Raw genomic sequence first — 72,089 nt, 5'->3', positions numbered from 1 at the left:
AATTGTAACTTCTACAGAGCAAATATGTAAAAACTTTCTATGTTGGGAAATCTGGTGTTGGATGTAAGTTGTGATAAATATTAAATAGTCAAAATATTTCAATTTAACTTTAACTTTTCTATCTGTTTCCCTTTCAAAACAGGTTCCGGAAATGCTTCCCAATGTATTTTTTTTTTAATTTTTCAAGTACTGGGCAAATAAAAGTAAAGACATAACTTTAAGAAGAAAAAGCATCGAAACTTAATTAATTTATGTTTTATTATTTTCAGAAAACATCGACTCAAATTTTGAGAAAAATCGAAAAAGCGGATGATTTTTCAAGTCAAAACATTGATTTGAACCCATCAATAAATTATAAAAATTAATAACTTTTTTTTCGAATTCGTAGATAAATGAATCATCGTTTTGATAAAACAAAGTTGATTGATCATTAACATTCCCGAAATTTCATCTTAAAATCACTGTTACTGAAAGATTTACACGACTTGAGCGTACATTTCTTATTTACTACAAGTACACTTGGAATTCACTTCGTCACTCACTTGAATTCACTTGACTAGTTTTTTAAGTGAATTTCGACACTGAAAAGTCATTTTCTCACTCACGATCACATACCTTTTCTTCTAACTTCGACACCGCAAGTCAGAAAAGGACAAAAAATAAGTTAGTTGGATAAAAAAAATGATTATCTTTCTTTAAGAGTACCTGCACAGGAAGTTTTGGCCTCGATTTCCAGCAACAAGAAAATAGCTGGAAACGTCCAGCGATCCTAATTTTGCTGGAAACCAGCAAACATTCTCTATTTTGCTGATTTTTTCCAGCACTTGATCTGCATTGCTGAAAAACCAGCAACCGATCTGTCAAAATTGGAACTTGTGTTATTTTTGAAGGTGAAATTCTTTTCAATCAATGGAAGTTTTCGGTGAGCTGATCGTTTGAATACTTTAAATTTGATTAAAAAAAAATTCTTTTTTCTAGTTCAGTAAATTTGCCTGAAATTTTTTTAATGATAACGACTGAAAAACAACCTATAAAACTAAACATTTGTAGGTTTCCAGAAAATCATTTTTTTAGGATGCTGGTTTTCCAGCAATTAAGTTTTCTAATCATTTCCAGCAATTGCATATTGCTGGGAATTTTACTGGAAAAGCAGTGGGACAAAAACCTGTAAAATTTAGCTGTGTATGTATAGTAATTGAGTATAGTAATTGGTTATTATGACTCGAATGCCAAATTGGAACCTACCTTCTTCCAGATGATTGCTGGCTTGACATCTTTATTTTTTAAATTAAAGTTACAATTTGTATGCAACTCGCGGGCACATGAACACGTAATGCTCGTCGAGCTAGACTATTACACAGATAAACAGACAGGACACTCTGAAGAAAATCGGACTATTTTTCGCAAAGCGATAAGACTGCCATCTGTTGCCGACCATTGCCTACCAACATCGCGATTGTAAAGTAAACCATAGTAGGAAGCCATGATATCTTGGCATTTATAACTCAAGTGTAAACAAGCAATTCATCGTTTGTGATGGTGTAATAATTTTCTAGGGAAATTTTTGTTTTCAATGAACCGTGATTGCAATAAAGATTATCATTATAAAAACAGCTTATCCATCCGGACAACACAGGTAACGGTAGTGAAATACGTAGTATTGATTGTCCATTTTTTTTAGCGTCAGGAAACAAGTTATGTTTGTATATCAAATTGATTCGACTACAGGAAAAGATGCCCAATTAGAGACAGCTGCAACAAACCAAAGGACAACCCAGCATCAAGTAACGGAAGTCAATGTTTGGAACCGATTATAACTTCTTGAATCGATCTGTTGTGAATTTTTTTGTGCATTAAATGAATGTTGTGTTGAAAATATGAAATGGTGTTTCTGGATTTTCGTGATTTCCCTTTGGTTTAAAAAGCCCGATAAAAATTGCCAACGGTTATTCAAGATCTGTTTTGCCATTTCATGCAGAAACAACAAACGCGTTTTTTCACGAAGACGGTTTTTGAGTCATTACACAGGCCAACAATTTGGCATAGGTACTTATAAAGTCAAAAGACATTTAGATTTAATGGTTAAAAAGGATAAAATAAGCTGGAGTTTCAGGTTTGAGTCATAGTTTTTAAAGTTCTTCAAATTTGGGGAAACTTTATTTCAAAGATCTTCTACAATTTATATAAACGAATTCTGCTGTCTAAACGTCCTTCTCAAGAGTCAGCATATTTATACAAATAATCATTATAGAACTGTGAACATATTCTCATCATTTCCACTCATTTTTCTTAATTTTGCATTTGGGCGATTCCCCGGATCGCTCGAATGAAATAAATTCGCTCTCTGGTAGCTAGAACTGCTATAAAACACATTCTCGATAAGGCTTTTTTCACGAAAATTATATTTCCTAAATCCATTGACTATTTTTTCAGCTGAATTGCGACGGTTGACTGTTTAAAGAAAAGTGTCCTGTTATGATTCGCAAACCTTGGACACGACTGGTATCGCCTAAAATGAAAATTTTTATGTTGTTAGATTACTGGTTTGTCACGACTTTTGGGGAATTAAGGTGATTGGACACAAACCTTAACAAATTCTTTGAATTGATTCTCTGGTTCGATCGGCTTTCAATGCACGGTTCGATTCGTTTTTTATCATTTAATCTAAAAGCCAAATTCTTCAGGCTAAAATTACCACAAAATCAACGTCAATAAAACTTTGGCAGATATCAACAAACGAAAATCAACAACATACAAGCACCATGGAGATGAACATATAAGTGCACTGCTACCATGATTAAAAGATCGGATTTTCTTTTAAATGATTTTAGTGCACTCTAGTGTCGACATTGCCTAGCTTCGACAGAGTTTGCGAAAAACTTAAACCGAGTGTCCTGTCTGTTTGTCTGTGCTATTACTATATTGTCGTTAACAACTGTGTGCTCTCCAGGCTTGTTTTTTTTTCAGCCAACATAAAAACCTACCAACCCACATAACTAGAAACGACCAAATCAAGTCAATTGCGAGGGCCCTCCAGATAAAATCCACCTATAATATACAGTCACAAAGCTGATCGGAAAGTGTTTGCTCGTTATTCCCATTCCGTTTGACCTGTCCCACCTGTTTTGGCCATTCTAAAATGGCTTCATATCTTTGAAATTATTTCCCACCCTCAAGCGGTGCTGTTGGACGGGCGATTTTCACAAACTGGGCCAAAGTAGGTACTGAGGAAGCCAAACAGTTGCTAACCAACCCCCAAAATACCCCAACCCCACGCCCAATTTACCACCCAGGGCTAATCCACTGCCCTTCACCGAATGCCAACTGAAGCCGAAGATAATCCCCCGGCCTAAATTGAATTTCACCCAACCGTGCACACAAATGTGTAATTTACAAAATTCTACTTTTGCCACGTACACAAAACCGACCTGGCCCTGACCCTGGCGGCGATTCCGACGCGTTGGGTGCCGAAAAAAAAGAGCGACGCAAAAGTAAAAAAAATCTCCTGCGATAACGTCGACGTTCTATGAGCTCGAAAACTAGCCCAGGGCGCGTAACAGGCTTTTTTCCGGAGCTTTCTGTGTCCCAATGGCCCGTGGACGCTCCCAGGAGATATAATCCGAATTCTTTTTATTACACCACTGCTGAAATAAATTATTTCATTATGTCAGCCTTGCGATATTTTTAACGCATCCTTATCTTGGCCTGTGGGCCTTGGCGGGTGGATCCGTTTTTATTTCGTGGCAAAAACAACCTTTAATTTAATTTTGCATTAACGTCGATAACAACATTCTGCCATTACTTTTTTGTGTTTATTTGGAAGATTGATTATATCTTAACGATCGACTGATATTTCATGGTTTATCGGAGCTAGGACGGAAATTTCTAAGCGTGGATATTCGGTGTTTTAATTTTTTCCGTCAAACAAACGCACTCTTTAAACTTGCAGCGAAATGTTCCTACATAAACTGTCGATATGATAACAGGTTTAATTTGATTGGAAAACTGCCCCAAAACATATTATAAACCAATTCACTAAGTACATATGATTTTCCATCTAATTAGATAACGATAAAATAAATAAATTCCTGCCTTTTTTTCTACTCTTTTCGGCGCTCAAAAAAAAAACTGAACGAACCAAATTCAAGATAAACGAATCGGATTAATTATATTTTCTCTGTTGCGCGTTTGAGCGTGAGTCGAACCGTTCGATTACTCGAACAAATGGCTGATTGCAAACCAATTCTCGGCAGATTTTTTATAGTCTATCTACCCACCTACCCAAATATATTTGAATATTTGATGCAGAGTTGCAAGTATTATTAAATAATTTAATTTGAAAAATTTCAGAGCTATAATTATAGGGGAGAATGAGGATACTTGATCCCTGGGGATACTTGATTCCTTAGCTATATCTCGAAACTGGAATGTCTTACAAAGACTAAATGTTCTAGAAAAATGTGCCAAAATGAGCAAAATAACAATGCTTGTAGTTTAAAAAATTTTAACAAAATAATTGATTGAGTAATTGAACTTTGTTTGAAAAATTTCACAAAATGTAACTTGAAGATCTTTTTTCATCACTTTAAAATGTTCCTTACATGGGAAAATTATGAAAAAAATATTTGTTCCAATGTATCAATCGTTCGAACGTAAAATGAACTTCATAATGCCATATTTTCAAAGCAATGGAAAACTCTCAACTTTTTTCAGAAAAAGTTTTCTAAAATGTTGATTATGGGTACAATTGATCCCCTAGAGTTGGGTACAATTGATCCCCCTTCCAAACGGCATATTCTTCTTCTGAATTGATCGTTATGATTGCTGATTACGAAATTACTAATATTTATCCAAAAACAAATATTTATCAAACAATTGTCTGAAGAAAAGAGCAAAAATAATTAATTTTCTCTTAATTATAAAAAATAGCGCCTTTAAGTATGCAATGTTAATAGCGTTGAGACAAAGTTATAGAATTTTCTTCTTATGTCTGCTATAAGTTGTGAAATTAGACAAACATGACCAAAATAGTCAATTAACATTCTATCTTGAGGTTTTGTTTGATTTTTATACAAGGATTAGGGCTTCCTGAATAAAAGATCAAGTCTCTTTCAATAGGGGATCAAGTCTCCCCTAACTTCAGAAAAATCGCAATTTTTTTACTCCCACGAAAATGCTTCTAGTTCATCAACGGGTTCAAGTATCGTTCTAGTTTTTGGAGCATAGAAACTTGAAGTTGCAAGCTGTCAGAAAATGTCAAAGACGGCGAGTTGCTAAATTTTTACAAAAAGATATGGTGAAAATACGAAAAGGGGATCAAGTATCCCCACTCTCCCCTATTTAATAACGAAACTTAAATCAATATAATCAAATATAATTAAAATATGTTTGATATAATGCTAGCCGATAAGAGAATGAAATTGGTTTCTGTTTACGGCTAGAGGTTGATCATTTGCAACCGACTCAGTGCTGCAAATGTTTCATTGAGAATTGGCCATACATAACACAACGTATCACGCACTGGTGGGTGAATAAAATGCAAAGCAGTAGGAATTTTTGTTCCGATCAAAGTCGTAAAGATTCATTTTTATTCGGTTAAGCTTCGGGCGGTCGAAGCTAATTATTGAGGCAAAAACTTGCGACATCAATTGCTATAAGGTGAGAGTGAGACCTCTACCTTTAAGTGTGATAACCAGATTTAATGGTTGTAAAAGCAATAGGTTCGATTCGTTTATTTCCTTGGAGAGATAATTTGAAGTTTTCCAAAAATTAATTCGTTTTTCATAAAAAAAAAACATATTTTGCTTGCATGCATGCTTTCACAAAACCAAAATCTAAATATTTTATGCATAAGAAAAGTACAAAGGAAATATCAATGCGGGTCTAGTTGAGTTCATATAAAAGTAATAGGAAAAGTAAGTTGTTTGAAGATTCAAGTGCCTACATAATGTACTGGGTGGCAATGGATGTATGGAACAAATTTCATGATTGAATCAAGTGCTCAAAGTGCCTCCCTCAAAAATTACCTTATCACGGAAATTTTTATTTTTATGCCAAATAGCTTAAAGTGCATAAAACGTCTGGTATAATTCTAAAAATGATGGTAGCCGGTTTTCCATTAAACGGCTAAGTAGATTTCAACCAATTATCTTTTCGAGATTACACCATATTTCGACGTTTGATGCATTTTTAAGCCAGCTGAGATTTTGCACAGGGCAGCTTTTTGGGCCAATCTACAAAATGTACTGTGCCTGCACTTAATCTGTGATGAATTTTTTCTGTGTCATACAAAAATAATTTTATGTGCGATTTAAAAAAACACTGTCACGTAGTAAAACTCACGTCCTTTAAGAGAAAAATTAAAAAGCGGAAAAAAATTCTTTGCAACGTCCCAAAAAACGTTAATTTGTAAAAAGTGTCGGTGTACAAATGGCCACGCAAGCATATTTTGCTTGCTAAAATCGCCGCGCACAAGTGTACTAATAACCACGCATTTCTTCATTTGGCTTCAAACAGTAAATAAGGTATCCAAACAGTTTCAAAAGTTGTTTAATCTCGCTTGAAAAGAAAAGGTGAGACGGAAGGTCTGCATGTAACCAATCGTTGGAACGGGAGAAAGCAACAGAAAAGGTGAGACGAAAAGGCTACATCTGACCAATCGTTGGAACGGGAAGTCCAACATAAAAAGTAATCTAAACTAGGATGTTCATTAAAGAGAAGATTTTGTAAGCTGCATTTATGCATTTAGACTCTCTCTCACTCTCTTTCTCTCTCTCTATCTCTCTCTCTCTCTCTCTCTCTCTCTCTCTCTCTCTCTCTCTCTCTCTCTCTCTCTCTCTCTCTCTCTCTCTCTCTTCAGTTAACAGAAAAAGGCGAACTGTTCGTTTGCACAGCATGTTTTCCTCCTCTATTGTATTTTTGGTTTCAACAGGTTGGGGAAATGCAAACTATATTGAGATGATAAACATTAAAAAACGAAGAACTAAAATATATAGAAAAAAGTTTAATCTGTATGCTTATTCTAAGCTCCTTGTTTTCAAGATGACATATTGGCGGATCCACCTTAATTTATGTATTTGTTACGTCTTAAAATTGTCAAAATTTTCAAGTGATTCTCAACTCAAATAATATGCATCGGTTGTCGTTTGTTTTTTTAATATAGATCTTGCATTGTAATCCACAGAATACTTACAAGGGGAGACACACAATCTATGAAAACTTTATTTGTTCCAATGACAATTTGTAGAATCTTATTTTGTTATCCTAGCGGATTTTTCAGTTTTCCAAAAGAAGTCTAGACGAAACCTTCTTAGAGGTTCGTACTTATTCTACACAGAAAGAAAAATGTAATCTTACATTACACTTTTTCGTCTCATCGCCGCAGAAAACATGAAAAAGAGTATAGCATCTTGACATTTGCGATGAAATTATCTTGCAATAGGTCGATTCACGCACTGCCTGGCCTCACTGTTTTTGACATTTCGCGATTCCTGTTTTGATTCCTTATTTTCCAATTCTACACGCTGAGGAAGCGAAGCGAACATTTCGGTCCATATTTAATGCTCATTCACAAGTTTTTACACCCTTAGAAAATCTTACACAAAAGTATGTAAAAAGAAGTCAAAACAACCCGTAAGTGCAGGAAGCCACCAGTATGTAAAACTGGTGGTACGGAAAATTATGTAATATAGGCTGCTACATACCAGTATGTACACGGTAAACAAAGTTACTCTGTTCTGTATAAAAATCCATACAGATTCGAGAAAAGTGTCCCCACTTAGTTTTATGTTTGGGCGCTTTACACAGAGCGTGAGCAAAAAGCTTTTACTCATTCGAAAGCTTTCAGCCAGTTAGTCAATTCTGTATATTTTGACATGGGGATGTCCATGCATTTTGGAAATTTCTCTGCAAAAGTAAAGTTAGGAATTTCTTCGATTAAAAAACTTTTTTTTTCAGGAATTAAATGTTTATTTATATCCTCAAAGGCAATAATTCAAACGATTATAACAGATCCATAGCTTCGGTGCCTTCAAGCTAACGTGTGATACTTGAAGGCTCGCTTATGTTTAACCGTCGGTTGGGATTCCTTGGTAGAGTTATCGTCGTCGATTTGTTCCACCTTTTCCATCATCCGGCACGATCGTCCGGCATTTGCTTTTGTGCGATCCAGTCATGGGTGTAATATATCTGGAAGAATGATTGAATGACGTTAGAAATTTAAATTCGAAATGAGAAAATAATACATAGCATGGAATACTAAAGTCGATTTTTTGACACGAATGCCAAAGCGTTGGTGAAGTGTCACAAATAAACAAAAAAAAAAAATAAATAAAGTCGATTTAATAATTATAATAAAAATAATAAAATGGAGTTAAAAATAAATGTATTATACTACAGTAAACCCAAAACCTAAATCAGGGTGAATCAATCAGAACTGTTCTAACCGGGGATCAGAAATTGAAAGCCTAGTTAAATATTAAGGTTGAAGTGGTTAAACTGAAAAACCAAAATTCAGATTTCCTACCAAATAGGAATAATCCTTCGAGATAATTTCCACCATTTTCCTTTAGAAAATATACTACTTACCAATTCTTTAAGAACAAAATACGGCCGCGGCGTTTCAACTGCAGTATTTCGTAGAGCACTCCCGTCGGGTAAAAGGTTTGAAGAGAAATAGGCTCTGTTTTGATCAGAGGAAATAATTTTAACCGGGCGAGAAGGCATCAAGCTCATCCTTTAATGAAAATAAAAATTTTAGTTAAGCGGTTCGTATTCATTTTAGAAAATCTCGTACCTCCAGTTGCATTCTTTCGACTTTCCGGAACAGCATAAGGAGCGTTAAATAAAGATCAGAACGATGAACCATTTTCCAAACTTCAGCCAGTTTCAAACACGACCGTTGGCTTCTTCCGCAACTGTGTGAAAAATATCCCTGAAATCATTGTAAAGGTCAAACAATGAAGTTGAATCATAAGAATACATACCTTTCGTGAGATATTTATGATGATTTCAACGCAAAAATGATGAAAAATTGAAACCATTGTGATAACCGGTAGCGAATTTGGAAAATTTGTTTGCTTTGACATCCCCGCCCAAAGCTTTCCAACAACAGCAAACTTTTTATACAGAGCTGAATAACCGAGTATTAGTTTTCATCTGTATATTGGCTACCCAATATTACACAAAACTGAATTAAGGGTATACAAATTTTGAACAACAGTCAATTAGTAATTTTGAAGGTGTAATAGCAATACATTTAATGAGTATCTCAATTTTTCAAAATCACATAAAATAGGAAAAAATCAAAATTCTAATTTGGAATTAAGAAGCAGGGATATTTTCTTTCAAAAATAAATTGAAGTTCTTTTTGAGTATGCTTATTTATTGTCCATCAACTATAATTTTAAAGCTATATGGACCTAGTGATTTTTTTCGATTAGATATCACCTCCATCATTTTCGGGCCAACTGTTTGTTTTAGCAAACTGTCTTCGTTGGTTCATTGAACAGTTTTTCGCTGGGGATCCTGTTGAATTGGCCATACTATAATGGATAAACTGGAAGACACGCCGATTGGCCACTTCGGGACAGTTGCTTGAGCTGGTGTCATTAGGCAAGAATCTGGGACTGGATTTCTATGGGATTCAGTAACCGACTGGCCGAAGAAGTTAGAAATCCTGTAGAAACAAAAAATAGTTAGCAAAATTGCTAAAAAATAAATAATTAAAAGAACATACCCTTTTTGTTTCACTTGACTGCGGCTGGGACTATTGAAATAAGATTGTGGAATCATCCGGTTTCATGTCGCTTCTGGATCCAGAGGAAACCAACCACTATCCTTAAATTATGGAGAAGAATTATAAAAAACATACAGCAGTTATAAATGTTTCTAAACTTACCGAAGAAGCGAACAATTTTCGATGTTTTCGCAAAGACTCACCGGGCAGTTTTGCAAAAGTTGTTATGTGCGCGCAAGTGGGATGCAAATCATAGACTGACTCTTGGTGGTGCGAGTGAGATGCAAAACGCCGTCAGCTACAAATTAACTGAAATTGCAGTTCTTTCTACAGAGAGGGTTTTGTAGAACACAAAGAACTGACAAAGTATGTAATTTCTGAAACTCACTTCTACGTAAAAGTTGTCGAACTTCAAAGTATGTACTTTTTACATAAACATTATGTACAATTTTCTCAGCGTGTAGCAAAAGTTCTCAGCTCAATTTTGGTATAAATAAAATTAAAAAGAAGATTAGATGTTTTAAGTATCAAATAATGAAAAATCAATCATTTTGTTTGTTAATCCAGCTGAAATCCAACTGGAATAAATGGACTTAAACTCAAAAGTTAAACCACTGACCACTGACTGCATGGACACTTGATTTCGATTTTTGGCGCTGCTCGAAAGTTAAGGAGAATGTCGATACCAGTAAAATTTTCATGCTCGAATTGCTGCCGCACAATGTCGACAATAGGATGCTTCTAGCCAAAAATTGAGAGGAATTTTGTACTATAAGTCTCATGTCAGTGTGATTAGTGGTTAAACTATCTGACGTTATTTTTATTCCTCGAAAATATCATATCTTAAAAATTTATAATAGTTCAGCCTTTTCTTTCGGAAGGTTTACCGGAGTATTTTCCTATATTAGATTCTTCTGTCCCTGAATAGTGTTGTCGTATAAGTACATGCATTTGTTTTACAGCTTCCGGTCAAAATAACACAAGAAATGTCCGGACAATCGATTCGGCACATTCGAATTCTTTAGAAGATTCCACATTTGGACATTTGATGGGATTTTTTGTTTCAAAGACGCGCTTTTCCAGAATATTCAATGCAAAGTGGGTTGGTCCAGAACAAATTTGTTGAAGAAGGGTTTTGAAAACAGGTTGAAACATTTTAATAAACAAACCTCCTTTCGAAATTCTTACGAATTTTCAACTTTCTATTAATTTCCAAAGAGATAAACATGAGAAACCAAAAAATGCGCTGAATTTAATTCACAAAATGGAACTTGATGTTTTGCAGTCCTTAAACTGAGTTTTGAGTTAAATTTCTTGACCGTGCAGCTACACGAAAAATTTCGCCACACCCAATTTCTCATTCGTAAAATTTTGTAAACAGGACGTGCGAACTGTCACCACAAAAGGGAGAATACGTCATCGTGAATCGACCCATTACAATTACTTCTGATCGAGTTGGAGATTCCTCCCGGAGGTGGAGGGCACGGAATTATTTAGTAAGGTAACTGAAAATATATTGAAATACCTTTTTGAGAAGTAGTTACAATGTTGATTAACTTGTTCCATTTGTTATTTTGCAGAAATTCGACAGTTGCTTCCGATGTCCTCCGGCACCTGTCGTCGTTTCCGTCGCTGAGGGAATCGGAAAACACCAACCGGCGTTTTGTGACTGTGAATAATTCAGTGTGTAATATTCAATTTGATCAAAATGTTAGCTTGTTATCATTAGATGCAGTTTTTGTGTTAGAAAATAAACGTATTATAAACGATAATTTAAGACTGCAATCGGAAGCTGTTTTCTTTAATCGACCGTGAATATTTCTTTAAGATAGCTATATATTTGTTTGAGGTTGAGAAATTCGCTCAAATGTGTTCGAGTTTCATCATTCTAGAACCGACATTGTAAACATTTTGTTTATCGGTGTATGTTTTATGGATTTTTCAGCTTAAGTTTTTTTCAATTTTTTGTTTACCTACAAGTATATTTATTCACAGTTTAAAACATCCAAACAAACTTTTTGGTGTTTACTGAAATTGAAAAATAGGAAGTTTTCTCAAAGTTTAAGTAAACTTAGTCCTTTTTACTATCTTCAAGCTCTTCGGTAGACTGGCTTCAAATCAATCAATAACAATAGTAAATATTTAAATAATTCAATGTGAAATTCCGTACCACATAATTTTTTTTTTTTTAGAAAAGTTGTCCCTGGTTCCATATACCTAATCAAAACCAAAATTCTATTTCTGTTTTAATATTTAGGATTCTGTATCCAGTTTCAATTACCTACTTGAATTACTTAATGTTCGATTCGGGTCATGATTGGAAATAAAAAGTTAAATGTTGTTTTGAAAACCTGACTCAAATTTAGTTTTGCATTCCGTACGCAATTTGATTCATTTGCATTTCCAAAATACACATAAAGAACCGCGATGAAATCTAGCTAAAATAACAGCAAATATTTCAGAAACCAGTGAATCAAATACTTCAAATTTTGTATCTGAGAGTTACCAAAAGTGTCGTGTTAAATTTTGTAAAAAACCAGTATTATTTTTAAACTCATAATATTTGAGTTATGCTTTTAGGTAGAGCACACTCACGATGAGCAATAAAAATGAGATACCTAACTCGTATTTGGTTCGCAATGTGTAAAGATAATAATTTTCCAAACATGAAAAAAAAATTGAAACCATCCTGAGTTTTAATTTATATTCAGATTCAAAGTACTAGAAATTCATTCCTTTGCAGAATTCAAACAAAAAATAGCTCCAAAATGGTGATCTAAAGTTGAAAAATATAAACCAGATTCATCATTCAAAATTTATATTTGAAATCAGATTGAGGAATCCGTTTTTAAAATAATTACTCGAAATAATGAAACCTTATTGAAACCCTAAACTTTAACATCAAAATTACAAAATCTTGATTGGGGGCGGTGAAACAAATTTCACATCTTAGTTTATATTTAAAATTCTGATCTGTAATTATTTAAAATTCAAAATAAAATTCTTTGAATTTGCTCAAGAATTTGGTAGATTTAGCTTATTCGTGTTGAACATTGAATACGTTTATTTTTAACTGAAGGCTTTCTTAAATAAACTTTTTCTATGTTCATATTAAATAAGTTAAACCAACCAGATTGTTGAGCAAATCCAAAGATTTTAAATATCGCTCAAAGTAATTTTTTTTTCACTCTGATGTGGTATGAGCCTACTTGGTTGAATGATTCAACTGAATCAAAGCAATCGAAAGATTCCTTTTTATTCAACCACGGTAAATGAGTAGTAAGTTGCTATCGAAATACTGGTATATGAACTTTTCATTTACCGTGGTTGAATTGAAAGAAATCTTTCGATTGCTTTGATTCAATTTTCTTTTCCCGTTGAGGAATTTCTCTTTTCAATAAGAATGGAAATGATCCGACATATTGAAACTAAAATTTAAAAAAACTGAGTTACATAACTCTTCAAGAAAAATATTTTCGATAAGTCAATTTAAAATCAAATGATTTACAAAAAAAAAATCGAAATTCAGTTATTGGTATCATGATCGGGAAACGAGGCTTTTGGAATGATGAGTTAGTTGGCGCCAGGAGCTTTGGGCGATCAATAATTTTCTCCTTCACAGGGTTATATCAGCTTATCAGTGTTATAATTGTGCAGTTCTTGGAAAATGTCCCAACATTAAGCTAAGTTTAAGTCATATGAACTCAACATAAACATGGCTGAGATATTGTCGATCAAATTGTTCATGTTTTTGAGGAAGTGATCCTAAAGTTTTGGCCGGCAGTTCAACATTAAATGCTTTTAATTCACTGTACTACAAACAAATAAATAAATCGATTTCGAAAGCTAACTTAGTTAGGTTAAACGAATGCGTTTAGCAGTTTAATCCGATTGATATGGGGAATTATAGAAACACGCAAGCGAAGGATTTCGTCCTCAGAAAGGTGTTGACGAAAGCTCTCAGCCAGAATTGTAGCAATAAAGAAAATTCTTCAATTCATGTTCAAACATAGCTAAATATGCGTGTATAACGCTATAAATAAAAATCCATCAATTCAATTCAAACATTTATGTTCAAGTTTCACATCAATAAGTAGCAGAAAAAAATAGAACGAGTTGTTACGTGAATTGAGCGAAAGAAAACCAAAATAAAACAACCGTTTTTAGCAAGATGTGAAGATTGAAGAATTTCTTTCGTGACGGCATTCAAGCATGAGTATCCGATTTTTGGCGAAGGATTTGCGTTAATGTAGGCGAGCTACACTTTTGAATACCATCATCGGCTCCATTGTTTATTATTCCATTGAATGAAAAATCTACGGAATATCGTTTTCCACGGGATAAGCAAAACAAAACGGAACAATTTGCGGGAGAATTTGCGGGAGAAAATCCCCTCGAATCTATTCGTAATAAAAACAGTGCCGCGGATATGGCTCATCGTTTGAGAATTTATCATTGTTCAACATGGACCGAGATCATTTTTTTTTGCGAAGTTTAAACTGAATAAAGAGAAAAAAAAAATCCACAACTTGTGATGCTTCCTTAAAGTTCTGTTAAATTTGACGGGTATGTGAGAACTGATATAATAATTAAAACATTTTAAGCACCTACAGTTTACAGGAACCTTTACAGTATGCCTACGTCATAGGAAACAACAGGTATAAAATCTGAAAATCTCAAACAAAGCTGAACAAAAGCATCATGATTGATATGAATCGTTCTATTTTTACAAACGCCTGTGACTGACACATATTCCAAGATGGTAAAAAGAACCCAAACTCATCTAAGCCTTACTCAAGTGAAAGCAATTATTGAAGCTTTTTGTATGGATTTCTTGTCTTCGGAGCTGAGGCTGCTGTTTTCGGGAATCAAATGTTCTTCGCTGTAAAAAAAAAGATATTTCTAGCTCTATCCACAACTCGGGATGATTCATCTCTGTCAGATTCGCTAAAGCTAGGGGCAGCAAAACAAAAAAAAAATGCGGTGGATATTGCAAATGTACAGGCAGAAGGTATTCAACAGCTTGTTGCGAACATGACGAATGAAAGGGATTTGCTCTCAAAAGACCTACGGGAAGCAAAAGAAGGAAAAAATAGCACGCTAATGGGGCATGAAGAATGTGAAATTTCAGTTGAGTAGAAACTATTAAAAAAAAATTTTTGTTTCTTTATAACTAATCTCAAAACAAGGGCAGGTTTTCAAAGCTTATTGAACTTCTCTAGAGTACTTTTCCAATTTAGTCATCTGTTATCTGATTTTGTACTTTTTATTTCTAAACGATTTTTAAAAATAGAAACTTTAATAGGCGTATTTGAGTTCTGTGAATACATAACAAGCAAATCAAAAAAAAAACCTTTGAATAGACAATCGAAAAGATTTAGCCATTGACACATTTCCAGAACGATCATCGAACCTAATGATTTTCTACTTTGTATCCATGACTTCTAAATGAAGTTTTCTGAGTATTTCAAAGTTATAATTAAATGTAATCATCTACAAAGATTTTTCTTTAATCAAATTAGCCTAGATTGATAGATGCACTTTTTTTTCTAGAATTCCAAATATTTTTCTTGAACACAGAATTTTTATTGAGAAAAAAATGACAGGTTTAAGAATTTCCATGGTAAAAAAAATTTCAAAATTCTATAAGATTTGATTTAAAGCAAAAAAAATAAAACCTTAAGGGGGGGGGGGGGGGGGGGGGTAGGGTCTAAAACTTTCAAAAAATCGATTTTTTTAATTTTTTTATTTTCTTATTGTAAAACATTTTAAGAATGTTGTGTCAAATTTTCAAGTCAATTGAAGCAAAACTGTAGAAATTATAGGCTTTTATCTCCTCCTATCTAATCCTACAAGAAAGCAAGAGCAGAAACTTCAAACGCGTTTTTCTCGAAAGCACATTTTTAAAGTCCGTGGACATCGTCATTTGAAAACTACCAGACTCCAACGTTTTTCTTTTTTGATTTTTTTTTACTTTGGGGAGATTTTACAGGTGAAAAATGGCGGATTTTTTCGTGAAAAATCGCAGTTTTTACTTCAAACACCCACAGAAATTTCATAAAAATAATTTTAAGTTAAATAAAAACGTTGGGGTCCAGAAAAACATCTATTAAAAATATTTTGCTCTGATTTTTCGACTTCAGATGATTCTGTGCTGAGATACAGTGTCCACCGCAAATCCTGTTTTCTAAAAGGCATCCTCGAAAGTGCTACGTCACCGGCTCATTTTTCAATATTTTTCTACGAAAAAATTACTAAATGTTTTTTTAACAATGCTTTGTATAATGCAAAAAATTTGAATACATTTGTTTGGACGATAGCTCGAGAAAAAAATCGTGAAAATGGTGTTTTTTTATACCCGTTAGACCCTACCCCCCCCCCCCCCCCCCTTAAGAAATTTCATTTGCCTCTGTAAAAAAAATGATGAAGATTTTTTTAGTGCCATATTATTTGTAACTTTGGTGGTCAAAAAGTTCTAAAATTCAATACATTGTGAAGGAAAATATAAGGGAAAACAAGAAATAGATTAAATCTTCCCTCCCTTCGATAAAATTCTGAAAAACAATCTTGAAATGGTCGGGATTCAACATTGTTAGAATCCTTCCATTTCTATTTTATTCGACTTCGATTCCAAGAATATTATCAATTTATTGCAATGGCAATAAAATACCTACCCATGGCCATCCGTAGTTGACAAGGGACCATATTTAGGACCCAACAAATCTTTTCCCCTAAGTAGGGAGTGGCTGATTGAGAAAAACGAGTGCCTCGCAAATTTCATTCCAAATCTGAGCGTTGTTTATTGCTAGATCACAATGAAGGAAGCTCCGTTAATTTGGGCCAAAGGTGAAAAGAGGCAATGATATTTATTTCGCTCCAGTCGTGATATCAGGCAATTTCTTTTTTTCGTTCTCGCATTGCAATCAGAAGGTTGGAATTTTCTTTCGGATGGAACATATCGTGGAAATGGATTTTTTTCAGTCCAACCCCCAAAGAATCACGCTCCATGAGAATGGAAAAGGAAAAACAGCCAACACAGGCCGATTAAATGTATCCGACGACCAGGAGAGGAGAAACCTTCGGATAAATTATTAACAGACCCTTAGTGGTCCGGAATACATTTATCTTGGCATGATGTTACATCTGCAGGTGAATTGCTGCTGCTGGCCAGGTGTGCCATCATAAGTCCTGGACCGAAAGTTTGCCGGAGCACTGCCGGGCAGCAAAAGAAAGATGCCAAGCGTTTGCATTAGTGAAAATATAAAATATTCTACACGGAAAATGATAACTCCGTGATTCGTAAAAACATCATAAAACCCTCGACCCAATTGCTTGGAAAAAAATTCCATCGGCAGAAGCCAGAAAAAAAGGTTGCTGACTTCCATGAAAATTTCTTATCCACCGCACAACAACCAAATCAACCAAACACTGCCTGGGTCTGTTTATAAATAAAATTTGAAGAAAAAAATACACACACACAGCCAAACGTATTCGATTTCATCCCGAGTTTTTTCGTACTCGACGACTTGATACAAAATTTACACAACGAATCAGGTATTGAAAAGCACAAGGGCTATTCCTTTTCGTTCGTTTTCTTTTGGAACTTTCCTAACCAAATAGAAATCGAAATCAAGGGTAAGCCACAGAACAGCCGGGCCAGAGTATTTTCATTTTCTTCACCCTTTACGGAAGAGTTGCCAATCGCGAAGATTTACTTCAATTTCAATGTGGATTTAGCTTCAGCGTGCTATGAATGTTTTATAAAATAGAGACGAAAAACTCAGAAATAGCTTTAAGTAACATACAGTGAAGGGTTTGTGATATAGCTCAGTTGGCGAGTCAGTTGCCTCCTAAGCTGATGTCCGCGAGTTCGAGCCAAAGAGCGAACATCAAACATTGTTGATAAGTTTTTCAATAACTGTCCGCCACCTGCAACGTTTATATTACGTCGGGAATGCCATAAAGATGGTAAAACGACTATAATCGCAACAAAAAAATACAATAGAAGACATGTGCATTGACCCTTCAACTTGAAATTTTCGTAACATTTAGCTATGACGAAATTTATTGCTTCTTTCAATTATAAGTTCATCGAATTACAATAACTTTTATTCTGAGTTTTTTTTAACTTCTGCTAAACTAATGATTAGTTTTAGCTTGGTTGGTTCGTTGAATTATTTGAAAATGCACTCTTATAGTAAAGTAACCATAAGTTCTTCAATTTTCGATCAATTTTGATAAATAACTAATTGAAATCTTTGTTGTGAATTGACAGTTAAGGTCCACAGAAAAATTTTCCGTCGAGTCTTAAACTATCGATGAAAAAAAATGTCTCTTAAAACATACGTTTTTATCGATCATAAATAAATTCACCTTCAATATGCAAAATAAAGATTTCAAATTGATGTTATGCTGTCCGAGATATTTTAATCTAAGTACAAGTACAAGCATAACTCAAAAACTGTACTTCTGAAACTTTTTAAAACTTCATTCAAAAATTCAGTGCCCAATTTTACAATAACAATGTGGGTCGGTCAAGGACAATGCATTAATGTTTTTTTCAATTGATTAGTGTACTAAAAGTAATTTCTCGTCTGCATGTCCTGATTTTTGCCGAAATAACGTAGGGGTGTTATATATTAGGCACAAATTTTGCGCAAATAAAGATAAACTCAGAAAACAAAGCCATAGTTTGAAAACTTGCGTAGGAAGTACTCTTTCCGTAATTCCGGAACCAGCGTTAAAGTTACTCATGAAACTTGAACTTTCTTACAACCGGAGATTTGATAACATTTAACTACTGGTTTGACAACTAGGTTTTAACATACCGTCAAACGGGGCATCATGCAACAGCGGGGTTCGATGCAACATTTATATAACACTACATTGAATCAATTTTTAATTTAATGTATTGTAATAAAGTTATCTTTTAATGATAACAAAATGATGATGACATAATTTCTCGCATCTTAAGCTAGTTGTCTTAAGTTTTTTATTTTTATGTAAAATTTGAAAAATCGAGCAATAAATATACAAATTTTAACATGTTTTGAAGTCGAAAAAAACTTTACCCAGTATGACGGATCGGCTTGATAAAATTGCCTACAAACTTTTTACAGGTTTCCTCATGTTATACCAACATTGTTGGTGTAAAAATATTATTCGAACAATCACCCAATTTTTTTAAATGAATATTTTTAAAATTCAGTTAGGTGTCTGGGGTTAAATGCAACAAAATGCAAATCAAAAAAATACCTTGTAAATCTCGTTTCCATGTGTTGGAATATGAATGTTTTGCATCACGCGTTTGTAAACATTTAAATTTCATTCATCCAAATATTTATTTTATGATTTCAGCTTGTAGAATTTTTCGTAGTATTATTTAGCCCCTAAATGTATGCAGCATACTTATTTTCAGAAAAAATGTGAAAATTTGTTTTTACAGACCCAAAAACTACTGCAATTGGTGTTGTCATGCGTAATGGTCTTTAAGGCATCGCAAATTTATTAAAAACTATGAATTTTCGTACGTGTTCATAAGATTTTTCATTAAAAACAAAGTTTGTTGCAAGTTACCCCATTTTCTAAGGAGGGTGAAAATCGCATGTTTTTAGAAAATTAAAAATAACTGAAGAAACCAATAATTTTTTTAACTACGCCAATTTGATGCCCCAGCATCCTTAAAACTTTTGATGCATAAAGGATACGATTAACTGTGAACATAAGTTTTTTAGAAGCCATTGAAGTTGAAAATTGTTGCATGTTGCCCCAGTTGACGGTAAGTTTTGGTGTTCATTCGAAATTACCAGTCTGCGTTCGTCATCACCAGGGGGTAGTTTGGGAGTCAGATGACTTGACTGCATGCTAGGCTGCTTAATAGTTTCGAATAAACAAATCAAGCAAATACCTACAGGTATGAGCCGTAAAATTTGGCGAAAAAAAAAAACTTTAATTGGTTCAATAAATTGTGGCACATTTTAACCAACATTTTCCCGGATAATTTATCATATTCAAAACAGTGTTCAGAAACTTCTACATCTGTAGATAAATTAAAGCCTTGAAGATTTTTTAGTAAGGTTTTAGACAACTGTGATTCTTTATATTTGAAATCGATGTGAAATGTATGAATTAACAATGAATGTATATGCGCTTGTCTTTGCTTTTTTTTTCAATAAAATTCGGACACCCCGGCTGGATCGGACTTTTCCCAAATTTGGTATGAAATATCCGGGCATCAGAAAAGAATAATACCGGCGATCTTACATGCTTTGCCTTATAACTTTTCAAAAAATTAAACAGTTTGACATAGTTAATTGGATTTATTGCTAAGGAAATATCATAGTCAATATCGCTAGCTATTCTTTTCTGGTTATATTTTTTAAATATTCTCCAAACAAAAGTAAATAGATGTTCGAAAATATGAATGGGTAAAGGCGCCCGCACAATAGCACGTAGGACGTCGCGTCGCGTCAGCTGTCAACGCTGTCATTGAGTACTAAAACGCTGACGCGACGCACTGGATTTTATTTGCAGCACAATACAGCGTCCACTGACAAGGCTTTCCAGAATTTTTTGAGATAAACTCGGGGTGCAAAACATCACAAAGCATCACCATTAACTCTGATTGATTTAAAATGATTTTTAATCTAATTGAATCAAAACGAAAATTTACTCTTTAATAAAAAAAAAATCACTCATTTAAGATTTATGCGATCGGCGTGTACGGTCAAAATATGGTCAATATCAATTTGACGCATTTCTTTCAGTTTTGCATTTAAAAAACCTGAACACCCCTCATTTTAAAGGTGTGTGTGTGTGTGTGTGTGTGTGTGTGTGTGTGTGTGTGTGTGTGTGTGTGTGTGTGTGTGTGTGTGTGTGTGTGTGTGTGTGTGTGTGTGTGTGTGTGTGTGTGTGTGTGTGTGTGTGTGTGTGTGTGTGTGTGTGTGTGTGTGTGTGTGTGTGTGTGTGTGTGTGTGTGTGTGTGTGTGTGTGTGTGTGTGTGTGTGTGTCTGTGTAGAATGTTGCTCCTATTTTGATTTTGGAATTCACTCTTCAGTTGTCAAAATACCGTCCGAAAACCGGAAGCTGCTGAGACGACATAGAGAGTTGCCGGTAGTTTCAAGCGATACCCTAACCTCTCTCTCCGAGATGCCGCAAATATGCTGGGTGTATTGTCTACAACCGTGCATCGAGCCAAAAAACAAGTCGGACTATCGACTTACGAGAAGGTAGTGACTCCAAAAGGCAATGATAAACAAAATACGACGGCCAAAGCGCGATCCCGGAGGCTGTACATGACGATGCTGACGAAGTTTGACTTCGTGGTAATGGACGACGAAACCTACGCCAAAGCCGACTACAAGCAACTTCCGGGACAGGAGTTCGCGAAGAAATATCTGGTTTGGCAAGCCATCTATACCTGTGGCTTGAAAAGCAGCATTTTCATAGCTTCCGGGACTGTCAACCAAGAAATTTACGTGAAAGAGTGTTTGAATAAACGTCTGCTGCCTTTCCTGAAGAAATACAGTGGTTCCGTACTGTTTTGGCCGGATTTGGCATCTTGCCATTACGGTAAAAAGGCCATGGAGTGGTACTCTGCCAACAACGTGCAGGTGGTTCCCAAGGACAAGAACCCTCTCAACACGCCAGAGCTCCGCCCAATTGAGAAATACTGGGCTATTGTCAAGCGGAACCTAAAGAAGACAAAAAAACTGCTAAGGACGAGAAGCAGTTCAAGGCAAACTGGCTTTCTGCGGCGAAGAAGGTGGACAGGGTGGCTGTACAAAATCTGATGGCAGGGGTTAACCGTAAGGCCCGGCAATTCGGATTTGGAAAAGCGGAAGCCTGACTGAATATTTTTCCTGAATTTTTTACTAATTGAACTTGAAAAAGAAATTTAATTTGATTTTTTAAATAAACGATTTCACCGATTTACACGCGTTTTCCCTTGACCAAATTTTGACCGTATCATCCCTTATGTAACATTTCAATTTTAACTCGTTTATTCCTCCTAGAGCCTGAAATTTTTTTCACATATGTTAAGGTTAAAAACATTCAAATGTCCCAAGCAACCAAAAGTCTCGTTAAAAAGGTCAACCACAGCTTAATCAGCATATAATCAATGTGCTGAAGTTCGTTTTATTCAGCCAAAAATATAAGTTCTTATTGAAACTTTGAAGTTCCATTACATGTGAACGGCCTTCTATTCAGCTCACAAGTAATCTAATCAGCAAAAACAAAAAAAAACTCTCTTCTCCTCTCTTACTTCGGTCACCACCAGCCCAGGTGGTGCTGTCGGTTTCTCGGTGTCCATCTTTATTCCTCCTAACACCACAATTCTTAGAATACCTGCAAATACAGCCAGCGGCCAACAGCGAAGACACATGTTGATTATTAATCAGAAACATTACGAAACGGCATATAAATCAAACATCAAATAAAAAAATATCGTTTAAAAAAATTGGAATTCCATGGTTAAAATTTTTAAGCATAAAATGATACAAATTTTCGAGTAAATAACTCGATATTTGATGCATGAATTGCTTTAACTGAATTTCAGTGTGTGATAAATTCGTGGTAAGTAAATACAGTTGGACGATTTTTTTTAATGAAAAAAAAAACTCTTTTAAAAAGCAATCCTTTGCGAGTTAGCTTTAAGTTGTTCTGAGCTGAAATTTCATTATAAATTATATATTCCAACAATTTCCAAGCTATAAAAAATGATTCATTGTTTATATGCCACTTCATGATGTTCGTTCACATCTCATATTCATGAAATGGCGGACATATCACAAAAAGGCTATCAGAGGAACATTTTGTAACTTTCATGCTCGCATTCGAGAATGTTCGGTACCAATTCCCTTTGGAATCTTTATTCAGCGAAATTCGAACTTTGGAAGCACGCGTTTAAGTAGATATGGGACTTTTAGTTGCTCGGGGTTATAATGAAGAACAAGTAATTCCAAATAAGAAACATAGAAATACATTAAAAATCTTTTTATTTGTCATAAATTTAAGCATAAAATGATTGTTTCAAATATTTACATAGTCATTTTAAGAATTTGGATTTTAAAAACCACAAAATTTTATATCTATGAATTTAGGATTTAGCCTATTGATTAACAGTAAGACCCATTACAAAATATAGTGGAATAAGGAACGTTTAGCCTACTTGGTAAGTCATAAATAGAATTCAACATTCCCATTCGATTCAATGTCAGCAATATTAGGTGCGGTATTGATTAAAACTTTTTTTCTGTTCTTTATTAGTTGCATTTAAATTTATTTATTTTATATGGAAGTTTAAGTTTCGTACATACAGCTTATCATTTACAAAGTGGATCTGCAAAAATATAAGGTGAAGCGTAAGCGTGCTCGCTATCTTGCACAAAAAACTCGTGTTTATGAAACACGATATTTTATATTATTTTATAGCTGGTTATGTTTCAATAAAGAGTTATAATCAAGGCTGACAAATTTCAGTCAATTTCGTTTGACTCGACCAATGTCTAGTAGACAATGTTATCGAAAGAATATCAAAGTCATCTACGAGCTGAATGACCAAGCTACAATGTCGGTCAGGTAGCAATGTCAATATTGAATGACATTTTTGCACTCCACTCGCCTCACACATACGATCATCTTTCTATTTTATTTTTTGGCTGTTATGGGAGGGATTTTACGTTATAAGTTGCGCAACAGTTGAAAAAATGTAGCTGTTGGCCGTAAAAAGAAAAAAGTCGTAACAAACATGATGTCGTTCATTCAACTTGGTCATGACATTGTAAGCACATGTCGCTGACCAAAAATCAGTATCGCATGACATAGACATGCAAAGCAGTATCAAAGTCGGCTGACATTGGCTGTCTGACACTGATAATTTGCAGCTCTGGTTATAATCCTCCCTATATTTAACAGATAGGGGAGAATGAGGATACTTGATCCCTGGGGATACTTGATTCCTTAGCTATAGCTCAAAGCTGATGTGCAAATGATCTAGAAAAATAGGCCAAATGGAGCATAACAACTATTCTTTGAGCTAAAAAAATGTTAACAAAATGATTTTTTGAATTATTGCACTTTGTTTGAAAAATTTTACAAAATGCGACCTGAAAATCTTTTTTTTTATCACTTTAAAATGTTTCTTACATGAAAAATAAAAGCAAAATGATATTTTTTTTTTCTGAGCATAAATCGTTGGAGTGTAATATGAACTTCATAATACCCTTTTTTTTAAACAATGGTAAACTCTCAACATTTTCAGATAAAGTTTTCTAAAATATTCATTATGGCTCAATTAATCCCTAAAGTTCAAAAAGGTATTTTATTCTGCTAAATAGATCGTGATCATTGCTGGTTACAAGATAACGATTATTTATCCAATAACTGATATTTTTACAATAATTGTCTGGCAAAAAGGGCTGAGAAAGATGATTTTCTCTGAAATTCAGAAAAAACGCCTTAAAGTATGCAATGACACTAGGGTCGAGACATAGTTTTGGAATTTCCTTCTTCTGACATTTATAAATTATGAGATATTAAAAAACATGACAAAAACAGTCAATTGATACTCTTTTTGTAATTTTTGTATGATTTTTTCCAAGGACTTGGGCCCCCGGAATGAAGGATCAAGTATCCTTCAATAAAGGATTAAGTCTCTCTAAACTTAAAAAAAATGGATTTTTTTTACTTCCCGAATATTCTTCTAGTTCATCTACGACTGCATTCATCGTTTCAACTTTTGGAGCATATAAACTTGAAATTACAAGCTGTCAGAAAATGCAAAAGACGGCTAGTTGCTAAATTTTTACAAAAAGATATGAGAAAAATATGAAAAGGGGATCAAGTATCCCCATTCTCCCCTACCGAAAAAGTTTACAAGGTTTGAATATAAAACAGCAGTAAGTCAGAAAAAATATCTTCATATTTAATGTGAAATTCTTTGCTCAAAGTTTATCTATTTATGTATGAAACACAAAACAGGATAATTTACAGGTCAAAGAAAGTTCCAAAATAATCAGATTGATTTTTTTCAAATTTAGGGCTAGGTGGGGTAATTATGAACAAAATTACTCAGTTTTTTATACTATCAGCTCAAACAAGTAGCCCTTTAATGTTAAAGTTCTGAAAAGCAACCAAAAATGAATGAGTGGTTCCCTTCTCCATTTGAGGATTTTTTCTAATTTTTATGTTGCAGCTTGTGGACGTAAAACGTTTGTTCATAATTACCCATTTTGTTCATAATATCCCCTTGTCAATGGGGTAATTATGAACACTGTAACGATTTTTGTGATTTTTGATAACTTTTGATATTGGTAAAATTCCTAGATTGAAACCACCTCTAAACAGTGCATTGTAGTTTAATTTGTTGATTTTTTAAATTTGCTGTTGAAAAGTTATGAGCTATTTCCAGTTTTACATAGGAGGGAGCATCTTTTCATATTTTCGCAGACCCACAACTCTAAAGAACTTATAAATAAATGTTTTAGGCTTATTTTCAAGATAAGAATGGTTATTGTGGTTTTGACGGTAAAAAGTAAATTTTAATCATCAACCAATGCTCAGAAAAAACGTGTTCATAATAATCTTGAAAAATATGAACACTTCTTTGTGCGTGGGTAGAATTTTTTTCAACAGAAAATCTTATCACACCACATCAAGCATCAATAACTAGACTTAAAACTTTTAAAAACAACATTTTATCTCCATTCACATTGACAAGGGAGTCAATTGATAAGACACGTCTCAAAACGATTTACGTTTCTCAGAGACATGCATTTTTTGTAAAACTGTAACTACAAAATTTACATAGTTAGGTTTGCAAGTTACTACTGTGTCTTATCGACGTCAGATCCTGTCGGGGCGCCAACATCGAGTCGGACCATTATCTGGTGATGGTGAAGATGCGCCCAAAACTCTCCGTAGTGAACAACACGCGAAACCGGCGCCCGCCTCGGTTAAATATCGCGCGACTGAAGCAACCTGAGGTCGCGGCAGACTACGCGCAATCGGTCGAAGCAGCGCTGCCGGCAGAGGGCGAGCTTGACGAAGCCCCTCTCGAGGACTGTTGGGATACCATCAAAACAGCCATCAACAGTGCTGCGGAGAACGTCATCGGTTATGTGGAGCGATCTCGACGGAACGACTGGTTCGACGAGGAGTGTAGGAGGGTGATGGACGAAGAGAATGCCGCACGGGCGGCAGTAGTGCAGAGAGGCACCCGTCGAAATGTGGAAAATCACCGACAGCGGAAGAGGCAGCGAGTCCGACTTTTCCAGGAGAAAAAGCGCCGCCTGGAGGAGGAGGAGCTCGAGGAGCTGGAGCAGCTGCATCGTTCCCAAGAAACACGAAAGTTCTATCAGAAACTCAACGCATCCCGCAAAGGCTTCGTGCCGCAAGCCGAAATGTGCCGGGATAAAGACGGAGGCATCCTGACGGACAATCGTGAGGTGATCAAAAGGTGGAAGCAGCACTTCGATGAACACCTGAACGGCGCACATGCAGGAGATCAAGACGGTGGGGGAACGTACATCGCCGGCGTAGCCAACGACGAAGAGGAGCCACTCCCAACGATGAGTGAAGTTAAGGAAGCCATTCGTCAGCTGAATAGAAACAAGTCGGCTGGGAAGGATGGCATCGCAGCTGAACTCATCAAAACGGGCCCGGACAAGTTGGCCGATTGCCTACACCGGTTGATAGTCCGGATCTGGGACATAGAACAGCTACCGGAGGAGTGAAAGGAGGGGGTAATATGCCCCATCTACAAGAAGGGCGACAAATTGGACTGTGAGAACTACCGAGCGATCACTGTCCTCAATGCCGCCTACAAAGTGTTGTCCCGAATCCTACTCCGCCGCCTAACGCCACAAGCAAACAGATTCGTGGGAAGTCATCAGGCCGGCTTTATGGAGGGACGGTCTACGACGGACCAGATATTCACATTACGGCAAATCCTCCAAAAATGCCGTGAACACCAAGTCCCTACGCACCATCTATTCATCGACTTCAAAGCCGCATACGACACGATCGACCGTAACGAGCTATGGAAAATCATGGACGAGAACGGCTTTTCCGAGAAGCTGATCAGACTGATCAAGGCGACGATGGATGGAACGCAGTGCTGTGTGCGGATTTCGGGTGAATTGTCGAGTTCATTCGAATCGCGCAGGGGGCTTCGACAAGGTGATGGTCTATCCTGCATGATGTTCAACGTGGCGCTAGAAGGTGTTATTCGACGAGCGGTGGGCGAAATGCGGGGCACGATTTTCAACAGATCCAGTCAACTTATCTGCTTTGCCGATGACATTGATATAGTTGGCAGATCATCTGCGGCGGTGGAGGAGATCTACCGCAAACTGAAACACGAGCAGGAAGGATTGGGTTGATGATTAATACGTCCAAGACGAAGTACATGCTGGCCTGCGGATCCGAGACCGACCGAACCCGCTTGTCCAGTAATAACAAGGTCACGATCGACGGCGACGAGCTGGAGATAGTCGAAGACTTTGTCTATCTCGGCTCACTGGTGACCGCAGACAATGACACCAGCCGTGAGATCCGGAGGCGAATTATCAGCGGAAGTCGTGCCTACTATGGACTCCACAAGCAACTGCGGTCGAGAAGACTTTGCCCTCGTACGAAGTGTAACCTGTATATGACGCTTATTAGACCGGTTGTTCTCTACGGGCACGAGACATGGATATTGCTCGAGGAGGACCTGCGTACACTCGGAGTATTCGAGCGACGAGTGTTAAGAACCATCTTTGGCGGCGTACAGGAGAACGGAATGTGGAGGCGAAGGATGAACCACGAGCTCGCGCGACTCTACGGCGAACCCAGTATCCAGAAGGTGGTGAAGGCTGGCCGGATACGCTGGGCGGGACATGTTGCGAGAATGCCGGATGACTGTCCTGCAAAACAGGTGTTCGCTACGAATCCGGTAGGAACAAGACGAGCAGGGGCGCAACGAGCGAGGTGGTTAGACCAAGTGGAGCGTGATCTGGCGAACGTGGGGTGCCCGAGAAATTGGAGAACGGTGGCTATGAACCGAGTGAATTTTAGGAATTATGTTCGTCAAGTTATGTCGTAAGACGGAATACTATGTAAATAAAAATAAATAAATACTGTGTCTTATCAATAGAATGACAGACTATCACATTTGATCAGTTTTGAGACCTTACTATGACCCTAACGGCGCTTACGGCGTTTGTTCGGAATTATCCCACTTAGCCCTACTGCTGATTTTAAATCATAACCTAAAGCGACTCTTTGCTGTACAAGTTAGGAACGTTTCGCCATGATTTGTTTTTAAGTGCATTTATGCTTGAACAATCAGAATTTTGCAACATATGCTCATCATATATTTTTAAGAGAATAATTACAAAACTTCATGAAAAAATTAAAAAAAATTGCAATCTCCTTTAAGGGATTAAATTTTGAGCAAATGAACGTAATCGTTTTGAAGAACTTCCGAAAAACTTCTACAACGAAACGGACACAGTTCCGGGCGAAACAGTTTCAAACTTCAATATTAATCACAATTTTGATCAATTTGGTTCTCGTCAACAATCAAATTAATTAGTGTAAAAAGTTCCAGTGATTTACAAGCTTCAGTTAACTCAGGGAACACTGAACTGTTTCTTGGCAAGGTAGGGTAAGGTGGAAGAATTGAAACAAAAAAAAAAAGTCAAGAAGAAAATTGCAAAACCCAAAAAAGGACCGATGAGAAGAGGCACGAATCGGAAAAAGGTCTCATTTTATTACATTTCGATATCGGCAGAATTGTTGTTGAGTGGGCCGACAGATCCACCCAATATTAAAATATAATCTGGTGCTTTTCACATTCATACTTCTCATCCGTCTTCCGTTGCGTCGAATCGATTCCGGCGATATTGTGGAGGTCGAATATAGAGTAAGTTTTTCTTCTGGGTTGCTCGCTCCTTCCGTAGAGAAAAGACTTTCTTTCGGGATATCGTAAATTTTTACTTTCCGTTGCTATTTGCCGAACGAAAGAAGCCTCTTTACAGATCCTTATTAGATTTCGTCCTTCAAAAGTCGTCATCGTTAGACTCTTGCTTGCAGACCAGGCAATGGCGCCGGCATTCTGATGGTAAGAGTCCTATATGGTGGTATATTAGATCACACACATCTCTAGCCCATAGAAGCATCTGCCGTGTTTGGTTCACGAAGATCAACCACCATTATTGGGTGCGGTTGGCGATACATCGGACGGAATTCGGAAAATTGTGTTTCGGGAAAGGTTAACACTTCATATTGGAGTCTTTTATGATGGTAACAGGCTTTTTCGTTCGGGGTTTTTGTCGATGTCCTACGTTCATATCCATGTTCCATGTTGAGAGCGAAAGGAAAGTCGATGAGTCTCGAAATATGCTTTGTCTGAAATGGTGTACGGTCATTCATAAGTTCAGGACAGTGATTTCTATAAACCGGTTATGGAAAATTAAGTTGATATATAAAAATTCAGAGAGGATTTTTTTGCGGAAGTCGTATTAAATCCCTTCTCTATTTCAAAAAGGCTTAAGTCCAACGACTTTAGCTATTCTATGTTACCGTATTTTTATTCTGTAGAATATAATGTGCGGAGTATGCCACCAAAACGATCATAAATTTAGAATTACTAACAACATTCAGCATTATGTTCAGAGACAAATAAAATATTAAAATATTGGTTTATATATAATGAAAACTACAAGTAAAAAAAATTTCAAAAAATTCAAAGCTGCCTGATATTCATAATTTTTCTTATACTTGGCGCTTAACTTTATATTTTCCCCACAACAAAGTCCTAACGTTAATTCAATGATTCGACTGCAATGAAATTTTTCTATACATAGGTCAGATATACGATTAGCTACTACAGCAAGGTTCAGCTTCATTTCGTCCCTTCACTCGCTATTAGATGGAGACTTATTTGATATGCTGCATATTGTTCAGGTTTTTCTTAGTTTTTTTTTTTGCTTTGCACAGACAGAATCAGCTTGCGAGATGCACAGATTTTTCACCATCACGGGTCAAGAAAATATCTCGTTATCTCGGGTCGGAGCTTCGTAGCATGTATGGTATTAGGAAACGCACCGCATTCCAGCGTGAAATTTATGAATTTGTCTAATAACATCACAACCACGTATAAACTTTTCCCAACAGGCTGCTTCTTACGATCCCTTCAAAGTTTATGGCAGATCGGCGCCGCTGAGCCAACGACGACGTTAAGACGTTCATCCAGCATCCTCCCCGCTTTTGGGTCTAGGTATACGTGAAGAAGCACCAGAACCATCCGAAGATCCAAAGAAAATATAGGATGGGAAAAGGTCGTAAAAAACTAACTTTTCCAAAGGAAAGAGCGCTTTATTCTGCGGGTGTCTGACATGATAACTTAATTTCGTTGGCCTCTCCCTCGGACGGCCATCTTCCATTCCCTCCCTCGGAAAATGAGACAACACGAAACCAATCATTCATCCTGAGTCAATATCATGCTGTGATCCCTCAATCTTCTACATTTAGTTACCTTGTGTTGGGACGTAGATGTTCAAGTACAGGCAATCCTCGGACTGATTCCTTAGGTATGGCAGCAATCGCTTTAAATATTCTAATCTACCACGTGGCATCCGCTCTAGGGCCGCCGTTTCATTGGCAATATCGGGAAGATGCTGCGGACAAACTGGGCTGAACCTGTGCGGAGGAAGAAAATAAAAATGGAACAGAAAAGACGGATTAGTGTTCCGGGATTTAGCAGATTTCAAGTGTGTTGGCGAAGCAATTGGCAACCGGTCGATACCAACGATGTAAATATGTATTGGGAATAGATTTTTCACGATATCTTAAAATGGGTGGATTGAGAGCTGGAATAGAATTTTTGTGAAGTTTATTTAAATTTTTTAATTATTTTTATGTTTGGAAAGAAACGTAAGGGCATAAATGCCAGTGCTTAGTAAAAAAAATCAGCATTTTCTTAGCATTTAGTACAGTGCAGTTAACTTATTTGCATATCATAGTTAATTTACTATAAAAATTTACTATTTGCAGGAGGAATGTCCATAAGACCCCATGAGGCTAACACGTGCCACTTGTTAATTTAAGAAAATATATTTCGATCCTGTGAAAACAACCAAATCAGTGATTTGTTATGGAACCTTTGATTTATTCTTAAAATACCCCTGCGTATTGAGTTTTTTTAATCAGAATTTCCAGATTACCGTCAAACGGGACATAATGAAACAGCGAGACTAGATGCAACATTTACATATATACTGTGGGACCTGTTCCGGAGTCTATCGGAGGACCGGAGGACAGTCCGGATTTTCCCTGCTGAACGTCATCTCTTCGGATGTTCACGGAGCCGCAAAAGCGCCAAACCGTTCTGGCGCACGGCATACTAACGAACTGACGATTGATCGGATCTGCGGCGAAATGTGCACTTGAGAGAACGAGAGGGTTCGAGCCAAGGTCTTTTGATACACTAGGTTCTCCGACTTTCACAGTAAGTAGGCGAGGAGTGAGCGGGGCTCTCAATGAGTTTGTTTATTTTTTGCTCAGCTTTTCGGTGGTTTGTTGGTAAACAAACTTCATGAGTTCCGCATAGTTGCATAGCCTACATAGTCAAAATGGCTGAATCGGGAATTCGATATTCGGTAACACCTCCTGAATATATACACACCTTGGTTCGAGCGAGAAGCGTATCAATCATGACAGGTAGGACGATGCTGGCAAATAGTGGTGCCAGTTGCTTTGTTTGACTTTATTGAACATTTGCCATGATTCCTTCTCCTATATCCCACATATACCACAGCAGGAAGCTTTTAATGATTACAAAATGATGATGATATTGCTGCTCACATCGTGAGAATGTGCTCGATTATCATAGGAAATTCAAAAACTCGAACAACAGAAGTACAAATTTTAACATTTTTCGATACCGTGTCAAAACTTTACCCACTATGACAAATTGGCTCACTGATTCACCTACCAAGTTTATATTGGTTTTATTATCCTACTTATATCAACACTGTTGGAGTCAAATATATATATATATATATATATATATATATATATATATATATATATATATATATATATATATATATATATATATATATATATATATATATATATATATATATATATATATATATATATATATATATATATATATATATATATATATATATATATATATATAAGATTTTTCATCCAAAACCAAATTTGTTGCAAGTTACTCTTTTTTCGAGTGGTTTGAAAATCGAATGTTTTTTTAAAAAAATGAAAATTATTGTAGAAACCAACAATTTTTCTGACTACGTCAGTTTGATTTCCCACCAACCCTGAAACTTTTTCGGCATAAGCTGAATGATTTTCTGATGATATATATGTAGGGGAGAATGAGGATACTTGATCCCTGGGGATACTTGATTCCTTAGCTATATCTTCAAACTGAAATGTCGTACAAAGATCAAATGTTCAAGAAAAATGTGCCAAATGGAACAAAACAGCAATGGTTGAAGCTCAAAAAATTTTAACAAAATAAGTTTTTGGGTTATTGAACTTTGTTTGAAAAATTTCACAAAATGTGACTTGAAGATCTTTTTTCATCATTTTAAAATGTTCCTCACATGGAAATATTATAACGTAAATATTTATTCCAATACATTAATCTTTCGAGTGTAAAATGAACTTCAAAATACAATATTTTCAAAGCGATGGAAAACTCCCAACTTTTTACAGAAATTTTTTTCTAAAATGTTGATTTTGGGTACAATTGATCCCTAATATATGGGTACAAATGATTCCGGTATATTTTTCTTCTTTATGGATAGTGGTCATTGCTGATTACGAGATTACTGATATTTATCCAATAGCTAATATTCATCCATCAATTATCTGAAGAAAAGGGCTAAAATAATTGATTTTCTCTTTTCTATAAAAAAAAATTGCGCCCGTAAGTATGCAATGTCATAAGGGTTGAGAATAACCTATAGATTTTTTTTCTGACAATTATAGATTGTGAAATGAGAACAAACATGACCAAAATAGTCAATTAACATTCTATCTTGGGGCACTTGATCGATAGTGTCGCTGAATCCCCAAATCAGAATTTTCGTCAACATCAGGGACGGCGACATCATTGACAATTTTTTAAATTGATTTTCCACCCCTTAAAACCCCGATGTGGAATATTGCAAGACAATCAGATGCATAGTAACGACAACATAGCAAAAATAGTGAATTATTAATATGAATTACCCCTTCTGCCGACTCTTTACACAAAATTTTATACCTAAAAACGATTGCTTGTCTCCTCAAATATTTGTGGGTCAATTTTCACATCATTCCAATGCATTCCAACGTAAAATTTGAAAGATCTCTTGACAGGGCACTTTCAACTATCGTTCGTATTTTCCGACATTAATTGTTTATCTTCGAGTAGATAAATCATGCAACGTTTCATAAAGACCATATTTTTCAATTTGAACATGAGAAGAGGGGGGAGGGGAACTATCAGCGTTACGTAATTTTCATAGGGGGGTACGTCGAAGCGTTACGATTTGTAACATGCGGGGGGTGGGGGTTAAAAAAAGTGGATTTTTTGCATTACGTAATTTATGGATGCCGCCTACATGAAATCGCCAGTCCCTAAAAATTACCTTTCCCTGCGGTGCGTCACCATCACGGACATCTTTTTCAGACAACAATTCAAATCGACAGTCAGAAAGGCGTGGCCTACTGCATGGTAGGCGGAGCTAACTCGAGGGATAATAAGTTGACAAAACTGGAAATTTTGTCGGAAATTTCATCAGTCTTGCTTCAACTATTTCCCGAGGAGAATGGAAACCTGCATATGCGAGAGGCCAATAGGGGGCATACTATGCCTCTATTGTGCATTTCAATACACAGGAAGGGTGCAAAGGACATGTCCTTTGCACCCCAACATAATATGGCTAATGGACTTCCCCTACTGACCTAACAGCCGAGGCAGTAGGGCAGTACTTAAAGAAGTGCTGAAGATGTAAGAAACGAAAAAAACGGCCCTTTTCCGGGCAGCAGCAGCAGCAAATTCAGGAATCTAGCCCAGGAATGAAATGAAGTCGACTTAAAGCGGCGCTCTTTACTAAGTGACGACGAAATGACAAATGATTTTGTCATCTTTGATAACTTCGGATCTAGTGCAGTTTTGGTCGGTGCTCGGGGTTTTTTCGCTCGGGTGTTTTGCGCACCAATTTGTATTTGCGCTATTGGTGTACCAACACATAGCCGACCCAAAATGATGTATGGAAAAGATGTCTTTGAAAGAGGCGTTTATCGTGACGCGAGATCCGTTAGCGATTTTCAATTTGCCCCCCCTATAGTGTTGCCGTAATACGTAATTCTACGTAAAAAAAAACAACGAAAGCTTATATGGACGACCCCTTGCGCCGTTTAACACACAATGAGTACATTTTACTCATTGCGTTTTATATGACAATTTGCGACCAAAACACAATCTTCGAACCGCCATAACTTTTTTTTTATTTAAGTCCAATCTAGTTGCAGTCTTCAGATGAAATGTTAGTCATAATTAAAGTTATAATAAAATCAGCATAAACAAGCAATCGATTGGTAAAGAAAAAAGTATTTGATGAAAAACCAGTTTTGTTTGCTTCTTTAGAACACAATATCTCAGAAACCCTTTCATTATAGAGATTGGGGGCAAACCCTTCCCGTAATCAGATTTAGCTAAAAAATTAACTATGGCCTTCTTATAATTCCATTAAAACATCTAAGTCTTTTCTTAGCAAATGGTTTGATTTTCAAGAAGGTATGTATTTATTAAGACGAATTAAATAAATTAAATAAAAAATATCATAAACTGTGATGTGTAATAAGGGTTGAACCATAAAAATCTCTTACGATAGGACCAATCGGATAGGTACACATTTTTGTCAGTTGAATACAAAATTCCCTACTCTACCATTTGAAGATTCCCAGACATTATGTAATTTTGGGACACCCTATTGTACATCCCTGAAAACTTACATTTGTAAATTTCCATCTCATTTCAAGGTATAATGACGTAAATTTATTTAAAAAAAAACAGTATTTGTGTAGTATGGTTTAAAAAAAAATGTGCCAAAAAGAACAAAACAACAATGCTGTTATGTAAAAAAAAAATCAAAAATTTTATTTTTCGAGTTATTGAACATTGTTTGAACAATTAAACAAAATGTGGTTCGAAGATCTTTTTTATCAGTTTGAAATGTACCGTCAAACGGGGCATCATGCAAAAGCAGGGTTAGATGCAACATTTGTATACCACAACACTCATTCAATTTTCATTTCAATATACTGTAATAAAGTTATCATTGAATGATAACAGATTGATGATGACATAGTTTTTAACATCATGAAAAAGTTTTTTTAAGTTTTTGATAGTCATAAAAAATTTAAAAAATCGAGCAAAAGATGTACAAAATTTTACATTTTTCGATGCCATAAAAAACTTTACTCAGTATGACGGATTGGCTGCATGATATCGCCTACAAACTTTATATTGCTTCCATTATACTATACCAACACTGTTGGTGTATAAATATTTCTTGGACAATCACCATATGTTTTTAAATAAATATTTTTACAATTAAGTTAGCTGTCTGGGGCTAAATGCAACAAAATGCAAATTGGAACTAAATCTCATAAATCGCGTTTCCATATGCTGGGATATGATTGTTTTGCATTAAGCGTTTGTTTACACTAAAATTTCATCCATTCTAAGATTTATTTTCATAAGTTGAACTAATAGAATATTTTGTATTATTTTATACCCCTAAATGTATACAGCAGATTAACACTTTTTTCTTAAAAATATTTTTGTCAGAAAAAAATAAAAAATTGATTCGCACAAAACCAAAAATTACTGCAATTGGTGCTTTATGCGTTATGAAATCACAAATGTATCAAAAACTTTAAATTTTCAGACGTTTTCATTAGATTTTTCATTAATTACAGAGTTTGTTGCAACTCACCCCTTTTTCTTAGTAGGGTGAAAATCGCATTTTTTTGTAAATTTAAAAATAACTGGTAAAACCAACAATTTTTCTGACTACGTCTGTTTGGTGTTCCATCAACCTTAAAACTTTTGATGTTCAAGAGGTGCGATTATCTGTAAGCATTAAGATTTTAGAAGCCATTGAAGTTGAAAATTGTTGCATGTTGCCCCAGTTGACGGTATCCAATAAAAAAAAAATATAATAAAAATAAATAATCCAATATGTCAATTATCAGAATCTAAAATGAACTTCATGGTGCCATGTTTTCAAACCCATAGTGAATTCTCAACTTTTTTCTATATTAGAGATGTACCGAATAGTGGTATTTGGCGAACGGCCGAATACCGAATATTGACCTTTTCAACTATTCGGCCAAACGAATATTCGGCCGAATATTCGGTCGAATATTCTATTGAGTTGTTGATGAAGAAAACTTAAGCGATTATTTCAATGCTTTCTATTTCTTCCATGTTAATGCCCCTCATGTTTTTAAGTCGATTATTCTCAACCAGATGATATTATCGGATGATATATTACAAGATATTTTCTATGTAGGGGTCTTTGTTATTGTGGTAAGTTTATTTAAAGAGGGTTTTTAGCCTTAAACTTTTACCCTCAATAGGGGTCTTTCTGATTTCAAAAATTTCACCAAAAACCGAAAAGAAATCAGATGACTAGTCGCTTCTAGGGCGTTTATCACCAAAGAGATATCCAGAAAATCTGGAAAAACTATAACCAAAGTATAAAGCGATACCGTTCAGCATTCTCCTGAACGATATACAGTGAAAGATACGTGTATACACCATAGATGAATTGCTGAAACCATAAGTTTTTAATGATTGTGTAGCTTTTACAACATTACTTTTATATATTTGATAAATTATCCAAATTTTTTTGAAAAATTTACAAGTCTGTAGTAGATATTCGGCCTATTCGGCCGAATACTTAGCTGAACTATTCGATGAGCCGAATATTCGGTTTAACGGTTTTTTGGCGGTATTCGGCCGACCGAATATTCGGTACATCTCTATTCTATATAAAGATTTCCAAAATGTATGCTATGAGTTTAATTGATCCCTAAAGTCTAAAAAGATGTATTATCATCTGAATGAATCATGATCTTTGGTTATTACGAAATTATATTATTTATGATAATATTTGTCCAATGACTAATATTAATCAAGCAAATATCTGCTGAAAAGGACTTAAAATAGCGTATTTATCTAAAACTAGAAAATTGCGCCTTAAAGTATGCAGTGATTCTTGGGTAGTAGACAAACATTTAGAATTCCCTTTGTTTGATACTTACAATCTGTTAAATGAAAACTAATATGACAAAAAAAGTGAATGGACATTTTATCTTTGAATTTTGTTAGATTCCAAAAAGATATGATGAAAATAAGAAAAAGGAATCAAGTATCCCCATTCTCCCCTATAGTAACGACAATAAAGCATGGACCATCTTAAATCTGGACGCACTGTTTATTATACCACTAACTGACCCGGTGTGCTTTACTACACCCACAAATGATATTTTCAGAAGTTATTCAAATTTTTATTGTTTTGCTGGCATAATTTTTAATCAAATTATAACATAACTCATAAGCAACCGCTATAAATTGAGAGCTTCAGCTAGAGATTCGAATTGCAACGCAAAGATAACTTAAACTAATTTTCTGAATCATGATATATAAATTTGTGTTAAAGATCTGATAATTTTATTCTGTTTCTTTAAGCTTCGCCCTGAAAAAGGAGGATCTCAAATAAATCGTACGCAAATAATCTAACTTATTAAATAAGGTTGTTTTTGCTTGATATGTCCAAGATTTATGCTAAAACACTTATAAGAGAGCCCCCCCCCCCTTTCAACCCCTTCTGAATGGAAGTCGTGGTCTTAAATAATCATACCCATTTTTTCGTTCCCAAAAATCATCTTATATCAAATTTAGTTCCATTGGTTAATAAGTTCTTCACAACAACATGTATATGGAGCCTTCTCCTTTCGTTCCCTCTCTACACTGTAAAGCGTAAGGGTCTATAACAATCGTAGAAACATATATCGTAACCAAGTACCTTTCCATGCCATATTTATTTCCATTTATTGGCTTCGTTAGCATAAATTGAGAACTAAGCTAACAAAATTGTATTGCGCTCACCTCCCTACTCCTATATACCTACTCACTGAAAGGAGTATGGTGAGTCAGATAATCATAGAATCATATCAAAATGATTTTCCATCCCATGCCAAATTTGATTGTATTTGCGCAGTAAATTCTTGAGTTATGCATAATCTTGATAATCTTGATCTTGAATGCATCATAGAAGCATTTCTCGTACCCAAATATCGTTCCATGCCAAATTTGGTTCCATTTGCTGTTGTAGTTCTCGAGTTATGCAGTAAAAAATTGTATGATACTCCCCTCTCTCTTTCCTTTCTTCCCGCTGCAGCGCGCTGGAAGAAGGAAGGGGTCTCAAACAATCATTAGAACATGTCACGTTCCGAAATACCACCCCATGCAAAAATTTGGTTCTATTTGCTTAATTAGTTCATGAGTTATATGGAAAAAAATAAAAAAGGCCCCCTCCTCCCTTTGTATCTCCCTACTGGGAAAAAGGAGGGGTCTCAAATAATCATAGAAATATTTTTCGTATCCAAATACCCTCCCATGCCAAATTTGGTTTCAATACCTTGATTAGTTTTCGAGTTATATGAAAAATTGGAAGGTAACCCCCCTCTCCCCTTCTTATCACCCCACTGAGAGGAGGGAGTGGTACCTAATATTCATAAAAATATTCCCCATTCTCAAATACCACCCCATGCAAAATTTGATATCATTTGCTTGATTGGTTCTCGAGTTATGCAAAAAAATGTCTTTTGTTTGGGAGGCCCCTTCCCCCATTTTGATAGAGGGAGGGGTCTCAAACGATAATAAGAACCTTCCCCTGTCTCCAATACTCCCACCTGCCAAGTTTCACGCAAATCGGTTCAGTAGTTTCCGAGTCTATGGGGAACCTCGTGTTTTTGTGAAAAACAAGACCATGGACTCCAAGATGTACAAGAAGGAGTGCCTCAGAAAACGTATTCTTCTTTATATTAGATCTCACAAAGGACCAGTAAAGTTTTGGCCAGTTTTTGCAAGCTGCCACTACGGCAAAGAGGTACTTTAGTGTTAAAAACCTACATTTTGAGAACAAAACATATTTATTTCGTTTACATAGTTCCGAGATAGACCCGTTTTAATGCGTCCAGATTTAAGATGATTTATGCTTTATTTTTGTTATGAACTTCAGTTTTCACACCGATCGATCGATGATCGATAGTTATGTAAGTAATTTTTTTGTAGCTACCTGAATGAAAAAAGCATATGATGCGTACACCGGTTAACAAAATATATGCTTACGCAAAACGACGACTATGACAGTTGGATTTGGATTTTTACCTCAATACACATCAGAGATTTTCACGGCGGCCCGCTTTACCCCATGGCCCACATTACTCCATGTTTTTTCGGCAAACTCAGCACGATTTGTGAATATATGTATATAAATTTCACAAAATTAAATATATTTCTACTTGTAGCTAAAGAGCCACCGCTTCACATCCAGTTAGTCGACCACTGAACTATTCTTTTTGGCGACGTTGTTAATCACATTTGTGACAAAACGAACATGTGAAATCAAATAAGATCGCTGAAACATCCCGAAACAAAATAATCGAGTGCCAATCAACTGACGAATGCATCAATAATTAGCATCCACTCAACGGATCGGACCTAGTTTCATACCGTCAAAATAAAACGTTTGAGTTAGCATCGCCCATGTTAAGTTATTGCTTTAAGTTGATAACAAAGCGACCAAAAAATATCACTTCCATCTATACCGTTGAGCAGTCAACACGTACACCGGAGCATCGTATCGTTGCTGTGTACCTGCATTATTAAATTATTTATTTTATTCTTACCTGTATTTCCATCAGCACTTTTCAGTGCTAAAATTATTTTCATTTTCTTTTATTCCTATTTCTCTCTTTTCTTTCCAGAATGGGGAAGTCATCTGCCGGCTCAAGGGCCGGAAGAAAACGGATTGCCGAACCTAATTCAGGTCCATCGCCCAAAAAAGTTGAAATTTTTAATTCATTCGATGTCCTTCATAACATCGGTGATGAGGAAATATTCATATTTAATTCTGATAAGAGTATTAAGAAACCTTCTTCTTTTTATATTCTTAAAAACGGAAAGGTTCCACCAATTACGGTCACGATTCCTGACTTCAATGCCTTTCGGAAAGAAATCGTCACTTCCGTCAAGGATGTGAAGATTTCTTTTCAGATCGGTCGAAGGGGAACTGCTCGTATATTGGCAGAATCTTTTAATGATTTTCAAAAATTTTTAAATTATTTGAATAATAAAAAACATCAATTTTTTACGTACGATACTAGAAGTGATCGTCCATTTAAAGTTGTACTTCGTGGTCTCACTGGCGATCAGACACCGGATGAGATCACAACTGAATTAAATTCTTTGTTAGGTTTTTCTCCGATTCATGTAATTCAAATGAGGAAAAGAACCAACACGAATAATATCAGTAGTGTTGGTTTTGCTCCTGAGCTTTAGTTGATCCATTTTAAAAAGGATCAGGTTAATAATTTGCAAATTCTTAAAAAGGCTCGTCTTATGTTTCATTGTCGAGTCAAATTCGAACCTTTTCGAAAATCTTCAGCCAATTTCCTTCAAAATATTACGCAATGTCGTCGTTGTCAAGCTTTTTGTCACGGCACTAAAAGTTGTAGAATGAATGCCAGATGCATCCTTTGCGGCTCATGCGATCATGAAAAATCTAAATGCCTTTTTGGTGGGGGCAGGTAATCATTCCTCGAATTCGCTAGACTGTCCCATCAGGGCAAAAATTATTGCTTCTAGGAGAAATCCCAAAGTTTCCGGAAAAGTTTCTTCTCCTCCTTCCTCTTTTTCGCCTTCACACGTCGGGCCGACAAACAACCTGCCTGTTCGCGGTCAGCCTCGGTCGACATTGGAATCACGGCTGGGTAATACCCGAAATGATTTTAATGTTACCTGTGCTGATTCTGAGCCCCAGACTCGTTGTTTATCGTTCTCAGAGGTGGTTGAAAATGGGTTTCCCTCTTCAGGTTCAACTAATAAAAATGGGAAAAAAACCAAGTCTCAACGTTCATGCGAAGGCTTGGGAAAATCCCCGAAATTCAAATACTTGTTCTTCTCCTTCATTTTCTGATCCTAACAATTTTGTTGATTTGGGTGAGATTACTGAGGAAAAATTAAAATTGTTGCATCAAAATTTAATGGAAATGATGCAACATATGTTGAAAGCAAATTCAATGTTTGAAGCTCTCCAAACTTCTTTTAATTATGCTAACAAAATTATTATGACTTTACGATTCCCTCATGGATCCAAATAGATGTTTAAATATTATGAATTGGAACGCTAGATCTTTGCTGGCTAACCAAGATGAGTTCTTTTTATTTTAGAAAACCCAAAACATACATATTGCTGCCATCACTGAAACTTTTTTAAAGCCAGACAATAACTTGAAAAGCAATGCTTTCTTTAAAATTTTGCGAAATGATCGACTTGATCGACAAGGTGGGGGTGTAGCAATTGTCATCGTCTCAAATATAGACTTCTTCATTCTTTCAATACAAAAGTCTTAGAAACAATTGGAATTGAACTAGAAACTTCTATGGGGAAAATTATAATTATTGCCGCATATTTGCCTTTTCAATGTAGCGGTGAACAGAAAAATTTTTTGAAGGGAGATTTACAAAAACTCACCAGAAACAAATCTAAATTTTTTATTATTGGTGACTTTAATGCAAAACACCGATCTTGGAATAATATTTCATCAAATTCAAATGGGAATACTTTATTTAATGACTGCTCTGCAGGTTATTATACTGTTGAATATCCTAATGGGCATACTTGTTTCTCTTCGATTAGAAATCCTTCCACAATTGATTTGGTTCTAACGGATTAAGGCGAGCATTGTAGTCAACTCATGCGGACCTCGATTCAGACCGCCTTCCAGTAACTTTTTCTTTCTCCCAAAGTCCCATTGAAAACCCTTTAAAATCAACTTTTAACTTTCAAAAAGCTGACTTGGAGCGATATAGTAATTTTATTGAACGTAATTTGGATGTAAACGTTCCACTGAATTCAATTGAAGATATTTGGCTGCTGAAAATTTGACAACTTCAATAGTCAATGCTAAAGCCGCTTCAATACGTCGACGCCAATATCAACGTAGTAGGGATCCTTATTTTAAATTTATTTATTGCGACCTTCAAAAAGAGATCAAACGTCGTTTAAATTTCATCCGTAATGAAAATTTTGCTAAAGCAGTAGAGGACATAAAACCCTACTCAAAGCCGTTTTGGAAATTAACTAAAATTCTGAAAAAGCCCCAGAAGCCAATTCCTACTTTGAAAGATGGGGATAAACTGCTTTTAACTAACGCAGAAAAAGCTAAAAAATTAGCCCAACAGTTTGAGTCTGCTCATGATTTTAATTTAAACGTTGTTAGTCCAATTGATGCTCAAATTTCCCTTGAATTTGATGATATTTTTTCTAAGCAAAATGTATTTGAAAGTTCCTGTGAGACAAATATTGATGAACTTAAATTGAATTTCAAAAAATTTAAAAATATGAAAGCTCCGGGGGGAGATGGGATTTTCTATATTCTTATTAAAAAGTTGCCTGAAAGCACTTTAAATTTTTTAGTTAAAATCTTCAATAAATGTTTTCACTTGGCTTATTTTCCCAATAAATGGAAAAATGCCAAAGTAACTCCAATTTTGAAACCTGGAAAAAGTGCTTCAGAGCCTTCAAGTTATCGACCAATTAGTTTGCTTCCTTCTTTAAGTAAACTATTTGAGAGAGTTATTTTGAATAGAATGATGATTCACATTAATCAGAATTCTATTTTCCCTGATGAACAATTTGGTTTTCATCATGGACATTCTACTACACATCAACTTTTGAGTGTAACTAATATGATTAACGCTAGCAAATCCGAAGGTTATTCAACTGGTGTTGCTCTTCTTGATATTGAAAAAGCTTTTGACAGTGTTTGGCACAAGGGTTTAGTAGCTAAATTAGCTCGATTTGATTTTCCTGTATATCTCACCAAAATAATTCAAAATTATTTGACTAGCCGAACCTTACAAGTAAGCTATCAAAATTCATGCTCTGAAAGGACACCCATTAGAGCTGGTGTCCCTCAGGGTAGTATACTTGGGCCAATTTTATATAATATTTTTACTTCTGATCTTCCTGATGTACCAGAAGGAAAAGGTAGAAGATTATTTCCTGATGACACTTTGCTTTCAGCCAAAGGTCGGAATTTACGGGTGGTACGCAGTAGATTGCAACAACATTTAAATTCCTTTTTGAATTACTTGAAAATGTGGAAAATTTCTCCTAACGCTTCCAAAACTCAACTTATTTTATTTCCTCATAAGCCAAGAGCTCAATTTTTAAAACCTAATGAAAATCATTCCATAACTTTTAATGGGGTTTCATTAGAATGGTCTGATCACGTGAAGTACTTGGGACTCACACTTGATCGGAATCTTACTTTTAAAAATCACATTGAAGATATTCAATCTAAATGTAATAAATACACTTAATCTCTTTATTCTCTCATCAACAGGAAATCCCGACTGTGCCTGAAGAATAAGATGCTTATTTATAAGCAGGTATTCCGACCAGCGATAATGTATGCAGTTCCGATTTGGTCTAGCTGCTGCGCGACGAGGAAGAAAGCCATCCAGAGGATTCAGAACAAGGTTCTGAAAATGATTTTGCGGCTTCCACCTTGGCACAGCACCGAAGATCTTCATCGGATTGCGGGCATTGAATCAATCGAAGAGATGGCCAACAAAATCATCTCCAACTTTAGATGCAGTCTTCCATCGCAGAGATTCGTTCTCTCTACAATTAGTTTAGTTTTAGGATAGTTTTAGCTTTTAGTTATAAGTTTAAAATATTTTTGACATTACAGGATGTTCTCCTACAAAAAATACTTGATTTTGCTCAGTAAATTTAAGTTGAATAAATAAACTATAGGGCTCTGGACAGTTCATTATTGAACTGAACACCTAATTTAATGTAATAATGTAATATAAATGTAATGATGAATTGGTACGAATAAAGACATATTTTTTTTAAAAAAAAAGCGACCAAAATTTGAAGACAATAGAAGTTTTTGTGATCAATCCGTTCTTCTTAGTTGAAACCGAAAGCCAGAAGTTGAAACAAACTGCAACACCATCAAAATTCTATATGTTGTCTATGTGAGGTCTGTTCAAGAATATTGTAGCATTTTGTGGTCTCCTCGCCCAGGCATGCATGAATAAAGAATAGAATCAGTACAAAAACAATTTCTGTTATATGCTTTTCGTAAGCTAAGTTGGGCATCACACCGTCTTCCATCAAATGAGGCTTGCTGCATGTTAATCGACATCCAAACACTAAGAAAACGGCTAGAGTATGCTATGATTTCTTTTGTAGACGATATTGTTTCGCAAAGAGTTGATACAGCAGAACTACTCTCCAAATTAAATTTTTTTTTGACTCGCCAACAAGACGACTTAAAAACCGTAGTATAATTGCCCTCAATCAATGTCATCGCACAGAATACGCAAAAACTGGGCTTGTTGTACTTTTATAATCAACACTGTAAAACCATTGACTTTACAACGCCTCGGCATAAACTCAAAAAGTATTCTAAGTCATTGAACTCACAAACCTACAATTGTTTTTATATTTTGAATAGTTTTAATTAAAACAAACAAAGAACGTGTCTACTAATGATTGACGAAATAAATAAACTAAACTAAGCATATCTTGATTTTCCATTGTCAAGTTAGCCAACAACTTCCGGGGCTACCTTGTTTCGAACGGACACAATAATGTTATCATTTATTCAATTTCCTTTATTCACGAGCGTCCTTAACACGAAATTATTGCCAAATCAAATACTTGACTGCCAAGACATGGTTGGTGCAAATTACTCGTACATTATAGTACATATCTACTAATAGAGATTAATTTCGCGCAATTCAGTTATCGATGCTGGGCTCCGTACCTTTCCGCCTTTTTGACGCCAGACCAAAGTGCTCCCGTAACCGGTGGCATGAAGCGTAGCGTTCCTATCGGTGGCGAAGCGTACGGTATTCCACGGAACGCCTCCACCGGATCCAGATGTCGCCCATCGAGATGCTCGATAGTGCCAGACACCGCACCATATTTAATATGCACCACACGAGAGGTCGTCTTCTTTACGGAATCGTTCTCGTCACTATTTCCAGCACTAGCACCAGCACTTCCTCCCCCGCCTCCTCCTCCTCCTGCCCCACCAATTCCACCCCCCTCGGAGATGGTGGGGCCCAATATGGGAACGATTATGACCAGCAGCAGCAACATGGTTATGCAGATCACGCTACTCGATTATAGACAGCATTTCTACACTTGGAATGAATTTTCGTATCGCTCTATTATAGCTTTTCCACCAGGGGTTTAGCTTTATTCACAAGAACACCAATGATGTTATTAACACTTCCCCTCGAAGCGTGACAATTTCATTTTTTTAGCTCAATTTTTATATTTCTACCGCTAGAACCATCAGCACATGGTTTAAGTGGTCGAGAATGGTGTGAGTAGACACAAGGACTTTCTATCTTCGGCAGGAGAAACGTACACATTTTTGGCTTGTCAACTTTTCAAAGATGGTTAAACGGATACCCTTGGATCAATTTATTACACCTTCCCCATCAATTAATCTATCATTTATAAACTCACTCCGGCAGCTCTAGGCCGGTTTGACTTGTTACAAGAACTCCCCCACTGACTGACATGCTCAATAGCACTTTAACCTTTCATCCTTAGCATCACGAATTGAATGAGATTTTTTTCTTGCACTCCTCGTCGATCCACTGGGGAACATCGTTTCACTTGACCGAATCGAATACACCACAATTCTTCTGTTGGTTGGCTTGTATGCTATGCACGTATATCCTCTTCTATTATATGTATATCCTTGGTCTTCTGGCACGGCGACATCCATAAATCAATACTCGTGAGCAGTGTGAATCCTGTGAGTCGCCTAGCAGCAAACAACGCACTAAAAATCACTGTCGGTGTTACTGCGAGAATCCGTATCGATTGCTATCCGTATCCTTGCGACTGAATTCCAACCCGACTAGTAGTAATCCTCATTAGATCCATTGCAATTCCACGACGTTCGCCCTGCCCCTCCACCAAACTGGGCCCATATCTTTGCTCACTCTCAGTAACGACAATAATTTGACATAATTCACTACAGTAGCAAACAGCGCTCAACCATGGCACAGGGATCTTTTCATTGCTGCTGCTACTGCTGCCGCTTTACAGCTGTAGTCAACCATAGAACACACTCGCCCCTTGACATCATACCCCCCCGAAAATAGGGCTCACGAAATCCAATGCTCAGCACGCTGGCTGTTTCGGGTAGCTCAAAGGATGACTATCTTGCCCAACCCAACCAAACCCAACCGTACGCCCCCACAAACGAGCTCCCTTTCTTTTGAGCTCACGGTCCGGCACCGTCGTCAATTGACGACGTCCCCACAAATCCAGATTTTAGGGCAGGTCGCGAAAAAATGACCCTCGCGGGAAAGGAACAGGCACACAGAGCAGCAACCGCGCACGAGAGAGGAAACACGCGAAGAAAAACGGGCCGCAAAACCGAGATTGAACACGGTCAGCATCGATTCGCTTTTCACCACAGACTGACTTGACTTTACTTGGCTGATTCCTAGCCTAGCGAAAGGCGCTGCAGCCATGCCATAGATAGAGCTGCCGAGCTGAAGTTGGGGTTGGCCGAGTAAGATAGTAGGCATTCATATACGGCAGAGACACATCGTGGCCAGTGTTGGTACCAGGGTTGCTTCTATTGCGCAAGCTCACAATCAGAACGTATGAGATTGACACAACAATCCGCGAGGTAAACATTCCGACACTGCATCTGGTGGGCAATGAATAACGTTTGTTGTGACTTTAAGGAGAGCTGCTATAAAATAGAGCTGAGCAACATTTTAGAGCAATTTCGCGTTTTAGGGTGGTATCAATGAAAATTAAAAATTGAAATTTTTCCTTGCTACTGTCGTAACAAAGTTACCTAATGGAGAATATGAATTTGAGGAAAAAAAATCAGTGATGGTACTTAAAAAAATCATTTGATATTTTGGGTGGTCAAACGAAGTGCTATTCAAAGAATGAATTTGGGCGGACCGTTTAGGGGGTGGAAGTTAGCTGATTTTTCAGGATTTGTACTGATTTTCGGGAGCTATGCGCCTGTTTGTATGCAAAAGAATGTAGGATTTCAATAAACAGTAAAAAAAACCCTTATTCGAGCTTCCGCTTTATGCGAGCCACCATTTTTTACACAAAATCCACGTAAAGTTGTGTTTTTCCACCGCGATTCATTGTGATACTATTTAATCAATGTTTTAAAGTCGAATTTAAAGTTTTAGGGTACAAACAGCGTGAGTGCGAAGCGAAATATTCATTCCTCGGATAAATTTCGCAAGTTCGTTTTCGAAGAACGGCCACAGTGCACGCGAATTGCGAAACGGTTCAACACTAAAAAAAACGTCGGTGTTTTGCAAAAATCTTTGCAAATTAATTTGCGGAATCAAAACTGTGAGCGCAAAAAACAAAAAACAATCAGCGATAATTCCGAAAAAAAACACGTTATCTCGGAAAACCGCGTAAAAAAACTTGCGATTTCCAGGAACGCCGGGGTTATGAAGGGAATCTTTAGAAAATGAATACTCGGTGCCAAGACTTTGCGAGGACGTCGGAAAATAGATTTTTGACGTCCAAATCCAACACCCACAATATGGGTGTTAGGTAAAAGGAATCAATTAGTAGAAGTCGAATTTCGCTGTCTGATGCTGGGGAACGCGTTCTCTAAATCCAATATGGCGGCTTCCGCTCAACTGTCAATATTGTAAATGACTGAAAATCGCATGAAAAATAAAAAATACCTGTCGTGACTCTTCTTGATATTTTCTTTTTATCACAATTTCACATAAATAATTCACGCAGCAACTAAAAACCCGTCCGTTAGTGTAAAGATTCGTCAATAGACTGATCCCACATGTGTGTTTCTCTTTCTACTCGGAATTCAATATCCTCATCTCTTTCTTTGCTTTTTCATATCCCAGTCATCAAATGGAGAGAGGATTTTCTCTTTTCATTCTCTCATGTCAGACACTGAGAAAATATCAATAAAACATTGTCAAGTTATGAATATTACTGACTTATTAATTGTTCGTACTATCATTCTCTACAATACCCGAACTTTGACAAGAAGATAACAAAAGAAAACAAAATTATGAAAAAAATATAGCAAAATTATGTCAAAAAATTACGATACGCTGACAAAACTTTGAGAGAAATATGACAAAAATATAACAAAAATATGATAAATTTGACAATAACATGACACAGCCATGAGCAAAATAGACAAAAAAAAAATAAATGTAAATATGGCAGATTTTGACTATAAAATTTACAATAATGACAAAACTCGAAAAAAAAAATTGACAAAAATTTGAAAACATTGTGGAAAATATGATAAATGTAATAAAAATATGACAACAATAATAGCTAATGAGAACAGGCAAATGTGACATGATATTGTAATATTCTATTGATCGTATTGTTGTCATATAATTCTGTCAATATATTTTTATTTGATTGTCAATTTGACGGAAAGTTGATGAAAAACTTATCCGGTACAACTGTGCTCGATTTTTATCACATATTTGTCATATTTTTCATTATTTATGTTCGAATTTTTTGTCAATAATGTTTAACTTTTTTATTTGTCACTGTCGTATTTGTCATTATTTTGTTCTTTTTTTTTGACATTTTTTTGTATATTTTCATCCCTTCTTTCATAATTTTGTCATATATTTGTCAAGACTTTGTCATATTCCAACCCATTTGCCTAATTTTTTTTTTTCATTTTAATGTCAATTTTTTTCCATATTTTGACTACCTTGGTAATTTCTTTTCATACTTTTATCATATCAGCAGCAACATGAGAAAAGGGTATAAAAGACAAAGTAAACAAAACCGGGTTTCAGTGGATTCAAATAGCCCAATATAAGCTCTACTTATCACAAAAACCGTTTTTATTTTTTCAGTTTTCGTAAGATTTACAATGCAGTTTGAGTAAAGGATCTAAAAAATTTAGAGCCTTAAAATGACATTATCCTCACACAGTTTGTTTTATACACCCTTTACTCCACAACAAAGCAAACGGTCTAGATGCAAAAAATTAAAAGGGGAAGAATGCGGAAAGCTATTCACTCACTCCCATAGCGAGAACCATAAGCCTTTGTCAAAAAATAGGGGAAATTTTATCTCTATCTCACTCACACATATGAGACATACAGTACAAAGCGAAGGGTGTATAAAACATTTAGACGAATTTCATACTCCAGCTAGGGTCTACGAACAATTGCGAGCTATTTTTACATGATAAAACCGTCGTATCGATAAAAACATATTTAGAATGATCCTACGCACCGTTTTGACCATAAAGACTAGGGAGATTCCTCGTGAATTTTAATTAGCGATTTAAAAAAGATTGCAAAATTTTCAAACGCGTTTTTCTCGAAACGTCATATATGAACATAGACCCTTTTCACGTGTTGGTGCTGATATATTCGCTAATTCCGTACTGTGTGGTATGCGCCAGTCTAATGAACAAATGGCCGGCCTTCGACCAGACCGAACTGAGCGCCATGAGAAAATTTAAAAACAACAGAAACTAAACCTCCAGTTATTCATATTCTAGATCGCAAAACTGAAAACGATTGACTAAGATGAATTCCTTGAATTATAAATTATTGATTCTAGCTCATAAACTACAAAGATTTTGTTCCTTGATGAAAATATTTGTACATAAAGTTCTAGTGTCTCGAAAAAATGCTGATGGCGTTCAGTTCGGTCTGGTCGAATCCCGACCAAATGAAGAACATGCAACCACAGAGATGCAATAGTCTAGTGTGTGAGTCAGGCTTGCAATTTCTCTAACGAGAATCACCGATGTGCTCGGTTTTCGATTCTCGGTAGAGATTCTCTGACACGCACCGCAGAGATTTTTAGCCGAACCTCTGTAGAGAATCTGTAAATCAACACGACAGAGCAAACACACACTACAGTGAAAAAATGTTTTCACCAAGGAGAGCGACAGCGACGGCAGCTGGCTTGGCTTGTTGCGTTTACCAACACATACGAAGCTGAACCACTCGCCCGAAACATTCATCGTTTGTTGATGCTATTATTATGCACACCGTCGTGTTTGTTTTTGTCTTTGCTTTTTGGTGGCTTCAACTAGTCGGTTCTGTGTTTTCACCGGGGTGCTCTACAGTGACAAATCGTCGCACGCCGGAGCTATTGAACTTAGGTGGGTGTGGCTTTCGAAACCGGGGTGCGAATAATGTGTGGAGAGGATCGAAAAATCTCACCCGGGTGATTTGCAACTATCGCACGGGGGTGTTTTTTTCTCCGTTCTCCGTTTTTCTCGGTAGAGAATGGCATCTCTGGTGTGAGTAACATTAGCTTTCTCTGCTCTCCCGACACAGGTTGTGTTATTGTGACTGTGACACTTGTGACACACATTTGTCAATTTTGTCATATTTTTTCACATATTTATCGGAATGTATTTAAAGGTTTGTCATTTTTTACTCTTTTGTTTGTCATAGTTCTTTGCGATTTATGTCAATTGATTTTTATATTTTGGTTAAAAGTTTTTCATATTATTTTGCATACAGTTTTTTATATTTTTGTCAATATTTTGTCATATTTTTAATTTTTATAACCTACCTACCTACCTAAGGGTCCAGCGCCGATTGACCGGCGCATAGGGCTGAGATAAAAGATCTCCACTGCTGCTCCGGAGCCAACGTCTTCACTTGCTGCCAGCCAAGGTTCTCGTCAACTGTGCGGATTTCAGCGGCTACCCGGTAAATTTGAATCGGCAGAGAGGTAACTCAAATCGCCAGAGAGATCGTAACGATCTCTCTGGCGATTTTGCATCATCACATCGTTAGAGAGGAACACACCATACGCGTGCCTTGGGTGAGTGCCACGAATTAAGCTAAGACACGCCCTCCAGAGAAACACACGAACACAATCCGAATCGTGTTTGTATGTTTCCCTCCGAGACGCGTGTTCGCCTGCCTGAGAAGTCGACAGCTACGATTGAAAGCACACACGGGACACGGGGACAAAATGCGACCACACCGTGCGAGTGTACGATTCAAACTGATTTCGCATGTACCCATTCGTATTTGTTGCCTCTAGGTATCTCGGCAGGACAAACCGAATGACAATATTTGCGTTCTTGGAGTGTTGCCGAAGTTAACCGTTTTATTCTAAGATCGGTGACCAGCGTTGCCACATTTAAATCTGTATTTTCGAGGCAAAAAATCTTTTTAATCTGTATAAAATCTCAAAAATCTGTATTAAAATCTGTATCCAAAATTTTGATTCCGGATACTAACTGTGGTAGATAAGTCCTCCATAAGAGTTGTATCAACATAATATTAATAAAAATTAAATCAAAATATGGTTTTAAAACAGCTTTAAAATAAATTAGCTCTTCATGATGCGACTCTCGTATGTTGGTTGTTATCTGAAAACTTGGCTGCGTAAATGAGGTAATATATGTGGAAGATAAGGCCTCTAAAAGGGTCGTATAAACAGAAAAATGATAAAAATTCAAAATAGGGTTTTGAGGAAAGCTTTAATACAAACTAGCCTTTTATGCGAGCGGCTCTTATACGATTTACCTGAATGCTTGGCTGCGTAAATGAGGTTATATGGATTACCATTTGATTCATTACAAAAAGTTATAAAATGCTTTCAAATATTCTAATAATGACTACAGGAATATAAGCGTGTAAATGTTGGATAATCATATTGGATGAACTTGAGTGTCACGTTGGAAAAAAAGAGTGAGTGTATACGTGCGAGAGAGTTGATTGATGAGAAGATGAATGGATCGACTATGAATGGTCATTCTATAATCCAAATTAGAGAAAAAAGGTTGTGCTTTTCGAGTTAAATTTTATTAAGCACGCTTATTGTGAATAAGAGGCCCAAATTGAAGAGAAATTGTGCTTCAAAAAAAAAACGGTTACCACACTAACATTGCCCTACGGCGACTGTTTTTTATAGTGCGTGGGACACTAATCTAGTTGCCCTCTTCATTATTGCGAACTGCGACATTTTTGCGATCTTTTAAATCAGTGTTAATCCTGTGATTTTGCTACATGCAATCCGCTTTTTAGTTTGTTTGTACAAATAAATGCTACTTCGAAACATTGCACGAAATCCAATTTCCAGTACAATGAACAAAATACATATCCGCTATCGCTACATGTAAAAAATAAGGTCACGCCAACTTTAAAGTGGATATGTTTCGTAAAATGCAACGATCTTTGTTCAAGCGGGGTTTAACAATCAGATGAGATTTGAAAATTGTGTCAACTGTCTCTGATCAGTTTCTGTATTTAGTTGTAATCGCTGTATACTGCAAGAAAAATATTCACAGCAGCTGAAGTAAGTCAATGATATTTAACAAGGTATTATTAAAAGTTACATTTCGTGTAATGCAATGTCAGATCTTGATATATTATTTTCGAGCACAGGTTTGAAAACTGTTTTCAAACCCTTGCGTTGATGCAGTTCCGAACTATAATCTGGAAGATTTTTCTCATTTGTGAGCACGACAATTGATGGCTTGGACATTGGATCATCAAAGGAGATCTGTATAAAATCTGTATAAAATCTGTATAAATTTCCAATTATCTGTAATCTGTATATACAGATTCTTGGTTTGAAAATTTCAAAAAAATCTGTATGTTCACTGAAAAATCTGTATATGTGGTAACGCTGTCGGTGACTCAACTCTCAATTTTTTGCATGCTCTGTCGATTTCTGAGAGGACGCGCTTACTGGGATGTAGCAACCGAACGTAGAGAGAGTTCGTTCGGGGCAGTAAACGAATAGTGTCTCTCAGAGCAGATCCTCCTCATGGGGGGAGGTTTGAATGAATGTATATGTATCGTCTCCTGTATAGCTATGCGAGGCCTCAAAGTGTGTATTTTGAATGCCTCTGATGAGAAAATTGGTGAGGATTTCAATCACTGGCGGCTAGACTTCGCCGCCACGAGCTTTTGGGCCTGCCTCTTCTTCGATGCCCATCTGGATTCCAGTCAAGCGCCTCTCTGCAAATCTCGTTTTCATCTCTTCGCAGCGTGTGCCCAATCCATCTCCACTTACGTTCCCGAATCTCGATTTCTAGCGCCTTTTGATGACACCGGCGATGAAGTTCAACGTTTGAGATCCAGTTGCCAGGCCACCAAGCGCGGATGATGTTCAGCAGGCAGCGATTCACAAAAACTTGCAGTTTTCGCGTCGTCACCGCATATGTGCACCAAGTTTAATTGTTATAACTGTCGTGTTCATCACTCGATTTCTCGAATACTTTCCTCATTTTTTCAGATTTCCGCACACAAACTTAATGATATAAACTCTCAACTTACTCCCGCAAAATTCGTCAAAAGACTGACGCGCATTACGCGATCTCGTTCTCTCTTTCGCAATACTCTTTTTCGTTCTCTTTCATTCTTAGCTCAAAACTGACAGCATGAGCATTCTGCACGTTCATTTTATTTATCACATTTATTCAGTGGAACGTGCTCATCATACAATTAACTGTATGATTTTACTCACTTTTACTGTATCAGTTTCAACCACTAATAACTTTCCATTTTATTGTAAATATTCAATTCTACCTATCATCACTACAATAACATTAGTAATATTTTTGTACATAACTTTCAGTGCTTTTTCAGATTTTTTACATTTTTGTTAAATTTTTGTCAGTCATTTTTCATCTACTTTTTGAGCCTTTTCACTGTGAATGGTTCATGCGATTTTCAGTTATTTACTGCATTTTAAATGAAGCGGAAGCCACCTTCATGGATTTCAAAATGGATCGATTACAAAACTTTCAAATGCAGTTTCCGATCTTCAGTTCCACTATGATGCTTGGTCTGAACCTGCCGATCGATAGTATGCATCTCACGGAAACATTTGAGAACGCTGCACACGGTCGATTTGACCGTTTTCAATTATTATTACTATTATTAATATTTATTAAAGACCCTTTAAAGACCGTTTTCAATGATTTCGCGATTTTTGAACCTGACCACTGTGGGTTTTTGACTTGGGTGTAGTCCTATATTAGTTTTCGTTTCGCGGCTTCCATCACGTGTAACTTCTTGGAAACAAAACGAATGGTAATGACATTTTCAGCACTGATAGAGAAACCGTCCAAAATAAAGTATTGTCAAAACATTTCAGATCCAACCACTAGGAGCGCTGTTGTATAATGTACCCAGATTTAAGATGAACTATGCTTTATTCGGATATCTCCATTGGCGGCGGCTTTTTCTCCCTCTTCTGCTAGGGAGTTAGTCCAGGCTCTCTTGTCTCGACCATCCTCCAAGTTTCATCTGACATCCATTCACTTCTTCTTCCACAAACTTTACCAAGAGTTCCATGGCGCGTCGTGATAAAGGCATTCTAGATTCCACCCCACTGTTCTTCGACTGTTCCGTCTGTCGACAATTCCGAAGCTTGGAACTCTAGCTGTTCAACGTTTGCCCTTTGCACCCTTTTGGATTTTCCAAACGGCGGACGTCTTATTGACACCCGACATTGTCCTCGCGCCGTTGGACACGCGCAACTCTCAGTCGTATCTCGCCAAGGACGAGGTGATGGTCAGATGCAATGTCTGCGCTTCGTTTGTTGCGGACATCAAGAAGGCTCCTTCTCCATTTTCGGCTGATGCAGATGTGGTCAATTTGATTTTCTGTTCGGCTATCTCGGTATACCCAAGTGACCTTATGTGCTGATCGATGGCGGAAGAGCGATCCACCGATCACCATGTTGTTGTTGCTAAACAGCTCTCCGTTTTCGCTCATCTGTCCTAGACCATGGCGCCCCATTATGCGTTCAAGGTCCTGATTGTTGGATCCAATCTTTGCGTTGAAGTCGCCCGAATGGATTTGAATGTCACCCTTTGGAATTTTCTCAACCACGCTGTTCAGTTGACTGTAAAACTGCTCTGTCTCCTGCAAATTGGCAACGTCATTTGGCGTATAACACTGGACCATTTTAACCCGTATTCTAAATCTGGCTACCATTATTCTTTCGTTTATCGGTTCATTTCTAAAGATAGCCGCATGAGCCTGGCTTAACAGCCCGAGCAGACTTTTATGGCAAAATTATAGCAAATTTTGCTATCACGCCCCGAGAGCCAAATTTGCTATCATTTTGCTTGACATAAGGTGGTACACAGCAATAATGAGAGCACAAATTTTCATACTTGGTTGGCAAAGTGATACCAATTTTTGCTAAAACTGAGGCCCGAACTACACCTCGTTTTCCGAGAGCTCGGAGAGCACAATAATGCCAATATAAAGCATCAATAGAATTTCTCTTACAGCAAAATTTGGCATCAATATAGTCTCAAAACAAAACGAAAACAAGGTGTCATTTAGGCCTCAAAGCAAGCAAAATTTCGCAGAACGTGGAAAAATAAATAAAAATTTTGCTTCCATTTTTTCACGCAAAATTTTATTCAAGCAAAATAAAAGCCAATCCGAAACTTAAGGCGCGATAGCAAAATTTGGTTCGCATAAGTATGCTGGGTCAATTAAATTTAGAGTTACTTAGCCCCATCGGCTTGGATGCCTAAATCTTCATCATAATACCAAATATTTCACAAAAAAAAAAAATCAAATCCCTCAACGATAAACCATTTGGTATCGATTATGCTTCAATGATGACTTTGCAAAAAGAATGTTCAATCTAGATAGGATCAAAACACTAAGTTCCAAGATGGAAAATTTACTGAAATAATATAAAAAAAAGCTTTATGGTTTGAATTTTCACAGTTTATATTTTCCATGTTTCGATACATGTTTTCTATGTCTAGATTTCATAATCAAATTTAGTTAATTAATTTTCTCATTAGATTCCGACTTCTAGCAATAGCTCGTTATTTTTTTTGTTTAAGAATGAAAATTTAAAATTGATCATCGAATCTGCCACAATATTCTATTGAATTTGGAAATTATAAACAAAACTTAATTTAATCGTTTATTTTTGTTCTTCTGAATAGTAGGTACGAATGAAATCTAAAATTGAATTTCGAACATTCAAATCAAAAATGAAATATCCAAATCAGTATGACACAAAACTTTTTTAAAAATTTAACTTATTGTTGAGTTTTTAAAGGTAAACTTAAAGTGAAGGAGAGTCTTTACTCGCTACCAAAAACTTTTGGATTGTTATTTAATTTTAGATGTTAGGCCAGAGAAAAATTCAATTTCTTCTTTTTTCACACTCTCTTTGATTTTTCGAAAATCCAGAAGGGGGAAATAAATAAAATTCAAGGAGTTTTATTGGAAAATTTGATAAATTTTAAGAAAATGCTAACTGTTTGCAAACGAAAGTCAAACTATAGAAAATAGGAATTGATTCACCTTTTGTACTAAGATTTTTTTTTTAATTTTTAAATAACTCGGTTATTCGGTTTTGTTTGTTTTAGATTGTATGCAGGTTTGTTTGTTACAAGCTTTTGTTCAATTTGTTTCAAATTTTTGAAAATTTGGATTTTATTTTATTATTCCCCCTCGTAATGTTTTATCCCAAGTGACTTAAGAAGGATCTAAAAATTGTTCCAGCCTTGTTTTTAATAATATTAAGCCTAACTTCAACCAATCTCCTAAATTTATAATACATGATTGTAAAGTAAGAATAAAATCTTAGAAGATAAACGCCTTAGTGTAAGTATTTACCACATTAAATTTGTTTTTCTTACTGAAAATTTCTTGCATAGTCTACACAAAGGTGTTAAAAATTTGTATTGTTATCAAATAGCAAAACGTGTTAGGTTTTGAACAAAAAAAAGTATTTACAGTTCTAAAAATTTACTTGATTCTTTATACCATCGAATTAATTCGAGATTAGTCGAAGTGATAAAGCATTAGCATTGCTGCAACATAAAGCAATGTTTGACAATACTTGACGGGCTAAAGTTCGTAGTTTTGTTCTGAAAATTCCATCTACGAGTTATTTCGAATATTACAATCAAAGCATGTATCGAACGAGATTCTTTTGCTTGAGTGAAATTTGATTTAAAACCCGGTATTTAAAGTTGAATAGCCAAATTTCGACAAAACATTTAATACCTAACGAAATTTCCTTCTAAATCTCTCCCGCTCGTCTGGTGAAAGTCCCGGTTCACTTAAATAATCAAATTTCGGTTACCAATTTAAGCTGCAGTCTTTTTCATTCGACGTTCTTGTTGGGCAAAAAGACCAGCATGGTTGTTTCTGCAGTTTTTTGTTGTTAAATTGTGTATAATGACAACGTTCTTGTCAAAAATATGCCTTATGTTAAGCCATCATTTTGGATATATTTTTTAGCTCGTAAATTCATCCATAACCTAAAAAAAAAATTTAAACTCAATTCACACATTACCAGACATTAGATGGATTTGGAACCAAAGCTTCACGCAAAGTAATGCAATTTGTACCGGTTGGCAGGCCATTTGCCAAAAATGTGTATGTTGTTTCCTTTTCAATTCTTTTAATTTGATAGTGCTGCAGTACGGTGATAACAGCAGTCGGAAACAAGATGATTCATAAAGAATCTTCGCTTCGGGCACATATCTAGCAGCGAAAACAGCAACGGTACATTTGTCAGCTGTAGAATCATCATAGGCTGGCTTCGAAGATAACATTCCGGGATTGGAATCATTAATAGTTTGAAATTTATCTTCAGCTACCAGTGTGATACGGAACGAAGAAAAACCAAAATCACCGGGATCGGTCCACTTCATTGGAGCCTTATCGAATGTATCATACAATTAGTTTTTCATTTGTCGTAAACTCACGAGGAACAACGTAAGGGATTTTACCCCAAGTCAGGATTCCTAATCCGGATAAATCGCGCCGTTAACGCACTAAACGAACGAACCGACACAAATTTTACGTCTGTTTGTTTACTTTGTTGTGCTAAGACCAGGGCGTGTACAGCTTCGGGTGTGTTCTTATACCAATACACGGAATCGTCCATCTTGTGACAGGTAATCGTAATCGCAGGCATGCTAGGCGAACAATTCGCTGTCAAAAAGCACTCCGTCTCCACCCCCCACCAATGAGAAACTTTTGGTACCCCTTGCCTACTTTTCCTCAATATGCAACCACCCGTAGCTGTAGGCACGCTGGCAAAGACGGCGCCCTACACGCAAGCGATTTTAAACTCGAAATTAAGTTTTTCTTTGACGCAGACTAAAACAGAGTTTGACCTATAAATGAAGCTCGATGTTTATTTTTATTTTATCCTTTTTGCATTTCTTGTGTTGAAACTGGACTCTCAAACACTAAGCGAGTTAATTGCGAACAGCATATTAAGAGAGAACCAGAACGTTAACCAACAGAATAAAAACGCTGCAATGTGATACATATCTAGACCAGTTTCCGAAAGATCGACAAAGAAGCTCATCGTTATCATAATGAGAGTGTACGGCTTGAAATATCTGGTAGCTCTGGTCATTGATACAGATTCTTACTAAAAATTAAGTTTGAAATAGATTTTTTTTTATTTAAAAAATAAAAACAATTTTATGAGCAAACTCGAAACTCTTCTTATTGTAAAAATGCCTAGCCATGACTGAAACATCAACATTAAAAGTGCGTACTGTGATGGTAACGACTTAATTGTGTTGTTTGTTTTAATTTTGATTTAAATTTTACCAATACTCAATGAAAATAATTTTCCATCGCAGAAAGATAAATAGCAAATCATGCTATTTTACTGATCTTCCGTTCCTGCCTTTTGAACATTAAAGAAACTTTAGTGGTGTTTTTTATTTATATGTCTTGAGTTTTGATATAAAAAAATCGATGAATAAAGTCGAACTCTTCGATAAAATTTCATTTGTTAAAAATAGACGCTCGATTCCAAAATTAAAGAAAAGTTCGATTCTTACTGCAATTTTAAATTGTGATTTAAGTAACCGATGCATCATTGATCTATAAAAATGAAGAAAATTTGTATTCTTAAAAATTATGGATAGCTTATATATGCCTTGTTTTGCTATCATTTTTTTTAATACTATGTGAAAACATACTTTTCCAGATTATACAAAAAATTTGATATGAGATTTGTTTTTTTTAAATAATGGATGCCCCAATGATGCCTTGTTTTGCTATTGGGCTAGTTGTACATTAAATGATGCAATAATTTTGTTTTCGGGTTAGTATTTCAGACACCTCGATAACGCCAAGTTTTGTTATGAATTTAAATTCTACCAAATTTTTCAGCCTTGTTCACTGTTTATACCTAATTGTGGTCTCAGCTTGCTTTCAAATAAAAATATATGATACCTTAATTATGCCTAATATGCTCTCAGTTTGCTGTTGACACCATATCCTGGTCTCAGTTTGCTTTCGATATGGGCATCACAGTCTGCTCGGGAGTAAACCAACTCCGCGTTCCCGAGTAGCGTGTTCTCCTCGTATGCCAGAGTAAACTTGCCCGGACTGTGTCTTTTGTTCTCCAGTGTAAGGCCAACGGACTTTGCTCAGTTCCAGAATTTCAAGCTTGAGGCGGCTAGTTTCTCTAGCAAGTTGAGCCAGCTTACCTTGTTGGGCAATTGTTGAAACGTTCCAAGTACCAATTCGTGTTCGTGTTTTCATGTTAAAAGTCGCCGCCAAAGTTCCAGGTCACCAATTTAATATATCGGGAGCAGTAGCTTGTAAGCCTTAAGTCCCTATCCCGTCAGTGTCGTTCCAAAGAATCCTAAGAGCGTTCCAATGAACGAATGGACAATTATAAGTAGCTGGACTTTCTAGCGGAGTATGCTTCCTGCTAAACTAATTCCAGTAGGGGAATATTATTTGACTGCAATTATACGGAGAAATATCTGAAAAAACAACTGCAGCAGCTGGGTGAGCTCATCTACGATTTTTCTTGAATAGGAAGATTGTTCGTCGTTCCAAAAGAGGAAAATTTCTGAGAAAACCTAACGATTTTTGAAAAGATCTGGGACCTGACGTGACTGTTGGAATCGGAGTAACTGATCTACCAGGTGCAATAATTTTCCAAAACGAGTTTATCCATTGTCTGATTCTCACTACATCTGCCCAGCGTGCTAATCCAGATTTCCGGAACTTGGTGCCTTGGTTTGCAGGTTTGAATTCGACCGGTTTAAATATGATTTACGTAGACATTGAAATTTTCTATACAAAAATTGATACATAACTGAACAGAAATAATTTTCGCCTATTAACACACCATATTTGCTTTATTGCATTGATCTTTAATATTTTATTCGGAAACCCTCCTTTTAAGCTTTAAAAATCGATTCCTGCTTTTTTTCTTTTCGGAAAACGGTTATTTTATAACCATTATCCAGCTTTAGCAAACGGTTGAAAAATAACCATAATCCAAGTTCTCCGTGAAATCTCATTTTATGAGTTTTCACTGAAAACTCATAAAACGATTTAATCCACAAAACTTCGATTATGGTTATTTTTCAAACATTTATGGTTCAATATGGCCGAGCGTGTTGCACGCCGCCCCCGACCTGGGGAACAGATGCTTGCGACCACCTTCTCAGTCCACCGGGGTTGGGTTTGAGTACCCAATCTCCGCTTAGGTCACTCGCATCCCAGCCGGCGCCACGGGGAGGTTGAGATAGGAGTTGTGAATAAGAGGTGATATGATCACAATGGGGCTTCGTGTAGCACGTTACCCACCATTTGCTAGCCAACGATTTTCTCGTAGATCACACCTATGTAAAAAAACCTAAAGAGAAGGATCCAACCACCAAAACTATAAATCCAATATTTACTCATCATAATTCACTATTTAAACAAAAGGAATTGTCAAACACAAAATTATAATTACTTCCGTCCTCGGCTTGTATGAATGATGAATTATCACCACAATGTGCGCCAGCACAAAACTAAAGGTAACAAGCGCCTTTGAGTATGCAATTTTATTGTACTTCATCTAATTACCTTGAATCATATTATTTGAAGTTGAAAACTGTTGCATGTTACTCAAGTTGACGGTAACTTACTAGTCCGAATGTTGGGAATTAAGAGTAGGTACCTGAAATCAAAATCGTCAACTCGCTGTGCTTGGTGACATGATTCGTGCTACCCTCGCTAAACTGCCGTGACAAATCAAGCTGATGATGGCAATGTTGGATGATGATAATGATGGTTTTGAGCATCATCGCCGTTCCGTGATCTTTTCTGGTGCATCCTGTGTTTCGGTGGCGTGGCGTCAGTCACCGTTCTACTTTTGATCAGTCGTCGGTGAGTCTTGCAGCAACGCGGACGTGATCATCCGTGATCTGTTGCTTCTTAGCTCCGGTAGTGTGACACTTCTATCTTTCCTTCTTGATCTCACCTCCCATTTGCTCGAGTGTGGAAAGAATGTGTATCTCGGCTGCGAAGTGACAACGGCAGAGTTGAAAAAATTTATTTAAAAAGCCGCAGTGAATTAAAAATATACGGTTTCTAGCTAACCTTCGAATCTATGTGTGTTTGTTTGTTGTTTTTTTTTTTTGAGTTAAGATCCTTTGAATATAGTGCTAACGATTACCTAACCAAATCGAGAGCGAAACGCCTCACTTCGAAAAGTTGCAATTAGTGGTTTGTTGTTATGGCTGCGGAATAAGAAGATTGGCATTTCAGGCCAAATGGGATGCTGTGCGAATACAAATTGGGTGATCTATAAGTGTCGTGACATTTTGAACTAATTGTTTGGCAATTTCACGGTACACTGCAATTTCACTCGCAGTTGAGAGTTCACTCACCTGTCACTTGAAAAGTGAAACGCGTCCATATCCATCTACATCATCAACACGGCCAATGCGTACGAACGGAATCGAAATCGAAAAACAGAAATTTCCTCTTCGGCTAAAAATATCCGCGGGAAAAAGTGCGCGGCGAAATTACTTTTGCCTAATAGCGGCCGCATGGCTAAGAAATGTGTGTTTTTCCTTCTTCCCGTGTTTCGGTATGCTGGCTAAATATATAGAACTTCATGTTTGTGGACAAACGCAGCAGCATCGTCGTCTAGCTGCGTGTATCTGTCTGCGGCAAACGGGAATCGCAACTGCTGCAGCTGGAATACGAGAGGAATCCGTACATTCATCCGGGAGCAGGAAGTGAATTAAAAATCAATTGAACTAAGAAAACATCACTGACGAACGCACCAGAAGGTATTCCAGAGCCAAGCGAACGCTGCTATTAAACGACAGATGGAACTGTTTTAGAGACACATTAAATCTCGGTTGAAATTATTTTCGGACCCAAAAGAATTTTCGATGGTAAGTACAAAAATAATAAGATAATTCACGCAACGAATGACGACGATGAAAACATTCAAAAACTTTTGTAACAAACAATAAGCAAATTTTACAATAAGAATTCAAATTCGGTCTTATATTTAGAAATCAAACTACGAGCGTAGATCCAGAATTCTGATTTTGAATTCTGAAGTCAGAGTCAGAATTCAGATTATTAACTTAAAACTAAGGTTCAAATTTGTGATTCCTTTTGTTTAAAATGCATAATGAGAATTTCTGGTAGTAACTGAAGGCCTCTTGGGTCAGTGATTAAAAAAAACAAATCATAAAAAGGAAGTAAATGCTCTATAAACAGCCCAACGATTTATGTTTTAATTTTCAGCTATTGAAGCTACATTGAAAACATCATTCGAGTACGGATTTCAGGAAAGATGAAATCGGAAAGGTTTTGGTACAAATGTTTCAGGTGTCCAATTTTAAAAAAAAACGCTTGAGTCAAAAAAAAACTGACCTACGGAGGATTCAGAGCTATACAAACAGAACCATTTTATTTGAAAAATAATAAGCTTCTTTGTCTTATTTCTATTTTTTATTTATTTCTTGAAAATTATTTAAAAAACACACACAGCTTAATCAAATCAACAAAAAGGACACTTTCATAATTATTCAATATATTCTGAAGGTGTCATAATTTTTTAGGATTTTTACTGCTTTTCGAGAGACCGTCCCCTGTCATTCTATCTTAAAAATACACTAACCCTTGGCTTCGAATGATGTTTTTCTTCATTTTTAATGTAGCAAACATGCTTTTCATCGTAAATTAGATGAAAAATTCACTAAAACGACTCTAGTTTTTTTAAAACAGAAGAATTTATGGAATCAGCGTGAAACTTGTTATTTTTCATGGATAACATATATGTAAGGTTTATGGTGAACCAGTCTGCGCAATTTGATGAAACTTACAGCCTATCTTTTTTCCATTCGTATGCACTTTCGGTAAACTATAATTTTTTTTTGTATTTTACTTACCTTCACAAATTTTAACTAAAACAATCATATCAAAATTGGGGTGAATGCCCACTAGACCACGTGTTTCACGCTCAAATTTTGAATGTTGATAACTTAAGAGGAAATCCAAATATCAAACTAAAATGGCATTCTTTTAATTTGCTGACTCAAAAATTACGATAATAATGCATAATTATAAAAAATTTCGTCCATGTTTAAGTTAAAAAGGTGCACCAATATTTGACTCGAAAAAATTATCTCCCGTCATGTTTGCCGCGAGATTAGTCAATAAATTAAATTTTGTAGCCTACCTGAAGGCGTTTTACCTATAGGGGAGAGTGGGGATACTTGATCCCCTTTTCTTATTTTCACCATATCTTTTTGGAAAAATTTTGCAACTCGCCGTCTTTGACATTTTCTGGCAGCTTGTAACTTCAAGTTTCTATGCTCCAAAAATTAGAAAGATACTTGAACCCCTTGATGAACTAGAAGCATTTTCGTGGGAGTAAAAAAATTGCGATTTTTCTGAAGTTAGGGGAGACTTGATCCCCTATTGAAGGAGACTTGATCTTTTATTCAGGAAGCCCTAATCCTTGTATAAAAATCAAACAAAACCCCAAGATAGAATATTAATTGACTATTTTGGTCATGTTTGTTCTCATTTCACAATTTATAGCAGACATAAGAAGAAAATTCTATTACACTGTCTCAACGCTAATAACATTGCATACTTAAAGGCGCTATTTTTTATAATTAAGAGAAAATTAATTATTTTTGCTCTTTTCTTCAGACAATTGTTTGATAAATATTTATTTTTGGATAAATATTAGTAATTTTGTAATCAGCAATCATAACGATCAATTCAGACGAAGAATATGCCGTTTGGAAGGGGGATCAATTGTACCCAACTCTAGGGGATCAATTGTACCCATAATCAACATTTTAGAAAAAAAATCTGAAAAAAGTTGAGAATTTTCCATTGCTTTGAAAATATGGCATTATGAAGTTCATTTTACGCTCGAACGATTGATACTGATAATTATACTGATAATTGATAATTTTCCCATGTAAGGAACATTTAAAAGTGATGAAAAAAGATCTTCAAGTTACATTTTGTGAAATTTTTCAAACAAAGGTCAATTACTCAAATAATTATTTTGTTGAAAATTTTTAAACTACAAGCATTGTTATTTTGCTCATTTTGGCACATTTTTCTAGAACATTTGATCTTTGTAAGACATTCCAGTTTCGAGATATAGCTAAGGAATCAAGTATCCCCAGGGATCAAGTATCCTCATTCTCCCCTAAGGATATAAAAAAGTTTATTTTGAAAAGCGAGATTTTCGATAAGTTTAGCAATAATAAATGATTTTATGCCAAAGTATGGTTAGTTTACAAAAATACGACGAACATGTAATCAAACATTTGAAGTTTTGATTATAACATTCCTTATAATCATTGCTCCATTTCTCACCACCCTTTCGGTATGATGCGTTCTGTCCACTAATTTTTACAAAAATATAATCAAAATCGTGTTTAATCATTTTTTTTCTCTTTTTGATATGACGTTAATCTGATGAATATATCGTCGTAAACTTTCAATTTTGTTCTTAGATGATTGGTAATCGCTGTAAATAGCGATTATGCTTCACTGGTGCGTCTTGTACAGTTTTCCCCTAAATGAAAAAAATATGTCGCAACGAACAAAAATCGAGCTCGAGTCCTCTGATTATCTATTCGATACTTTACCATTAGACCAAATCGTCAGATGAAACCTTAGTCAAGGTGTAGCTCTATAATTCAGTTCACTTCATCGCTGCTAGATTTTATGACAAAAAAACGCTCATCGTGCCCCGATTAATGGTGCTTATACTGCCACAAGGGGGGTTCTCATTATGCCCCTCAGTGACTGATTTTCAGCTTTCAGCTTAAAAAATTATTAAAATGCATTGTTAAACGTTTTTATCTACTTTTCCAAATTTCAGCCAGTTAGAAAATAGACATTTTTAGTTTCTGAACACAAAACAATGATGTAACTCACATATTAGAGCTATTTTCTGTGGTTAAATAAGCGTCATTCTTAAGGTGACTATTATGCCCTTATTTCTTCTACGATATTTAATTGGTGTTTTTCGATACAAACTGCTCACTTCTGTTACATAAATTAAGACATTTACAGCATCTGTATTTGTTTTATTTTTTTAATTTAAGCAGGGCTGTATTTCTATAAATCTGAAGGTTTCCAGCAAAATCCTGATTTTTTTCATCGGGATGTTCTGTATCTTGACAAAATCAGCTGGCACCTATTACCTTTGACAGTTAGTTTTCAGGAAAAATCCAAAACAGCAGTTGGCATGGTTGAAAATGTACAGATTATTTTTGATACAGATTCCGTACGCACAGAAGACCGATTTTAAGGATTGGGTCAGATTTCATAGTTTGACAAAAAAGGCCATAAAATACGGTTTAAAATAGAAAATAGAAAAAAAATTGAACACTTTTTTTTTAATAAAAGACAGAATTCAGATTTATATGAAGATAGTCCATTAGGCGAAAATCACAGTTAAAATAGCTTCCGAATAGGAGTCAATATTATTTATTTCTCAATTTACACTAAGGTAGGGATACCATACGTACTCTTTTAAGAGTATATGTACTCTTTTTCGATCGAGAAATGGGCATACTCTTCTTTTTTTGTGAAATTGTGTACCGTAATCCGGGGTAAGATTGATCACGTTTTTTATTTTTAGTTTTTTGAATATTTTTTCTATTAAGGGGAATGTGTCATATTTCATATTTTCAAAACCAGTACTGGACCCCTATGAACGTAAAACATGGCTGCAGAAATTTATTAGACTATTTTAAATTTGATTCAAAAATCGATTTCGTCTCTGTTCAGAATTTAATGCTTTGGGGTAACATTGACAAGTCTCTATTTTGACGGGTTTATCGAGTTTTCTTAATCATGAAGGATACAAAACACTTTAGTTACATTTTCAAATGCTAGTTTTCAATATTACCTTGCTTTTTAACGATTTCTTTTAAACACATTTTAGAAAAAGAACAATAATGCTGCATACAATTATGGGCAATAATTATAACAATTGCTTAAACGTTTTAGCTCCAAAATACAATTAAAATTTTATCTTCACACATTCCCCTAGGCCCTCTCATTATTTCCATTTTCATTTTTTCTGCAAAGTTAACCATTTGATAGTGTTCCCATCCATTTACGGATCCAATACGGGCTTACTCTTGAAAAATCTCCTTATTTTTTAAATAACAAAAGTTTATCATTAAAAAGACAGACACCGTCTTAGCCGATTTAGGCTTTACAGACTGAATTCACGTGGACAACTTAAGATTTTTTTTTTTTTTCTAATATTTAACATTTAACATTTAACACCCAGTACGGAGATGGGAATCAAACCCATGCCATCAGTGGACCAGCGATTACCGTCTTACCACGCTAACCACTCGACCACCGAGACGTACGTTTTTAAATGACTATAAAAATAGCACTATAACTATACATATACAAAGGAAAAAAAGTTGTTCTTTCACATTCTGCAACCCGTTTGCTTCTAAATGCTTTTTGATATTATCAGGAGAGCTGTTTGTTTGCGAGCCTTGGAAAAAATTGTTTTTTTTAAGATTTTGAAATTACATTTTTACAAACAGAAATAAATTTCAAATACGAACCAAATTTTGCCAATTTTATACTCAATTAATAGGCTTTCAAACGTAGAAAACAGTTTTCAAAAATTCAAACTATAGACTGAGTTATTGATGGTAATGCGGAAAAATTTATTGTTGGTAAAAATTACCCCGGTGGTCAAAGTTACCCCGTTTTACGGTACTCTTTTTTGTTGAAAGACATTTGATCAGAAAAACCAGATATTTTTTCCATTTTATGAAGTTTTTTCCGATCTTATGCAAAAACTACGAAAGCAATACAGCTTACAACAAATTACTCTAACATTTTGTTTTAACAAACATGCATTTTTAGCAAAGTACAAGATTATTTTAAAAGAAATTTATAATTGTCATGTAAGTCACATAACCTAACAACACATTAACAGTATTTGATTAAATTTAAATATCTCGGTTCCACCTCAGATAGCAAGAAATTTGTTCAGTAGAACCCCGCGTATTCGAGCTCCGGTTATCCGAACTTCCGCGTTATCCGAAATACAATTTTTATCGAAAATCCATGTAAAACTGAGTTTTACCATCGCGATATATTATTAAGCTATTAAATTGATGTGTTTAGCAAGTTCTTAATCTTAACTTGCTAGAAACGTAGATTTAATTTAAAAATAAAATCCATGTAAGAACTGAGATCAATGTATTTTGTTTAATTCGAAGTTTCACTTATCCGAGGAGGTCCTTCCCAAACTATATCGGGTAAGCATCCTTTTGCATACCATCCGGGCGCAAAGCGCAATGAATATATGGAGCTTGTGTCAACCAGTTGGCTGGGATAACGCTGGGGAGCTCAGAAAACTTGTGGGTTTTACTAGACTCAACTGTTTAATGTTACTCCTGACTTTTTGGATAAATGATCTCAATGTACTCAATTTGGTGACCCGGGATATGGTAACCCTACACTAAGGTGTAAATGGAGCACCATGCCCTTAGTACTTTAAAACAGAGAAAAGGGTAGGCTATTCCGCACTGCTCATTAAAAAATCTTTTTTTAAAGAGTTGGTAAACAGTAAAATAACGAAAAAAAAATTAGCTGATGCTGTTTAATACCATTAACAATGTTTGGATTTTTGAATTAGTTGAAAGTTTTATTTAATGAATTTTATAGCGACTTGAATACGAGATTAAGTTTGTTTTTGCAATGTGATTCTCGATTTAACATTCACAATTTATGTATAGTACTAGAACATTTGATGTGAATTTTCCGTTTCTTGTGACCTCTGAGAATCAATCTTTTGTTTTAAGTATTTTTCAGAAAAATAAAACGACTAACAACAACAAAATTAACGATTTTGATTGCGATTCCGTAGAAAACCAGTAATATTTCATAACTATTTTTGTTTGTAGAAGGAATGTCGTGTACCTACACAGAGCTGAATATAAACGCAATGGCCTAGAAATAGTCAGGGGAAGAACCACCTCAGATAAGTAAAACCTCGGATTACACGAAATGTCTAGAAAACTCAATATTCTCGCTATTGGTTGCATAGAATCTAGGCGCAGTTCTCGATAAATACTATTCTATTCTATTCTATTCTATTCTATTCTATTTTTATTTATTTAAAGAGGATTTGCTATGAGCGGGGTGCCATGAGTTGGTATATGGGAATAAAGACGATAGTTGTTAGGGAGGTTCTCTTTCCTCACGTGGCTTGCTCTGGTTCTGCATACCATCAGGCGCTTAGCTCGGTAAACACATTGATTTTGTTATGCTATTAAATCGTCGTATTTGGCGAATTTTCTCTACAAAAAACGCACAACTGAACTTTTTTATTTGTATACTAGCTGATCCCATACGAACTCCGTTTCGCTTTCAACTTGGAATTTGTCATGAACAATTTGCATGAAAGTCAATTGCCAAGCCTTTTCCAGATGCTCTTTTGAATTCATTGTTAAGTAATAATTGCAAAAATATTGGACGATCACATTGTCTGTCGTCTGCTACTAAATTTGAAATCAGAAATCAATTGACCGTGTCAAAAAACCCCGTGAATAAATATCGACTCAAGCGTTGGATAACAACGCAATCATTGCCAAAAAGTTAAACCCCTTTCGGTGGCCTTTTATACAATCTTTGATTTCTGAAATCGATTGCCCTTCCCTCAAAACTCCCGAGTGCCAATTTTCAAAGCAATCCGTTGTATAATAACGTCAATATCACAAAAAAAAAACAGTGAACAATTATTCTATATGGACGACCCCTTTCGTCGACCCCTGGCAAAATATTTGACATCTGAAACCGATTGCCCGTCCCTGAAAACTACCGTGTGCAGATTTTCATCCCAATCCGATGTATAATATCGACGATAGTGCAAAAATATTGAAAGGTTAATATGGACGACCCCCTTTGCCGGCCCCGTCACTGAATTTAATACCTGAAATCAATTGCTCGTCTCTCAAAACTATCGTGTACCAATTTTCGTCTGTATCCGATGTATAATAACGACAATATCGCATCAACAGTGAATAGTTAATATGGACGACCCCTTTGGCCGACCCCTGATTTAAGTTTGTCCCTATTAACTCCTATGTGCAAATTTTCATCCCAATCCGATGTATGAAAACGTCAATATCACTAAGATACTGAAAATTTAATATGGACGACCCCTTTAGCCGACCTCTTACACTGAATTTGATACCTTAAATCGATTGCACCTCACTCAAAACTATCGTTTACCAATTTTCATCCGAATGCGATGTATAATCAGCGATCAGCGAACAATTAATATGGACGACCCCTTTGGCCGATCTCTTTTACAAAATTTGACACCTGAAATCGATTTCTCGTCTTTCAAAACACTCATGTAAAAATTTTCAACACGATCCGACGAAAAGTAACGTCAATATCGCGAAAACCATACTTGTATTGTATGGAAGACCCCCTTCAGAAGGGGTCATCCGAAAATCTCAAAACATTTTTCATCCTTCCTGGTCCTAATGAGCATCCATGCCAAATTTCAGCTCTCTAGCTCTTAAGACGGCTGAGTCTATAGAGGACAAACAAACAAACAAACATACAGAAATTGCTTTTTATATATAGATTCTCGTTTAACATTCAGAATTTATGCAAAGATTTGACGAACAAGAACTGTGTTGCGGAACAAATTGTATGTCCGTTTTACTTATTCGTATTTTTTTTCGTCTTTCAGGCGCTTATTTTTGTCGTACACACATTGCATACTTTTAATGAGTTAACAATTCAAATATTAGGTAATTTTCAAACCATTATAATTTTTTTTATGTCAGCTCTTATCGAGGTGCAGATTCGAGTGAAATGTTTGCAATGAAAGAAGTGTGATTTCAAAGAGCGACGATGAATTCCTTTGAGTTCAGCCACAGTATTGGAAAAACACAAAAACTAATATTTCACTAGTTAATTGTTATCATCCTCAGTGCATTCCAGCAACGCTAGAGTGAGTCGAATGGATTTATTGGAACCTATCGAACATTTTAGGAATTAAATTCTAATTTATAAATAACAATTGGACTTTGATTGATAATGATTTTGCTTTAATCATTTTAATAATATTGGACTGAGATTAATTTCATAAAGTTTTGATGACCACTCTGAATACATTTCAAAAATGAAACACTAACAATTAAACTAAAGTGAAAAATAAATCTTGTGTTTCATACCAAATTTTTCAATGCCATGAATTCAACAGGATTTTGGCTGAGTATATAAAAGAATCGTATTTTAAGCTCCGGAAATATTGTTTACGAGTTTCTCGGCTTTATAACAGAAGTCATAAAAAATACTCTAAAAAAAAAACAAAGCTGCAAAATTTGGTGAACTTTGCCTTTTTTTTCCTTCATTGAAAGCCCAGCAGTAGGTGTATGTTTGTGTGTACGTATCAACCGCAAGTCACGTGCATTACGCCAAACCCTGCGGTTATCTTATATTGCTTCCCGAAAGTCACAGCGGAAAAGATGACTTCCTTGCGTTTGGTGCTTGGTGTGTAAAGAAGGAAGACAGTGATACAGGTTCGTAACAAATATTTTGCTCTCTACCACTTCTCACTCGCAAAGCACTGGCACTGGCTGTCTCTCCGGGGCGTAATATATTCCTACCTTCATTCATTGTGGGTGAATGCCAAGCTCGTGGAAACGCACATTTACTCCTATTTGCATAAATCGATTTACTCGGAATCTTACCCTTTATTTTCGTTGTTCAATTTCATTTCTTCTGTTACCTACATTCGGGTCACGAGAAGCAGCAGCAAACTCCCGGAAATCTATACTTGTTGGCTGGGGAATGTTCACTGCTTTCCGGCACTTGGAAAGGATTGTCGAACAATTTCCATAGTAAAAGCTCTTTACGGAAAATGCTTTCTTGTCTTGGAAACAAATAAATTTCTGAATGACAAAAGAATCTGTGTGATGATATGCATGAGCTACATTGGCCAATCACTCGAGCTAGCTCTTTCGATTAACTGACCTTGAACGTTATGAACCATTCGGGTGTAGTTTTGGATGAAATATTTGCGGATGAATCTTTCTCAGTACCTTTATTATTTTGGTAGCAACATAACACCAGTTAATAAAAGTGCATATCATTAACTCTCTGGAGCCACCGTTTTTTGTTATCATTTTCAAACTGATCGTACAGCTATCTATAATTCTAACTTTTGTAACAGTATGAACATTTTTGTCTTGTTTTATCTAAATTATACATTGGTACATCATTATCATAACCCATGATTGAAATTGAGTAAATGTTAGTGGTGACGCATAAATTCAGGGAAAAAAATATTTGTCGTTTTCAATCGACATACTTTACCTAGATTCCTGCACAAAATAAAGAATTACGACCTTAAGAAATCTATCTTGTTCACTTAGGTGGTAGAAGCTACCGAACATCACTGTTTTCAATATGACCAGATTCATGCTATAATGGGTGTGTCAGAAAAATGTTGTTCAAATGCAAATGCAAATTTCATGCAAATCCAACTAAAGAATTTTTTGCCAATCAAATTTCATTCACCTCTTCGTATATCAACATACATAGTCTCAAGCCACAAACACTTCAAAATACTATTTTATAGTAGCGAGAGTTTTATTTTCTCGTTTTTATTGATAAGAAATAATTAAGCTACAA

General features: G+C 35.9%; 1 protein-coding gene and 1 long non-coding RNA gene across 2 annotated transcripts; both read right to left on the bottom strand.

Moving 5' to 3' along the window:
* Positions 1-8,022: 8,022 nt before the first annotated feature.
* On the bottom strand, positions 8,023-9,207 carry LOC129750580 (uncharacterized). Its single transcript, XR_008738421.1, has 3 exons — positions 8,795-9,207; positions 8,587-8,734; positions 8,023-8,187 (listed from the first exon to the last, which is right to left on the bottom strand). It is a non-coding gene; the product is annotated as an uncharacterized LOC129750580 (long non-coding RNA).
* A 21,045-nt stretch (positions 9,208-30,252) lies between these two features.
* On the bottom strand, positions 30,253-45,231 carry LOC129752953 (neuroligin-2-like). The gene is made up of 2 exons (XM_055748745.1): positions 44,894-45,231; positions 30,253-30,424 (listed from the first exon to the last, which is right to left on the bottom strand). The coding sequence occupies exons 1-2, from the start codon at positions 45,229-45,231 to the stop codon at positions 30,253-30,255; spliced, it is 510 nt and encodes a 169-aa protein (XP_055604720.1).
* Positions 45,232-72,089: the final 26,858 nt, after the last annotated feature.

This window comes from Uranotaenia lowii, chromosome 3 (assembly GCF_029784155.1).
Source record: "Uranotaenia lowii strain MFRU-FL chromosome 3, ASM2978415v1, whole genome shotgun sequence".
Taxonomy (NCBI): Eukaryota; Metazoa; Arthropoda; class Insecta; order Diptera; family Culicidae; genus Uranotaenia; species Uranotaenia lowii.
Note: the sequence above shows the minus strand (reverse complement) of the source record. Positions and strands in the feature narration are given on the sequence as shown.

Excerpts from the sequence above, each read along its gene's own strand:
- LOC129752953 (XM_055748745.1), bottom strand. The coding sequence starts at position 45,231 with ATGTTGCTGCTGCTGGTCATAATCGTTCCCATATTGGGCCCCACCATC. Across the intron at positions 30,425-44,893 it reads GGCGTCAAAAAGGCGGAAAG|GTTCAGCCCAGTTTGTCCGC; the intron begins GTACGGAGCCCA and ends TCCTCCGCACAG.